The sequence below is a fragment of the Durio zibethinus genome, chromosome 26, assembly GCF_047325235.1.
Source record: "Durio zibethinus cultivar Kanyao isolate XHJ-2024 chromosome 26, ASM4732523v1, whole genome shotgun sequence".
NCBI classification, from domain to species: Eukaryota; Viridiplantae; Streptophyta; class Magnoliopsida; order Malvales; family Malvaceae; genus Durio; species Durio zibethinus.
Genome location: NC_143187.1, coordinates 19,190,742 through 19,262,830, shown reverse-complemented (window position 1 = coordinate 19,262,830; position 72,089 = coordinate 19,190,742). Strand labels below are relative to the sequence as shown.

General features: G+C 30.4%; 2 protein-coding genes and 3 pseudogenes across 10 annotated transcripts; 2 read left to right on the top strand and 3 right to left on the bottom strand.

Moving 5' to 3' along the window:
* The first annotated feature begins 3,754 nt into the window (after nucleotides 1-3,754).
* LOC111275410 (dihydroceramide fatty acyl 2-hydroxylase FAH1-like) lies at nucleotides 3,755-6,937 on the top strand. The gene is made up of 7 exons (XM_022860787.2): nucleotides 3,755-4,188; nucleotides 4,799-4,857; nucleotides 5,267-5,359; nucleotides 5,459-5,655; nucleotides 5,813-5,918; nucleotides 6,223-6,369; nucleotides 6,563-6,937. Exons 2-7 carry the CDS (start codon nucleotides 4,807-4,809, stop codon nucleotides 6,680-6,682), a joined length of 714 nt encoding a protein of 237 aa, XP_022716522.1. The 5' UTR covers nucleotides 3,755-4,188; nucleotides 4,799-4,806; the 3' UTR covers nucleotides 6,683-6,937.
* Nucleotides 6,938-37,488: 30,551 nt separating this feature from the next.
* LOC111274336 (glutamate--tRNA ligase, chloroplastic/mitochondrial-like) lies at nucleotides 37,489-39,589 on the bottom strand (annotated as a pseudogene).
* A 9,973-nt stretch (nucleotides 39,590-49,562) lies between these two features.
* Nucleotides 49,563-59,493, top strand: MEE22 (maternal effect embryo arrest 22). 8 transcript variants are annotated; one of them, XR_016333980.1, is made up of 11 exons: nucleotides 49,563-49,907; nucleotides 50,077-50,178; nucleotides 50,249-50,363; nucleotides 50,656-52,565; nucleotides 53,306-54,822; nucleotides 54,970-55,094; nucleotides 55,209-56,029; nucleotides 56,404-56,516; nucleotides 57,549-57,850; nucleotides 58,170-58,356; nucleotides 58,640-59,493. XR_016333980.1 is itself a non-coding variant. In XM_022860781.2 (10 exons), the coding sequence occupies exons 2-9, from the start codon at nucleotides 50,092-50,094 to the stop codon at nucleotides 57,844-57,846; spliced, it is 4,986 nt and encodes a 1,661-aa protein (XP_022716516.2). In that variant the 5' UTR covers nucleotides 49,563-49,907; nucleotides 50,077-50,091; the 3' UTR covers nucleotides 57,847-57,850; nucleotides 58,170-59,493. The 8 variants fall into 8 exon arrangements, 4 of the variants coding, with proteins under 4 accessions (XP_022716516.2, XP_022716519.2, XP_022716517.2 ...); XR_016333976.1 differs by having other exon boundaries at nucleotides 58,633-59,493; XR_016333978.1 differs by having other exon boundaries at nucleotides 58,170-58,389.
* Nucleotides 59,471-60,271, bottom strand: LOC111274335 (monolignol oxidoreductase AtBBE-like 15 pseudogene; annotated as a pseudogene).
* Nucleotides 60,272-66,320: 6,049 nt separating this feature from the next.
* LOC111274109 (monolignol oxidoreductase AtBBE-like 13 pseudogene) lies at nucleotides 66,321-68,417 on the bottom strand (annotated as a pseudogene). Its single transcript, XR_016334205.1, has one exon. The product of XR_016334205.1 is annotated as a monolignol oxidoreductase AtBBE-like 13 pseudogene (transcript).
* Between the last annotated feature and the right edge of the window lie 3,672 nt (nucleotides 68,418-72,089).

The following is a 72,089-nucleotide window of genomic DNA, read 5'->3' as shown; positions in this document are numbered from 1 at the left end:
TTATATTTTACAATAATATTTATATATATATATATTTAGTAAATAAATTTTTATTAAATATTTTAAATTAATTGGAATTAGTATATTTTAATTTAAATTACATATTAATATATTTATAAAAAAATTACATAAATATGTAAGATAATTTTTTTTAATTTTAAAAAATACATTTTAGTTTTTATTTTTTTCTAAAAGCTACTAATATAGGTATTATTCATACCCATTAAATACTCGCAGTGATGTAGATAGATTTTATACCCTTTGAATATGGATGCAAAGATAGGTCTAACATAAAAATTCATATATGAAGATGGGGATAAAGAATACTCTACCCATTTAAGGCTATAAAGAACCAACAATGAACAAATAAACATATATTTGTGGTTTGTTCATTTACTTTTAGAGGTATTCAGGCTCGGTTCGTATTTAGTAAGAAAATTGCTTTGTTATGATAAAATGAAAGTTTGAGTACGAAACTTATAATTTTATTACTTTAGGTATCAAACTGACAAAAAAGATGTAGTACATGAGCCATTTTTATATTTACCCTAATACAATATTTTGATCAATCAATTTAAAAATAAAAAAAATTTTGGGTACTAACTTGGTTTTTTTGGCCAAATGGTACTAACTTGATTAAAAAATAATTATTCATTACCTTAAAAATAATTAAAAATTGTTTTGTAAAAAGATTAACATTTGATTTTTAATTTTATAACCATTTTACATAATGAAAAATTATTGAATACAAACATTTTAAAAAAAAATTTTAAAAATAATTTTTCTTTTTTACTTTCTTCATTAATGGAATCTATTCATTTAAAGATGTTAATTTACCCATACTTAATAGAGAATCTAATTTTTTGTTCAAAAGGGGATAAAAATGAGTATTATATTGTAAGGATAGAGATATATATGATTTCAATTTTTTATCGGGTATGAGGATAAGAATGGATAATACAACATCTGTCTCATATATGTATTCATACTCTACAAAAATATATATATTTAGTAATAAATTTTTATTAAATAATTTAAATTATTATTTTAAATTAATTGGAATTAATATATTTTTATTTAAATTATATATTAATATATTTATAAAAAAAATTACATAAATATGTAAGATAAATTTTTTTTAAAATAAAAAAAATACATTTTAGTTTTTATTATTTTTTAAAAGCTACGGGTATAAGGATTATTTATACTTATTAAATATTTGTAAAGATGGAGATAGATTTTAAATAACCTTTGGATATGGGTACAAAGATAGATATAATATAAAAATTTACAGATGGAGATGGGGATAAAGAATACTATACCCACTTAGGGCTATAAAAAATCGAACATGAATGAACAAATATATATTTGTGATTTGTTAGTTTATTTTTAGAGGTATTCGAGTTCAGTTCATTTTTAGTAAGAAAATTACTTTGTTATGACAAACTAAAAGTTTGAGTACTAAACTTATAATTTTATTATTTTAGGTATCAAATTGACAGAAAAAATGTAATACATGTGCCGTTTTTATATTTAACCTAATACAATATTTTGATCAATCGATTTAAAATTTTTAAAAAATAATTTTTGGGTACTAACTTGGTTTTTTATGGCTAAATGGTACTAACTTGGTTAAAAAATAATTAAAAAATGTTTTGTAAAAAAATTAACATTTGATTTTTAATTTGATAACCATTTTAAATAATGAAAAATTATTGAATACAAATTTTTTTAAATTTTTTTTAAAAAATAACTTTTCTTTTTTACTTTCTTAATTAATGGAATCTTTTCATTTGAAGATGTTTGTTTTATTCATATTTAATAAAGAATATGATTTTTTGTTCAAATGGGGATAAGAATGAGTATTATATTGTAAGGATAAGGGTAGATATAATTTTAAATTTTTTACTCGGTATGAGGATAAGAATGGATAATATAGTATCTGTCTCATATATGTACCCATACTCTACATTTATATTATATATATTTGTAAATAAATTTTTATTAAATAATTTAAAATATTATTTTAAATTAATTGGAATTAATATATTTTTATTTAAATTATATATTTATAAAAAAATTACATAAATATGTAAGATAATTTTTTTTAAAATTTAAAAAATACATTTTAGTTTTTATTTTTTTCTAAAAGCTACAGGTACAGGGATTATTCATACCTATTAAATACTTACAAAAATAGAGATAGATTTTAATACCAATTGGATATGAGTATAGAGATAAGTATAATATAAAAATTCGTAAATGAAGATGATGATAGACAATACTCTACCCACTTATGGCTATAAAGAACCGAACATGAATGAACAAACATATATTTGTGGTTTATCAATTTATTTTTAAAGGTATTATGGCTTGGTTTGTGTTTAGTAAGAAAATTGCTTTGTTCATTCGAGCTTGACTCATTTAAATGATAAGATATTTACGTTTGGTTTAGTATACAGATCAATTAAGTTAAACGAATTCATTCGTGAACATTAAACGAATATATTCATGAATATATATAAATGAATATGTTCATGAATAATAAACAAATTATAACCAAATAAATTTAAACAAATAAACTATAAACGAATAAAAACAAATTTCAATGAATATAAATGAACCTTAAAATTGAATTAAGATAAATGATAAAAATGTAATTTTGTTAGTATGATCATAAATGAACAACAAACAAATAATAAGCGAATAATAAATGAATTTTAAACGAGTTTATTCATGAATATAAATGAACCAAATAGATTATTATTCGTATTCGATTGATTTAATATACGAAAATAAAAATATTGTTCAAAATAATTTGTTAAGGTTAATAAACGAATATAAGCAAATAAAAACCAAATATGTTCACAAATGATAATAAACAAATATAAACGAATAGATACTACACATGTTCATAAACGATTCGTTAAATTCTTTGTTCGTTTATATCCCTGTACTTGCCTCATACTTTGTCTATTAATATCTCTATTTTCATCATTGATTTAAAAAAATTAAAAAACTTTACTCTTTGCTATAATTGATTAATATTATTTTTATACTCCCTCTGTTTTATTTATTTTTGTTCATCTTTCTTTTTTGAAATATTTCAAAATTATTTCTTATTTTATCTTTTGAACATCTAAAACTCTTATTTTTTATATTTTAAAATTATTTTTATTTTTTAATATTAAAAATAATGAATCTTTAATTTTATAAAAATTTTTTAAATTTTAATATTAAATATATTAAATTTTTTTAATAAATGTTTTGAGATGGAAGAAATAATAATATTATTTAATTTAAAAATTTTCTTCTTTTAAACATTAAAAAATAGTCCGACGCATACGGATGGGCAAAAATGCTATTGTTTGATATAATTATCAGATTTTTATGTACTGGTAAATAAATAATATTTTTATTGGTGTAGGGTGCCATTAAATATTTTTTGTGCTTGTCTTATTCGTAATTTTCAGTTTCCTTCCTAGGAATAAAAAAATAACAAAATTAATTATTTTCAACTAACAATTACGTAATTTGTTTATAAATTATTGAATTTTTATTTTTAGTGATTAAAATTTTAATAATTTTAAATAAAATACAAATTATTTTAAAGAAAGAAAAATTGAAAATTATGGCATGGGCATGGACGTTACTCTAAACAAATAAAACTCGAGAAAAGTAGTATTTATGTAGCTAAAAAAAAAAAAAAATGGTTTTCCAACAAACCCAACTCTTTTGGCGCTGACCGGCAGTTAGCCGAAAACAGATCGTAAAAAAAATCACAAGGGGAAGGACCGAATACCATCAACCAATCTTCTCTCGCTACATGTGAGAAACATGCGCCACAGATTTGCCTTCCACCCATGCAAAGCTGGATCGTAAAACTGGCAGGCTGGCAACCGTTGGAAATTTAGAATCCAAAGTGAGGATCCAAGAATTTTTTATATCAACGGCTAAGATCTGCTCGCACTCTTCCCACGATTCCCTTAAATAATAGTAATTGCTATCCCAAGGTCTCCCTTTCTTTCGCCCCTCTTTGGTTCACTTGCCGAAACCAAAGCCAAAAAAAAAAAAAAGAACCCCAAAGCAGAAGCCTCCAAAAAAACCGCCGAAACGCTCGTCTTTGAGGTGCTCCTTACATTGACAAGCTTCGTGGGTTTGGCTTTGATCCAACCCACATTGTCTTGGGTTGGTACTTTTTCTTTTGTTTCTGCCTTTTTTTTTTCTTGTAATTTGCTTTTTTGGGTTTCTGGTTTTCTCATCTCTAGATCTGGGGTAAATTGTTTTCTTTTTTCTTCTGAATTATGGGTTTTCATTGATGGTTCTGTTAAGTACATTGTGTTTTCTGTTGTTTGGGTGCTGAGAAAATCTGGCTACCAAAACATGGTTGAATCTGGGATTCATCCATGATCGGAAAGTGATTGGTTTACTAAGTTTTGAGTGGCTTTTTTTTTTTTTTTGCTTCAATTTTCTGTTTGATGGCTGAGAAAGGATGTAAACTAAAAGAATGAGATTTAAAAAAGAAGAAAAATCTACTGGGAATTCTTTATTTAGTATTATAGAATTTGAATAATTAGTGGATCCTACACATTGGAATCTGATTCCGGCCTTTATTCACTAGTGGCGAAACGTGTTTGTAGAAATGCAAATTTTAAATTTCGAATATATTCCATAGAATGAACTTCTGATAGACTGAGATAAGTAGAATTTTGTGTAATCCTACTTCTCTTTGTTAATTCTTTGAAGCAAAATTTAATAATTTATTAATCCTTTGCTAAACCGTGATTTCTTTATGCAGTTGCCAAGATGGTTGCACAGGAATTCACCGTTGATTTGAATAAACCCCTTGTCTTCCAGGTACCAAAATCGTATGTTTGATTTTTGTTTTATCTTTTGGGACAAGCATGAATAGTTGACAGCTATGTTATAGTAATTGTTTTTCATTTCTCATATTCAGTTTCTTTCGTGATTAAAGGAGTGTGAGATATTGATTCCTTTTTCAATTTTTTATCGTTTAGTGGATCCTGTTGTTTATTTCCTTGAGATGGTTTCCTGCTGTTTCAATTACACTAACGTCTTAACAACGTTTTGTTCTGTTTTATTCCTTGACTTTCTTTGGCTACTCGCTTTTGCTTCCTTGTTCCGTTTTTAAATCCTCTTTAGAAATCCTAGGCAACAATGAGATCATCTTGAGAAAATTAGGTGTGGGGATATCTAACTCCAATTGCAGATTATAGATTTTGACTGTCTTAAGGATTTATGTCAGGTTGGTCACCTGGGAGAAGCTTATCAGGATTGGGTTCACCAGCCTATTGTGAGCAAGGAGGGTCCTCGATTTTTTGAGAGTGATTTTTGGGAGGTATTGACAAACATTTTGAAATATTTTAGTTAAGCATTATGCTTGCAATTTGTCATAGGAACATGCTAATGCTTCTTTGACTTATTTTACTTGAAACAGTTCTTGACCCGCACTGTCTGGTGGGCAATTCCGACCATATGGCTGCCAGTTGTGTGCTGGTGCATCTCCATGTCTATACGTATGGGGCATACACTTCCCCAAATAGCTTTAATGGTCGGTTTTGGCATTTTTGTGTGGACATTTCTGGAATATATTTTGCATCGTTTCCTTTTCCACATTGAAACAAAGAGCTATTGGTTAGTTCTTTATCTCCTTGGCTCATGACTCTTGTACACATACACATATTTTTCCCATATTTTTGTTTGTAGTATAATTTTTAGTCTGCTTTCTGTGTATGTTAGCCTTCAGAGTATGCTAGAATGATGTAACAATTCATTGAGAACTTTGGTATAGGGGAAACACTATACACTATCTTCTTCATGGCTGCCACCATAAGCACCCTATGGATGGCCTAAGGCTTGTTTTTCCACCTGCTGCAGCTGCTGTACTATGCATACCGGTATGTATATTTTGTTTCAGTTCTTGTTTCTTCATATATTACATGATGCTTGCTATAGGACTCCATTCAAGTAGATGAGTTCAGGGGTCTGACAATAGTTTATGTGTGTAATTACCTTAACTGTTGGTAATTCCATTTCCTGTTATTCTTGATAATGTCATCCAAAATCCTTTGAAACCTCAAACTCTGAACTCTAAAAGTACAGATGAAAAGCATTTTGTTTCTTGTGTAAGTCATGTATTTTTGAATTATTCCAATTCCTTAATTTCCACTTATCATTTGTTTTTTGCTGTCTTTTTACCAGTTTTGGAACCTGGTTAAGCTTTTAGCCACTCCCTCCACTACTCCTGCTGTGTTTGGAGGTGGTTTGCTGGGGTATGTTATGTATGATGTTACCCATTACTACCTACACCATGGTCAGCCCACTAAACAAATTCCTAAAAGCCTTAAGGTAAGATACTTGTGCTTTAACTGGTTGCAGGCAACTTTTCTTGCTAGTTTAACACTCATCATTATCTAGAGCAGGTTCTCACTATAAATATTCAGTTCCACCGAATAAAAGCTGATTTTAGACGTCATCAAAGTAGTAGTAGCAGATTTTGGATAAGTTTTCTGTTGCCATGATTTGACCATGTTTATTGCAGAAATATCACTTGAACCATCACTTCAGGATTCAAAATAAGGGCTTTGGGATCACTTCAGCGTTTTGGGACAGAGTTTTTGGAACCTTTCCTCAAAGGATAGCAGCTGAGAAGACTAGATAATATAATTGGCAAGCATAATAGAAAACATTGTTTGGTTAAAACCTGTGAGGTCCAGGTTGAGGGTTTAAACAAATTTTTTGCTTGTGGTTCTATTTATTTTGTAGTATGTTGCTACAGATGAAGTGTCTTGTGGGGTTAGCATCTCATCTCTTGGATGTTCTCCTATCTATACGTTGAGTTGTTTGTGTAAATAAATGAATGGTGTAGTGTTCCCATTATTTTCAGCTCCACAAAACAGAAGTTCTTTCTTTCTCACTTTGAATTTCCAAATTATTTTGTAGGATGTCTAACTGTAAGTAGTAATCTGTTAAATGTCTATTGTATTGTTAAAAATCATTACCATATTCCATTTCATATAGGCTACCCATCTCTGGAAAATGATTTAACACGAGGTTTCTGTTCTTTTTTGGTTATATTCATGATTGACCAACAGAGGGAGGAATGATTTGGTGGAACAGATTTTACTAATGGAGTGGCCATTCTAATTAAAATAATGAGGTAAGATTGGCACTCTTAAGGAATTAGCTCCAAGAAAATTTTTTATTAGGCTTTAGAATGAAAAGGCTCTGTAAGGTTTAATACTATTGTCATGTCTTTATCCAATTAAATACATTAATTTAATTAAGTTTTGATTTAACAATTAAATAAAAATAGGTGGTTTTCTTATGTGCTGATATTAATATTATTTCTTATTTTGTTTTTTTTACTTAAATTAATTTATAGAAAAGAAATCGAAATTAATATAATAGTGACTATATAAAGGGGATACAAAATTATTTTATGTATTAATGATGGTAATCAAAGTTTTGTTATTTTTTTATATGAATTTAATCAAGAATAATTTAAGATAGATAATAATAAAAATAAAATATAATTAATTTATTTTTTTAAAAGATAATTTCAAATAAAATAAATTACATTTATAAGAAGATACATGATAACATTTTAAAAATTGTTCATATGTCAATAATATAAGTATTTTACATTAAATTTTTTTAAAAGATTTTAATTTTTACATGTTTATTTGGTTTTAAGCCTGCGCTTCATCATGGGAATAAAATAAAATTATATATTTGTGATTTAACCGTAAAAATTAAATAAAATTATATATTATTTTTCATATATGTTTTACACTACACAGCTTTTCAACAGGGATTACAACCATTAAATAAATAATTCATTTATCCTTATCAGCAATTCGAGGTTCAACTGATCCAAAGGTTTGAATCAACAGAGGCTCTTATTAAAAAGTTGGTAATAAATTCTGGCATTGAAAGATTGAATGCTTTGGTTAAGGATCGGTGGTTTTGTAATTTGTCAAACGAGGAGAAAGAATAAAAATAAAGTTATTTTTTGAAAAGTAAGTGGATGCACAGCTGCCACCTTAGCCCATCATTGTTTGCATACTTTGCCATGCAAATACAACAAACCTGCAACATCTCAAGTTAGTAAGTAGTATTATTAATCCAAGGACAGGCAAAGACAAAATTGCTCATAAGCACCTTACAGTCAATGCACCATAACTATTTTATGTATCCAGTAACCATGTGAATAAAGGGATACTCATGTCAAGTCACAAAGTCATACATCTTTAGGACACCAGAAGTCAAGCAGAGCAAACATATAGCTGAATGCAGCAAGAAAATTTAAGAGATAACTCAGCTAAATGCTCAAAAATTCATTATTCTATATATGATTAAATTTGTTCAATTTCATCCACTTTGATCCTAATCAGTACTCTGAATGTAGGTTAAGTGGTTGCAGTTTACATGTAAAGACCAATAAACTGTTAGCAAATTCCTAGCATTAAACTTACTACATCTCCTAATATCACACGTTCCTTTGTTGTCCCCGCAGCCAGCACTCTACCTTCACCAACAAAAATTTCCTGATCATTTACATTTCCAGCTTTCTTAATGTCATATCGTATAAATCCATTGTAGATACTGATTTTGTCTAGATCTACTATCTTCAATTTTAGTTTAATATTAATAGTAATAATTTTATTAATAATAATAATAATAATAATAATAATAATCATAATATCAATTTAATTAAAAATTAAAAATTAAAAATATTATAATAATCATTAAAAAAAAAGACAGAAAACAGAGGGTTGGTACGATGCCGCTGCTGTCTCTGTCCAACCTTTTGCCTGACTACATCTGATCCAACCACACTACCTAGTCCCATCAGATCATTGACCCATGTGACCAGACCGGATAGCCATAAGACTGACCGTTCCTACAGCCACCCCCTACAGCCCTTAAGACATCCATACCGACACAGACTCTATAAAAAGAACCCAGCTTTATCCCCTTCTACTCTCTCTCGGACATCCCCAAAATTTCCAAAAACGCGAAAACTCCCACACCCAAAAAACCTAAACACTACTCCCTGCCACCCTTAGAAAGCCTAAACTATTCCACAATCAAAATAATAACAAAAAAAAAAAAAAAACAAAAGACAAAAACAAAAACACAGTTCTCCCCGTAGAGAGGAACCTAGCGCGAGCCACCTGCACCGAAGAAAAAGGCATTAGTTAGTTTTCAAATAGAAAAACAAAAAAAAAGAGGAAAAAAAGAATACAGAAAACTTCAAGCCTAGATTTACGACGATCGAGGTTATTTCTCGTGAAAAGGACGACAGATCTGAACTTAAGAGATTAAAAGGAACCTCCCGGTCAGTTTTAAAATTTTCAATCATTGGTGACCACCGCCAACGGTGACCTAGGCGACGGTTCGCTTGATGGTCCTACAATCAGACGGCGGGAGATCTGGAGCTCTCCCTAAAGCTCTACCCATTTTTTTTTTAGAACAGAAGAAGAATGAACCAAATTTTTTTTTTTTAGTTATATATAAAAGCCTAAAGCCTAAAACGACGTCGTTTTGAGCGTAGAAGGATCTGTACGTGCCTGTTACCCGACTCGAGATCCCTGCAAACCGACCAGCCAACCCGCTCAACCAGCCTTGAACCAGTTCAACTGAGCTATGCGCTGAACCGTCACTCAACCGATTCAACTGAACCGCTTACTAAGCTACACCTGTTTTTGGCCCAGTCGAACCGCCGTAGGTTGATCCGGTTCATTTTTTTTTTGAAATTTTGAATTTTTTATATATTATTATTTTTGTAATTTTGAGTTTTTTTTATATATTTATGCATGATAAATTTTAAAATTTTTTAGAATAAATATTTAATTATTTTAATAATAACAAAAATGAAAACAAGTAAGATAATAATTAAAAATATATATATTAAAAATGCTTTAAAAAATAATAATAATCTAAAAAATAGTAATAAAAATTCATTTTTTTTATTTTATTTTTCCTGCCTAGATGTTTGAGGGAATAAAAACACAATTCTAAAAATAATTTCATTTAGATGTTGAGGAATTATAAAAAGAAAATTAATAAAATGTATAAAAAAATTAAAATTAATAATACTAATACTAATAATAAAATTAATGTTATTGTTAAAAATAAGTTTTCATAAAAAGGGAAATATATGAAGATTTTTAATAAATTTTCAAAAATCATAAAAACCGAACTTACTTCGAAAATTCACCTAGATGTTAGGGATTTTTAGAGATGTTCGTGTTTTTTTAAATCCTAAATTAAACCCTAAATCCTTTAAACCCTAAAACCAAAACTTCAAACCTCAAATCCTAAAACTGAAACCCTAAAATCCAAAATCCAAAATCCTAAAATCCAAAATCTTAAAATTCAAAATTCTAAAAACCCCAAATTTGGTACGAAATCCTGATTCATTGCCCGAAACTCACAAAATCTTAAAACCTCGACCTAAACCTATACTCAAAACCTTTTTGAAAATTTGAGGATACGTGCGAAGATTTTAATTGGAGTAATTTGTTCTTGAATGTCGCTTAGATGATGGGGTATTTAAAGAAATCTTATTCCATTAAGTTTTTCTCATGAGTCCTTAATTCTCTTTAACAATGGGGTTAATTATTGTTTAATAATAAAAAAGAAATAATAATAAAATGGGGTCTTAAATATAAATAGTCACACCAAAGCTTCGCCTAGATGATGGGGAGTCAGGGTGGTCTCATTATATTTAAGAATCCAATTTCAAATTTGCACTTCATTATCATACACAACATTTATTGGCTTACATACATTTATTTGTTACTTTTGTACTTGTTTGCATTTCTTTTTCTTTAATTGTTACTTGCTATCTGATAATACCATCATTTACTTTTTCGCACAAAAATATTTTTTTTAATTTACTTAATTTTAAAATTATGATATTATAAAATAAAATAAATATAACATTCTAAAGGAAATAATTCTTTGTACTCTGCCTAGATATTAGAGAGTCACTAATAATTATCTTTCACAAAGAGTGTTATTTTTATTTTAAGGAGTATTTTGTTTAATCTTAAGCGAGAAGAGTTATTTTAAATTCTATCTAGATGTTGGAGAATTTTAAGATAATTTTTTAACTTAAAGATTTCTTTAATATTCCTATAAAAGAATTTTAACCAAAATTTATTTTTTTTAAAGTGAAGGGAATTAGTGTTAAATTTCAAATTGAAATCATTTTTATTCAACACAAAAAATAGCACGTAATTAAATGGTACCAATTTATAGGCGTTGTGGGGGTGTTAATCATTCCCCACACGTAACCGACTCCTAGACCTAACTTGATTTTCGCAGACTAAAATTTATCTTTTTGATAAACTTTAAAGTCGCTTTTATAGTTTTATTAAAAAAATAAACTTTTGGGTGGCCAATCACACCCTAAAAAAGATTGGTGGTGACTTCCTTTTTCTTGATTTTAAAATCCTTTACGTCTGGTGATCTCAAAACCATTATGACAGCTTGACGACTCCATTGGGGACCTTTGAAAGTCAGGCCAAAATTTTTATTATGTGCTATTGACAATGGTTGGATTTAATCGGGTTTATTTGGTATTTAATTTAATTCATTTATTTTATTTTTTAAAAATATAGAGATTAATGAATAAAATGAAGCGTATGTTAGTTATTACTTTGCTTTAGTTTTATGTTATGATTTATTTATGTTAAGTTGATTAATATATCACTTTGCACACATTTTTGCATATTCATGCATGAGCTTTAGATCCAGGCTCTATTTCTTTTAGGAGAAAGTGAAGTAGCTATGCTCTTATGAGGTGATAATCTCCCTATTTACTAGCGAAACACTTTTACTCAGATTGAACCCATTCCGTTAGTAGCCTGTAATGGGTGAGGATAAGAAGTCTTACTAGTCTATAATGGACGATGATGTGAGGAATAATCTAGGAACCTTTAGACATGTAAATCTTAACCCGACATATAGTGAGTCGTAAGGTCCAACCTTAGGATAGAGCCATGTTATCCCTTTTACGAGAAAATTACCTAAGCTAAGACACTATGTATATTTCGTTATGTCGTATATTATACTTGTTCATTCATTTACTCATTATTTATTTATTTATTTTATTTACATTATTGATTTGTTTAATTCTTTTGTTGTCTTCAATTTTATTGCATGCATCATATAGGTATCATATTTCTTAGAGGGTATTATTTTAGACCAATCTTCAACAAGAAAAACTTTCAGGAAGCCTAAGAGATGTCATCCGTGTGTAAAAGCTATTTAGAGGTCAAGAGTCAATCAAAAAGTACTCAAGGGAAAGAAAGAGATTGTTTAGTAGATGGTCACATATCGATGCTGTCACAGTTGGTGCATATAGATCTCAGTCAAAATGATATATCAGAATTGAAAGCTATTTAGAAATAGTGAGAAACAGAAAGAAAGGAATCTTTTTCTAAGAAGTACGGTGATGTGGCACTGCTTATGTCGGTAAAGATTGATGAACAGCTGATGAGAGTAGCAATACAATTCTGGGATCCATTTTATCGATGCTTTGTGTTTAACCAAGAAGACTTAGCTCCCACAATTGAAGAATATTCTTCTTTACTCTAGATAGAATCTACCAATCAAGATAAGATCTATTGGAATGAGCATAAGACTACTAGATATAGAAAAAAGTTAGTCAAGATCATAGAAGTAAAGGTTGAAGAGATAGACAAGCACAATAAAGAAAAAATGGGGTTGATATCATTCCATTGGCTTTTCTATTCGAGTACATAAAAAAATATATTGATGTTGATCAGGGGTTTAATGTGTTTGCTTTGGTCGTGTATGGATTGATGATATTCCCTAAGGTGTTAGGACATATAGAAGCATCAGTGGTTGATTTTTTTGAACAATTAGATAAAAGCATAAATTCTTCACCAATTATTTTAGTAGAGACTGTTAGATCACTTAATTTTTATCGATGAAAGGGTGAGGGATGATTTATAGGGTGAACTCAGTTACTTTTTGTTTGGCTTAGAAGCTACTTTTGAAAAAAAGAAAAGATATCATTTCTACCATTCTCCGTTCATTTCGTTCCTATCAAGGAGTTTATTGCTAAGAAATGAAAGAAAGATTGGACAAAAGATTAGTGGATGGCATTCTTTCTGAAGCTCACTAGCGATGATGTAACATGAAGGGCATCATGGATGCTTTCTATAGCCATCTTGTATAGTTGTAGAGATGAGTCATTGGTACATTTGTTAGGAATATGAGGGGCAGTGCACCTCTTATGGTTCAAAGACAATATGACTCACGGTAGTTCATCCCTATGACTCATAGATTCAGTTCACTCAAGTTCGATTATGAAACACTCGGTTATGTGAAAAAGGTTCGTGAAATCATTAATGCATGGAAGCAGGTCAACCGAATGAGCCCAGTTAGATTTACAGATAGTGTTGCAGAAGGTTACCTTACGTGAAGGATAAAAAAGGTTAACAAAATTAGATCTTTACCAGTCGATGTTTCAAAAAAGTTATCGATATTGTTGACTTTTAAGATTACCCAATGAGAGTTTGAGATTGAAAAAAAAAGTTAGAAAAAGAAAATATGGCTATGATGAATCAGGTTAACCAACTGAGATATGATTTGATGATGAAAGATGATACAATATAAAAGTTGACAAAGGAACAAAAAGTATTGAAAGAAGATCTGTAAAGTCTACATAAAAAAATAAAAAATTAAGGTTAGATAGTAGACCTTTGAAGGGATCTAAAAAGGATGTGGAAAATTAAGAGATATGGTAGAGTATTGGAAGAATAGAGCTCGAGAGAACAAAGAAGTGATCTCTACACTTACCAAAGAATAACACGAATGAAAAGAAAAACTTTTAGGAGCTTTTGAAAATGTGGCAAGGTACCAAAGAGAAAGTAAGAAGCTAAAAGCCGAACTAAAGAAGGAACATAATAGGAACTCCAATTTGCAAAATGAGAAAAAGGCTTTAGAGCAGGAATTAACGAGCTTGGAGCTTCAATTGACAAGCAATCAGAGTCATATAGACAAGATTTTGGCTGAATGGTAAGAAAGAGAGGATTGTTGGACTCGTACTTACAATATGAAAGTGGACGTTCGAGAGATATGGAGAGTAAAAAGTTTAGAGATATAGTAATACATCAAACATTTGACTGCTTAAATCTACAAGGCTGTTCGAAAAATAGGCAACATGGTTGAAAAGATGAAAGCACTAGAACAAGAGATTGTACCAACCCAAGGTTACAGTTAGAGATTATTAAACTTTTTGTATGAAGCTAGGGAGCAATATGCTCAAATCAAATGTTTTTATGGTTTTAATGCAAGGATGATCAGATGATGTATAAAGACTCCCATGGTTAATGAAAGTTTCTTTTTGTTTCTATCGATCCAAGATAATACCCTAATTTGCATTTCATTCATTTCATGCATGCATTTTAATAAGAGTAAATACTAAAAACAATATTAACGATATTATATCATGTGATCTAATTCATGGTTAATAAATTAAGGTTCAAGGATAGCAAAGTCGAAGAATCGAAATCAGTCAATTTCACATAGATATAATACACGTTCTTAGACTCGAGCTATGGAGGAAGAGAATGCAACTAGATTTGAAAAGGTCAAAAGGGTACATGAGGAGATACAAGAAAGAGTGATGGAAATACAATAAAGTATCGAAGCACAAATGGCTAAATTACAACAACTGTTGTCTAGTTCAATGAAAGGAAAAAGAGTCACTGACGCATAAAGGACATGGGAAGAGGTTAATATGGAAGAGCCATTATACCCTCCAAGATTTACCCCTTCTTAAGCTCAAGTTCAAGCTCCTCGGGGTATACACGTACAGCCAACAAGTGTGCAACCATACCCCTATATTAATCATTCAGCAAATCAATAACCGACTCACTTAAATACTAATTCAAGACCCATCCCAGTCGATCCCATCTTGGTGCCAAATCTTGATGATCCTGTTGAACATGAAAAGTCTCGTAAAATGTCAAAACCTATTATAAACTCAGAAATACGAAACAAGTATGATCAACTTGAAGAGAGGCTCAAAGAAATAAAAAGAAATGATATCTATAGAGTTGTTAACGCTAATGAGCTGAGCTTAGTACCTAATTTGGTTATCCCACCCAAATTTAAAATCTTAGATTTTAAGAAATATGATGGAACAAAATGCCTTTTTGCTCATATTACCATGTTTTATCGAAAGATAACAGGCCATACCTAAAATGACAAACTCCTGGTACATTATTTTTAAGACAGTTTAACTGGATCAACAATAATATGGTATGTGTAGTTAGATCGAAGCAAAATCCATTCATGGAAAGAGTTAGCCAAAACTTTTATTGCTCAATATAAGCATGTATTTGATACAACCCTTGATAGGTTGTCATTACAAAATATGAAAAAAAAATCAACAGAAACCTTTAAAGAATATGCACATCGATGGAAAGATGCAGCAGCCCAGATCCAACCATCAATGATTGAAAAAAAGATAATTATGTTATTTGTCAATACACTAAAAGCCACGTACTATGACAGGTTGGTGGGGAATGCCACAAAAAACTTCTCTGACATGGTGATCTCAGGAAAAATGATAAAAAACGATATCAAAAGTGGTAAAATTAAAGGGCCTAAAAAGAAAACAGTAAATTTAAAAAAAAAAGAGCATGAGACACATGTTATCACTCACAAAAGTTTTTCACACCGTTCTTTTATCCCATATAATCCAAACCCTTCATACCCTCTTGACTACCCTGCCACCAGCCAAATTTCTCAACAACTATATCATTATCGAACACCCCAACAACCATTGTCCAGACCAAGCTTTAGCCCCCAACCATCCCATTACACCTCTGCACCTTCAACTTGACCATCTGCCCAACCAACCAATAAAATAATAACAATTGAGAAAGATCTCATTTCGATCTATTCTTATGTCTTATACTAATTTATAATCTCAGTTGGTAAGAGGTTATCTCATCGTTCCTTTCTACGTAAAGCCATTAAAACCACCTTATCCGAACTGGTATGACCCTAACGCTAAGTGCGATTATCATTATGGTGTTACAAGACACTCTAATGAAAATTACATGGCACTTAAACATAAGGTATAGGGTCTGATAAATGATGGCCTCTTAACTTTTGACACCAAATTCAAGCCAAGTATTGGTGAAAACTCTTTGCCAGATCACACAAGAGGAAAAATTAATATGATGGGTAAGGAAAAAGATGTAAAGATCAAAAGGTGCATGGATGAAATAAAGACCTCTTTTGAATGGGTGTATGACTGTTTATATAAGATGAATATGATTCAACCGTTGTTTTTGGATAACAATATAAAAAAAAGTGCAATTGCTAATTTTCTTGCTGATTAAACTACAGAGGATTACAAACCTATGAAGTTTGAGTTTTTAGATGAAGATTTGATGGTGATCTTACAGGATGAAGATGAAGAGCCTATAAGAAAAGTGTGAAAAATATTTTTTGACGGGGCATCCAATATAATGAGGCATGGCATTAGGGCAGTGCCAATATCCCCAGAAGAGAATTATTACCCCTGTACTGCAAGGTTATATTTCAATTGCACAAATAATGTTGCTGAAGATGAAGCATGTGCCATGGGGTTACAGATGATCATTGAAAAGAAGATTAAAACACTAAAAGTATATGGGGATTCAACCTTAGTAATTTATCAACTAAAAGGTGAATGGGAGACCAGAGACCCAAAATTAGTGTTATATCAAAAGAACATAACCGGTTTGATGAAACATTTTAAGGAGATTCAATTTCAGCATGTTCCTCAAGAAGAAAACCAGATTGCTAATGCCTTGGCTACTTTGACAGCAATGTTCAAGTTAAATAATAATACGAGAATTCAAACCATCAGAGTACAAATAAAAATTTCACTAACCCACTATTTAAACATAGAAGAAGAAGTAGATCGACAACCATGGTACTATGACATTATGTAATATATCAAGTGTCAAAACTACCTAGAACAGGCTTTAGAAAATGATAAGAGGATCATTCGAAGATTAGCAGCAGGTTTTGTGCTTGATGGAGAAATTCTATATAAAAAGAGTCGAGACCAGATTTTGCTAGAGTGCGTTGATGCTGTGGAGGTAAGAGGGATACTTGAAGAAGTACCTAAAGAAATTTATGGAACACATGCTAACGAGCATATGATGGCCAAACAGATTATGAGAGCTGGTTACTACTGGTCTACAATGAAAAATGATTGCATCAGTTATGCTCGAAAGTGTCACAAATGCCAAATTTATGCAAATAAAATTCATTCCCCTCCAGTCCCGTTACACGTCTTGGCACCACCATGGCCTTTCTCCATGTGGGGAATGGATGTGATCGGACCCATAACCCCAAAAGCTTCAATGGGCATCGATTTATCTTTGTGATAATCTATTATTTTACAAAATGGGTGGAAGCAGCTTTGTATGCTAGTATTACGCGATTAGTGGTATGTAGATTTATAAAAAGAGAGATAATATGCTGATATGGGCCTCTAAAAAAATCATCTTAGATAATGCTAGCAACTTAAACAATAAAATGATCAAAAAAATATGTGCATAGTTTAAGATAAAACATCATCATTCAGCACCATATCGCCCAAAAATAAATGGTGCAGTGGAAGCTACGAATAAGAACATCAAAAGAATATTGAGAAAAATGACTGACACATATAAAGATTGACATGAAAGGTTACTTTTTGCTCTACTTGCTTATAGAATATGAATCCAAACCTTCACAAGGGCCACCCCGTTTTCACTAGTGTATGGGATGAAAGCTGTACTACCGATTGAAATGAAAATTTCTTCTCTAAGAGTGTTGATGGAGGCAAAACTGGATGAAGCAAAATGGGTTCAGGATCGTTTCAAGCAATTGAATCTTATTGAAGAGAAAAGGGTCTTAGCACTCAGTTATGGATGAATGTATCAAAAAAGAATCATGCGAGCACATGACAAAAAGATACAACCTTGATGCTTTCGTAAGGGCGAATTGGTTTTGAAAAAGATTTTGCCATATCAGTATGACAATAGAGGAAAATGGACGCCAATTGGGAAAGTTTATATGTGCTAAAAAATGCTTTTTTCTGGTAGAGCTCTGATCCTTGCAAAAATGAACGGTGATTAATTGTCAAATCCTGTAAATTCAGACACTGTCAAGAAATATTTTGCTTTAAAAAAGAGAAATAAAAAAATAAAAAAAAAAAAAAAAAGAAAAAATAATACAAAAAAAAGAAGTGATTCAGATTGAAAATTCGAAGAGGGCGATTTGAATAAAATGAGGTTATTTGAGCTGAAAACCTGAAAAGGCAGCTTGAATGAAAGTTGAGTTCAGAGAAAGTCTTTCAAAGAATGAAAGAGTGGCACCAAATGGATGAATTGTCACCAGAATTAAAAGAGATGACTTTTAGAGGGTAAGTTCTCATTAGTCGTAGATGTGGGGCAATGATTGGTCATATGAAATGACATGTGATAAGATCGTAAATGTAACGAGTTCTTGGAAAAGACTTGGTTTGAGTAAGCTGAGGTCATTCAAATGTTCATTATCTAGAGAACTGATATTTGATTCTTAAAATACTTTTGAGTTAACTGTTCTTATGTCTCGGAAGGCTTATCTTTCTAAACCTGAAATACCATGTTACTAACCATATTTCACACCAACTTTGAACTTGAAATCATTGCATTTGTCATTTAAAATTAAGATAATGATTAATAAAGTTCATAATAGACCAATGCATCGTTCGAAAAAAGAATGCAATATGAGGATGACAGAAATAGTAATATGGGGGCAGAAAGAATGAAATGAAATTGATTGAGTACTAAAAACAAAGAAGAAAAAGGGGATAAAGAAGAAAAATGGGATACAAAATAAAAAAAGAGATTTTAGAACGACCAAAAGCCAAATGGGTTCATCATAAGATAGAGATTTTTTATCAAAAAATTAAAAGATTTAAAAAGATGAGATTACTGGAAACGACTTTTAAAGTTTGAAAGAATTGAACCAAAAGTTGAATTAACTTGGATAAAAATGCATGATATAATTCGTTGACGGCATCTTTATCTTTTTGTTCATCACAATCATTGCACGCATTACATATCTCTTGATAAGTTGCATATAAAGTTTCTTTATGAGACATCAAGAAAAATTAATATATTTTTTTTGAAACAAAGATGATGGCCTTGAAGATGGTATGTTAGCACAATCCTTAAAACCGAAACTGTCAATCTATAGGGTACCTAATCCCTTTCAAATCACAGCTCAGTTTTAGTTATTTCCCTAGCTTGTGATTCAGTCCCAGTCATCGTTAATATTTGGCTTGTGGTTTAATCCTGGTCATTTTTATAGTTTTTGACTTGCAGTTTAATCTCAGTCACTTTTGCTTTCTGACTTGCAGTTTAGTCTCAGTCGTCTTTAATCTTTGACTCGTGATTTAATCTCGATCTTCATTATTTCTTTGACTTACGATTTAATCCCGATCTCTTTATTTTCTTACTCGTGGTTCAATCCCGATCTCTTTACTTTTAAGTCACGGTTTAATCTCGATCCTCATTCTTTCTCTAACTTATCATTTAATTCCAATCTTTTTATTCTCTGACTCGCGGTTCAATCCCAATCTTTTTAATTCAAATTCGTAGTTTAATCTCGATTGTTGTTATTTTTTGACTCGTGGTTTAATCCTAGTCTCCTTATTTTCAATCGCAGTTTAATCTTGATTATTGTTATTCTCTGACTCATGATCTAATCCGAGTCTCTTTATTTTTTAACTTGTGATTCAATCCAAGTTGACGCTATTCTGACTCGCGGTTTAATCTTAATCTCTTTACTTTCAAGTCACGGTTTAATCTCGATCGTTGTTATTCTCTGACTTGTGGTTTAGTCTCGGTCTCTTTATTTTTTGACTTGTGATTCAATCCAAGTTCAATCATGATCTTGTTATTCCTTGACTTGTTGTGTTATCTTGATCATTTTTTTTATTATTCGACTTGTGGTGTTGCCTTAATCTATTTTTTATTTTTTAACTCGTGATGTCGTCTCGATCATTTTCTTTATCACCTGACCTATGGTTAAAAAAAAAACTTTTGAAAAATCCACGATTTACTTTCGAACAAAATCATTGTCTTTATCTTTGCCCTATTCTTGATTCTCAGTAATGTGCAAAGAGGGGCAGCTGTAGACATTGATTTTATCTAGGTCTACTATCTCCAATTCTAATTTAATATTAATAGTAATAATTTTAATAATAATATCAGTTTAATTAAAAATTAAAAATATTATAATAATTATTAAAAAAAAGAGAAGACAAAAAATAGAGGGTTGGTACGACATCGCTGTCGCCCCTGTCCAGCCTTCTACCTGACTCCATCTGATCCAGCTACCCTACCTAGTCCCATTAGACCATTGACCTATGTGACCAGACCGGACAGCCACCAGATCAGACAGTCACCTCTACGACCATTCCTACAGCCACCTCTATAGCCCTTAAGATACCCATACTGACACAGATCAGACTTTATAAAAAGAACCTAGCTTTATCCCCTTTTACTCTCTCTCGAACATCCCCAAAATTCCCAAAAATACGAAAACTCCCACACCCTAAAAACCCAAACATTGCTCCCTGTCACCCCCAAAAACCTTAAACTATTCCACAACCAAAATAATAACAAAAAAAAATAACAAACAAAAGATAAAAATAAAAACACAGTCCTCCCCATAGGAAAGAACCCAATACCGAGCCACCTTCACTAAAGAAAAAGGCATTAGTTAGTTTCCAAATAGAAAAACAAAAAAAAAGGAAAAAAAGAACACAAAAAACTTTAAGCCCAGATCTACGACGTTCGGGGCTACTTCTCATGAAAAGGACGACAAATTTGAACTTAGAAGGTCAAAAGGAACCTCCTGGTCAGTTTTAGAATTTTTGATCACTTGCGACCACCGTTGACAGTGACTCAGGCGACAATCGATGCGACGGTCTGACGACCGGACAGTGGGAGATCTGGAGCTCGCCCCAAAGCTCTGCCCTTTTTTTTTTTTTTGAAATAGAAGAAGAATGAACTAAATTTTTTTTTTTAGTTATATATAAAAGCTTAAAGCCCAAAACAGCGTCGTTTTGAGCGTAGAAAGATCTACGCGTGCCTGTTACCTGACCCGAGATCCACATAAATCGACCCGCTAACCCGCTCAACTAGCCTTGAACTGGTTTAACTGAACCATGCACTGAACCATCACTCAACCTGTTAAATCGAACCGCTTACTGAGTCGCCCTTATTTTCGGCCCAGCCGAACCGTCATTGACCAATACGGGTCAACTATTTTTTTTAATTTTCTAATTTTTTATATATTATTATTTTTGTTATTTTGAGTTTTTTTTATATATTTATGCATGATAAATTTTAAAATTTTTAGAATAAATATTTAATTGTTTTAATAATAACAAAAATGAAAACAAGTAAGATAATAATTAAAAATATATATATTAAAAATGCTTAAAAAAATAATAATAATCTAAAAAATAGTAATAAAAATTGAATTATTTTTATTTTATTTTCCCTGCCTAGATGTTGGAAGGAATAAAACATACTTCTAAAAATAATTCTGCCTAGATGTTGGAAAATTATAAAAAGAAAATTAATAAAAGATATAAAAAAATTAAAATTAATAATAATAATACTAATAATAAATTTAATGTTATTGTTAAAAATAAGTTTTCACAAAAAGGGAAATATATGAATATTTTTAATAAATTTTCAAAAATCATAAAAATCGAACTTGTTTCGAAAATTTGTCGAAATGTTAGAAATTTTTAGAAATGTTCGTGTTTTCTTTGAATCCTAAAACTAAAACTTCAAATGTCAAACCCTAAAAATGAAACTCTAAAACTCAAAACCTTAAAATTCAAAATTCTGAAAACACTAAATTTCGTACAAAATCTCGAATCATTACCCGAAACTCATCAAATCTTAAAACCTTGACCTAAACCTATACTTAAAACCTTTTTGAAATTTTAAGGATATGTGCGAAGATTTTAAGTGGAGTAATTTATTTTCGAATGTCGCCTATATGATGTGGGTATTTACAAAAATCTTATTCCATTAAGTTTTTCTCATGAGTCCTTAATTCTCTTTAACAATGGGGTTAATTATTGTTTAATAATAAAAAAGGAATAATAATAAAATGAGATCTTAAATATAAATAGTCACACCAAAGCTTCGCCTAGATGATGGGGAGTCAAGGTGGTCTCATTATATTTGAGAATCCAATTTCAAATTTGCACTTCATTATCATACACAGCATTTATTGGCTTACATACATTTATTTGTTACTGTTTGCACTTGTTTGCATTTCTTTTTCTTTAATTGTTACTTGCTATCTAATAATAACATTATTTACTTTTTCACATAAAAATATTTTTTAATTTACTTACTTTTAAAATTATGATATTATAAAATAAAATAAAAAAAACATTCTAAAGGAAATAATTCTTGGTACTCTGCCTAGATGTTTGAGTCACCAACAATTATCTTTCACAAAGAGTGTTATTTTTATTTTAAGGAGTATTTTGCTTAATCTTAAGTGAGAAGAGTTATTTTAAATTCTGCCTAGATGTTGGAGAATTTTAAGATAATTCTTTAACTTAAAGATTTCTTCAATATTCCTAAAAAAGAATTTTAACCAAAATTTATTTTTTAAAAAGTGAAGGGAATTAATGTTAAATTTCAAATTGAAATCATTTTTATCCAACATCGAAAATAGCGCGTAATTAAATGGTACCAATTTATGGGCATTGTGGGGGTGTTAATCCTTCTCTACACGTAACCGACTCCCAGACCTAACTTGATTTTCGTAGACCAAAATTTATCTTTTTGATAAACTTCAAACCCACTTTTATAGTTTTATTAAAAAGATAAACTTTTTGGTGGCCAATCACACCCTAAAAATGATTGGTAGTGACTCTCTTTTTTTTCTTGATTTTAAAATCCTTTACATCTGGCGGTCTCAAAACCATTATGACATCATGAACTTATCGCTAGACATAGACTATAAGAGTTGTCACCATTTTTTTTATTTAATTGTGATAGGTCATCTAACTGAATCTGTCTTATTTTAAAGAGGAGTTTCAAACTTGATTCGGATATCTTTAAAAGATATATTCTAGTTTACGAAATCAAATTTTAAGTGCACATCCAAAAGACGGTATCAGTTTGATTTCAAGTTATCCAAGCTTTTGAACATTTTTATAATTTACCAGACAATTTAATTATTGAAAATTAATCTTAAAATTACTCTAATAGTTTGGTAGCAATTTAAAATAATTTTTTTCAGTTCAAGAGTATTCACGGAGATTAATGTCTCATTCTAAAGAGGTTTTGTTGTCAGATTCATTTAATTTTTGTGAAAAAAATTTTTATTTGTTATAACCAATCAAAATCTAATTTTTATAAAGAAACAATTTATTTTCAGAAATATCTTTCAATATGTTGGTAAGATTTTCTATCAATTATTATTCTCCAATATGTTAGTAGGATTTTATAAAAAAATATTTTTTTCAAGAAAATTCATTAAGTCCTCTAATAGTTTAGTAAGATTTAATTCAAGATTTAAATCCTCCAATAATTTGGTAGGATTAAAATTTTTTTTGTGAAAAAACCTTTTTTAATTTTAAAAAATCAATTAAAATAAACAAATAATATCATGTGAAAATTATCATGCAAATAACATCATATAATAAAATATAATTCTGCAATTATGCAAAATATATTTAATAAATCACACAATAAATATAAAAATATGCAATTAGATATTAAAAAAACAAATCATGCAAATATTTTAAACTCATTACTAAAATAAGTACTAAAAAATAAAGTCCTAAAAATATCATTTAAAAATAAACTATTTTTTTCTTTTTTTTTTTCTCACTACATTAATTTAAACAACCATTTAAATAATAAATATAAATATAAAAATAATATATAAAAAACAAAATCAAAAAATCAAAACAGAAAATAAACTATAAAAGAAAACAAAAAAACTTGTGAAATGGGCGAGTTACAGACAAGTTAGCATGCAGATCCCACACGAGTCAATGTATAGATCCTAGGGTGGCAAAACGGCTCGTATGGTGCCTGATATAAAATGTCAAATTTCAACCCCTTTGCCTCAGAATTAGCTTCTACTCTCATTCTCTCTAGAATCAGTCATCTGTCTTTTCTCTAGGTTCCACTAGAAAATCAAGAACACCGACCAAAATCCTAGATTTCGACACCAGAAAATTCAATTGACCATCGAAAAGTTTAAATTTTCCAAGAAACCACCCTAAATTTGTTGAATCCAGTCATTGCAATCCCTTTAGCCGCCATGTTTTTGTCCAAAAAATTCAATAAATACCCAAAAATTTGAATCCAAACATGAAAAATTCAATAATCCCACTAAAACCAGAAATCACAAAAAAATAAAAAAAACCCCAATAATTGATACCATAAATCACCCTAAAATTTTGAAAAGTATTCAACAATAGCTCCAAAGTCTCAAAAACTTCTAGAAATCCCCAAAAAATTAAAATCCCTAAAATTCACCAAAAATCCATACAGCAAATAAACCTAAAATTTTTTAAGAAAGAACTGGAATCCAAATCAATCAAAATCTAGAATGAAAACTAGATTCCAAAGAAAACCTTAGAAAACTTAAAACTTAGAATGATTCCTAAAAGTACTAAAAAAATCAACTCAAATCCCCCAACCCAGAATCAGAAACCCAAAATCTTTTTAACACTTAAATTTCTTGTTGTGATTGCTTATTACTTGCTAAGAATTCCCTGTATGATTTTCCTGTATACCTCTTATATGTATTCTGTTCATTTATAGGGAATGAATCCCTTTCATTCTAGAAAATAAACCAATTTAATCAGATTTTAGGTCTAGTTTGATTTTTTAAGAATTAATTCTATGATTTTATTTTTTTCCCTTTTTCAATGATTTTAGGAATTAAGAAATAAATTTAAAGATTAAACCCAAGATTTCCCTACAAAATTTTTGTTTCCTTTTCATTTGATTTTATGAATTTTTTTACTTTTGACTTTTGGAAAAAAAAATAAAATTAAACTAACAATATAGTCAAATTAAGTCAATTAAAAATTGAAAATTTTCCTATTAGGCCCAAAACTTCCCAATAAGGCCCAATTTATGATCAAAAGTCCTTTTTAATTCCCAAAAAACTCCCATGCAAAATGAGATATTTACAGTTGTTTCTATTTACGCATTTTTTGTGAAATAGAGGCATAGATACCCACTATATTTGAGCCCAAATCAGTCGACTTTTTTTTTTATATAAAGATTCCTTTAAATAGAGGCATGTGACTTTCAAAAACTTTTAAAGAACTCCTCTAAACAGAGGCTCAACAACTTTAGATTAAGAAATGTGCTCCTCTATAGAAAGGTCAAACAACTTTAAAAACTTTAATTAGGAAATGCCAAAAGACATCATTTTGCTAGGGTTCAGAGAAATTCAAAATTTTTAGCTTGAAATCCAAAAATTCACAATTTGGAAATCCGAGGATTTTCACAATTTAGATTCCAAAATTTGCAAGATTCTCAGATGTTCTAGATTCATAAAGATTTCAAGTTTCATAGAGGTTTCAAATTTGCAAAGATTTCAAGTTTCGTAGGGGTTTCAGATTTGTAAAAGTTCCAATTTTTGTAGAGGATCCGCATTCACAAAGGTTTTAGATTCAAAAGGATTTTCAAATTCGCAAGATTTAAAAAATTTGTAAGAATTTCATATTCACAATAAATTTTTGATTCACAAGAACAGAAGATTGGTAAGAATTCAGATTTGTAAGAATTTCAGATTTACAACAATTTTAAATTTGCAAGAACTTAAAATTCACAGGAGCTCATAGTTTTTCAAAACTTTCAGATTCGTAAGAATTTCAGTTTCGCAAGAACTTTAAGAATTTTTAGATTTGCAATAGATTCAAGTTCGCAAGAATTTTCATCATTGTAAAGATTCGTAAACTATAATTCACATAAAAGATTCAAAGATTCGCATTTAAAAGATTGTTTTAGTGATTCACATCCAAAATTTAAAGTTTCATATAAAAAATTCACGAATTCACATCAAATATTTTAAGGCTCACCTCTATAATTCAAAGATTTTTATTAAAAAATTTTAGAGATTCACATTCAAAAGTTAAAGATTTTCATTAAAATAATTTAAGGATTCACATCTAAAATTTGAAAGATTCATAATCAAAAAATTTTAGAGATTTGCATCCAACGTTTTAAAAGTTCTTAATAAAAAACTTTTTGGTTTCATATCCAAAATTTTAAAGATTTTAAATTTCAAAGATTTTCATTCGAAAAACTTTAGTGATTATTCTTGGAAGTCTTATAAATCATGAGTATTTTTGAAAAAAAAAAAGGCTTATTTAAACAAAACTCTGTAACTTTAAAAGTTTAAAAAATTTTCCTTGTAAAAAAAAATCTCATCATGAAAGATCTTCTTCATTCGAGGATTCAAAAGTCAAAAATTTTTTTCAATCAAAGTCAATCTTGTATACAACAAATGTCATGATAATAATGCAAATGCTTTTTAAATGATGCAAATGCAACAATCCAGATTTTCACTAATTGATGCACATGTAAATGTCATATTATGATTCAAATGTTCTTTACATGATGCAAATGCATGCCCTAACTATGATGCAAATGCAATTATCAAGGATTTAAATATTCATCAAATTATATATGTACAATGTAAATACAATGTATGTAAGGCAGATATCACTAAATTAATGCCATGAAATTTCAATTGTGATAGCAAGATTTTCAAGACTCCACCGTTCTTTCTTAGCTTTGTAGTACTAATAATCTCAAAACAAATATTGTCAACAGATCCATCTTATTTTCCTTATTTTGTCCCAACACATCGGTTATATCAATCAATCCATCACTGTGTTCATCACTAGGTCACATCATTTGCCCTTTTAAATTATTTTTTTAGGCCTTTTTCACTTCAGTCATTTGGGTTTTCTTTAAAAGAATGGAAAAGCCTTTTATGGACATTGTCATTCACTTATTTATCATTATTTTAATTTGTGATAAATATGATATATATTTTCAATTCATTTAAAGGATGCATATTTGTTAAAAAACAAGAAAATTGGGTATTCATTATTAAAAGAAAGTCTGATCAAGAACAAATTAAAAAGCAAAAATAATACTATGTTTGTTTAAATGGATTATTAATATCCAAAATAATGACTATTCAGACAATTTTGAACTTTAACTTAGAATTCTTTCTCAAAAACATATTCTATTGATATTCTCGATTTTTGAACCAACTATCATCCAAATTTTTGGGATTCTCAAATAAAACTATTTTTCTGGGTTTCCATTTTTATTTAAACTGCTCTCTCAGATTTTCAGTTTAAGTTTTCTTTTTTTGTCTTTTTATCTTTTTTTTTTACTTTTTTTTTGCTTTTTTTTTACTTTTTTTATTTTTTTTTGCACATCTCTTCTTTATTTTTTCTTTTTATTATTTTTCTCTTTGATCTATCAATGATATAAAATCTCAAACAATCCAATTGCCAACCTATCTTAATGCAACTCATGATTCTCTAATTTGAGAACATTTGATCAAAATAGATTTTTAAGGGATGTAACATAGGTTAGGGTGAGGGGTTATGAAATAAATGGATAAAATAGGCCTTAACTATATTTAAAGGGTAATCAAATCAATGATCATTTCTTTTTATGTAAAGGGTAATCAAACCAAGGATCATTTTTTTTCATTTAAAGGATAATCAAACCAATGATCATTTCTTTTTATGTAAAGCACCTTAACATTTTGTCTTATCAATTTCTTCTTTTTTTCTTTTTTTTTTCTTTTTTTTTGCACTTTTCATCATTTTTTAAGAAAAGATTTGCACAAAAAGGCTTTGCCTTTGAAATCACTAAGCATATTCATTTTTTGTTCTATAAACATGCTTCTCAAACTTTGCCCTTAGTGTGGGGGTGATCCTTGATTCAGGTTCCTTAAAAAAAATTTCAACAAGCTTAAATTGGGTAGTAAAGGATAATTTTACTTTTTGTGTGAAAGGTAAAAGAAAGATGATAATTTCTATTATCAAACGTGAATACTCTTAGTGAAAAACATTTATGAACTAAAAGTAAACCATTATAAAAATCACATACTGTATCACTTTCTTCTTTCAATGAGTAAAATTTTTTGTCAGATTTATCTTTTTTTATTTAAAAATCTTAGCTTATCAAAAATCTAATTTTGAATTGTTGTTATGACTATCTGAACATTTATTATCTGAAATATGGGAATGGATATAGAAAAAGATGTAAGAAGATAAAAACATAAAATGGTGATTCACACGAAAGAGGAAATGTCTTAAAAATGCATCATATTTGCTATTTTTAAGAAGATAAAAACATAAAATGGTGATTCACACGAAAGAGGAAATGTCTTAAAAATGCATCATATTTGCTATTTTTATTAAAATGATAAAAAATAAAATAAAATCCTAATATAACAAAAGAAATCATTATTCCAAAAAAATTAAAAAATGAAGAGTATTTCCTATAAGCCTTTTTGTATCCTTTCCAAAATTATATCCCCAGGTAATTAGCTAAAGGGCCATTGCGGACATTCAACTCTTTTTATTCTTTGAAACTCATTGAGTTTGCTTGGATCAAACTTTACATCTTATACTTGAAAGCAAAGCAGGTTTTTATAAAGTGACCCACATTCTCATTATGGTAATCACATGTGGCATTGACATTGTACCATTTAGGATATAGTGGCTTTAATGGTTTCAAAAAAACTAGAGATACTAGGACATTCTTAACCAATTTTAAGAATTATTCAGATAGGTCATGGGAATAGGATCACTGTAAGCTCTCTCTTGGTTGCCTTTTTATCTTCTTAAATCATTCGCTTGATTGTTAGGCCTTGAAGCTGGTGTAGTAATAAGTCTAGGCCTATATGCAGGTGCTTGAAAGGTTGGTTGATAAAGACTTGGGGGATGTTATTCATGGTTAAGTAATGAAGTTGGTAAGGGACTTGTGTAATATTATTAATTGTATGGTAGTAAGCTAGATGAATAGATGGTGGATGTGGAGCATAACTTTTGAATTGTTGCCCCTCAAAACTCACAACTTGATAATCAACTTTTTTTTTTACGTCCCATATTTTTTGATATTGCTAGCCTCTCTTTCTTCAAGCTTACCACTCTTGATGGCATTTTCAATAATCTCCCATAAGATCACCATACTAGTAAAGTTCTTTATTGCATTCTATCATCTTCTCATAATAGGGTGATTTTAAGGTGCTACCAAATAGTACTATAGTTTTTTTCTCAATTAGAGAAGGTTAAACTTGAGTAGCCATATCCCTCCACCATTGGGCATACTCTTTGAAAGATTATATTACTTTCCTCTCTGTGCTTTGTAAAGAAAGGTGATCAAGAGCCAAGTAAATTGTTATGATGAAGTGACTTTAATAGACTGAACCTGATGTAAGCCATAATTAAGAGGGTACAAAAGGTTAACAACATCTTGCAATGGATGGTCTTTAAGTCTAGCATCTTCTTTTATAGTATTTTTTTTATTCAACTTGCCTAATGTTTCAAGGATTTTTTCAACTCCTTTTTAATTTCCTCTTGAGCCCTCTCTAACTTCTCAACGCTACTTGCATTGTCTTACTCTATTCTTCTGGCTTGGGCTCGAGTGTTATACTTGGGATAAGCTGGTTGAACTATCTTTAAACTTTGATTTACCATAATTAGGGTACATATTTAGAATGATGTTCATGAAATCGTCCAATTATACATGAGAATGAATTTAATAATGCATGAATGTAATAAATAGAATTTACCACATGCCAATTGTTGACAAAAAAAACCATTATTGAATTAAAAGTTATTTTTAACCAAATTCAATATTACATCCATGAAAAGTCAAGAATTTATTAAGGAAAGAATCTTTAATTTATCGATACTAGCTTTGCACTTCATTAAGTAAATCTAACAGTTCTTGGCCATGTACTCCCACTGGTGGCACTTTTATTTTCCATTCTTCAACCTTTTTTGCCATACCCTTGGTTTTATAAGCAGCTATAATGATTTGATCAAGTAGGGATTCCAACTGATTGTGCTTTCTCATATAGGCCTCATTTATTTACTCACATTCTTCATTCATAGCCCCCATTTATTTTTCAATTTCAACCACCACTCCTTCAGTATTTAGATGTGCCTTTGTGTTTTAGAGAATGCCTCATCTTTTTCTTGTGGCTTTGCTTGTAACTACCCATTTTTTTTCAAAAGTTGAGCTAGTTCTTGATTGGTAGATGATTGTATTGTGTTTAGGTTAGCAAACAGACTTTTTCATTCTTTTTTTTTTTGTTTGAATGCTTGAACTTTCCCTTTTTAGTCTTTTTTTTGCAAACTTCAACTTTTTAGACTCTTTTTTTAGGCTAGTAAAAGAATCTGCTAAGTTTTCCATGATATAACTAGGATTCTTTTTGTTAAAATTATTTTATAGCAATTATTCCTTATGATAAACTTAATTATATGAATGTACGTAAAATAAAATAAAAGGGTTGGTAAACATATAATATATACATAAAACAACATAAAGAGTTAGTATTCAAATAATATATACAAAAAAATAATAAATTTACAAGCAAAATAAATATCTCATCATATGTCCTAATTAGGATTTTCCAACATAAGGGAATGCATGGCTTTAACTTAGGTTCGAACCCTTAGGGTTTATTTATATGTCAGGTTCAAAGGTTTGACAGTCTAAGGGTTCTCAATTTTTTTCTTACATCATTGTCCATTAAAGACTAATAAGGCATCCTAATCTTCACCCATTATAGGCTACAAACGTAAAAGGTTCAATTTGAGTGGGAGTGTTTCACTAGCCTATATGAAAACATGAAATCTCATGAAGGTGTAGGTACTTTACTCCCTTTTAAGGGATGGAACTCAGGTGTGGAGCTCATGTTATACATGTGCTAATGAATGACATATATGAAAATAAATAAATAAAATACAAACAAGGAGAAAAATTCTTAAATTTATTAGGCTAGGTTTGGATAACAAGAAATCATTTACTGGTTTGACTCTCTATCTCCCTAGTGGAGTCGCCAAACTATTATAGCGTATAGATTCGTGATCCTATCGCTAGACATAAACTTTAGGAATCGTTACCAATCTTTTTTTTTTTTTAGGTGTGATTGGTAACCTAATTGAATCTATCTTATTTTAAAGAGGAGTTTCAAACTTGATTTGAATATCTTTAAAAGGTATATTCTAGTATATGAAATCAAATTTTAGGTTCAATAATGCATTTACTCATAAAGAATGTTATAACACCCTCACAACGCCTATTTAAAAGATGGTACAAGTTTGATTTCAAGTTATCCAAGCATTAGAACATTTTTATAATTTACCAAACAATTTAATTATTAAAAATTAATCTTAAAATTACTCAAATAGTTTGGTAGCAATTTAAAATAATTTTTTCATCTTAGTAGTATTCACGGAGACTAATGTCCCATTCTGAACAGGCTTTTTTGTTGGATTCATTTAATTTTTGTGAAAAAAACTTTTATTTGTGATAACCAATCAAAATCTAATTTTTATAAAGAAAGAATTTATTTTTAGAAATATCTTTCAATTTATTGGTAAGATTTCTGTCAAGAATTATTCTTCAATATATTGGTAGGATTTAAAAAATATATTTTTTTTAAAAAAAAATTCATTAAGTCATTCAATAGTTTGGTAAAATGAATTCAATATTTAGATCTTACAATAGTTTGGTAGGATTGAAATTTTTTGTGAAAACCCCATTTTTTAATTAAAAAAATCAATTAAAAAAAACAAAAATTATCATGCAAATCATATCATGCAATAATATAATATATCATACAATAAAATATAATCATGCAATTATGCAAAATATATTTAATAAATCACATAATAAATATAAAAACACACATTTAGATATTAAAAAACACCATGCAAAAATATTAAACTCATTGCTAAAATAAGTACTAAAAAATAAATTCATTAAAATATCATAAAAAAATAAAATATTTTTTCTTTTTCTTTTGTCACTACATTAATTCAAATAACCATTTAAAATAATAACTATTAAAATATAAATATAAATATAAATATAAATATTATATATAATATATATATAATATATAAAAAAAGAGAAATAAAATAAAAAAATCAAAGCAAAAAATAAACAAAAAAAGAAAAGAAAAAAACTTGCGAAATGCGTGGATTATAGACGGGTCAGCATGCAAATCACATGTAGGTCAACTTGTGAATCCTAGGGTGATAAAACCTCATCGTATGGTATTTGATATAAAATGTAAAATTTCAACCCCTTTACCCCAAAATTTGCTTTTACTTTCTCTCTCTAAAATCAGTCTTTTGTCCTTTTTTTAGATTCCATTAGAAAATCAAGAACATTGATCAAAATCCCATATTTCAGCATCAAGAAATTCAATCGGCCATTGGAAAGTTAAAACTTTCCTAGAAACTACCATAGAATCCAACCATAGCAATCCTTTCGGCCGTCATGTTTTTGGCCAAAAATTCAGACATTTAACTCAAAAATTCAATAAATACCCAAAAATTATAATCCAACCAAAAAAAATTCAACAATCCCACTAAATCCCAAAAATAAAAAAGAAACAAAAAAATCCCAAAAACAAAACCTAGAAATCACTCCTTAAATTTTGAAAACGATTTAAGAACTCTAAAGTCCTATTAACTTTCATAAACCCTTAGAAAACTAAAATCCCCAAAATTCACCAAAAATCCATAAATCAAATAAACCCAAAATTTCCTAAGAAAGAACTTGAATCGAAATCAATCAAAACCCAGAATGAAAACTAGATTCCAAAGAAAACCTCAGAAAACTCAAACTTAAAACAATTCCCAAAAGTACTAAAAATATCAACCCAAATCCCCCAACTCAGAATCAAAAACCCAAAATCTTTTTAACATTCAAATTTCTTACTGTGATTGCTTGTTATTTGCTAAAAATTCTTTGTACGATTTTCTTGCATATCCCCTCTATATGCATTCTATTCATTTATAAAGATTGAATCCCTTTCATTCTGGAAAATAAAACAATTCAACCAAAATTTTGGTTTGATTTGATTTTCTAAAAATTAATTCTATGATTTTATTTCTTCCCTTTTTCAATGATTGTAGGAATCAAAAATTAAATTTAAAGACTGAATCAAAGATTTTCTTGTAAAATTCCTGTTTTATTTTCATTTAATTTTTTTTTTTTTTTATTTTTTTTAACTTTTGACTGTTTTTGTTACTTTTGATTTTTTGAAAAAAAATAAAATTAACAATACAATCAAATTAAATCAAATAAAAATAAAAATTTTTCTTATTAGGCCAAAGCTATCCAATCGGGCCTAATTTACTGTTAAAGGTCCGTTTCAATTTCGGAGAAACTCTCGGACAAAATGGGATAGCTATACTTGGATTTAAACTTGTAGGTTGGCAATGCATTTATAGATTCCATTATGGCTCCTCTAGTTTGCAAAAAAATCCTTTTGAAAATCAAGGACAGAAATTATGTAGGTTAAGCGGCAACAAATATTTTATAAATATATAAAAGCTAATGGGTTTGGCAAAAATAAAAATTATCTAATGTAGATAGCTTATATTATTGACATGTGAACAATCTTGAAAATTTTTCATATTTACGGTATTTAATTATTTTGATTTGATTTCATATAAATTTTATTTATTTAGAAGATTTATTTTGACTAAATTAAGTATATTTATTATCTCATAAAAATCAAATATTCTTACCTTTTGTAAATATATATTTCAAATCAATTATTTTAAATCATTTTCAAAAAATTCAATTATTAATTTTAAGCATCAAACATGAACGTAATAAATAAGAAATATGCTTTGAAAGTATTAACTAACCATAATTTTAGTTTTAATTAAGAAAGAATTTATGCATTTATTAATCTAAATGAATATATAAGCCAAATATATAATGCTAGAAATTCAAACATAAAATAAAAAGCCTAATTAATTGCAAACATACATATATTTTTTATATTTATTTCTATTTGCAATCACACATATTTTCAGGCATAATTTACTCTTTAATAAAAACTTTTCAAAATGTTAAACATAGACTTTCCCATGTAAACAAGATTATTACACTAAAATAGAAGTAGTCAAAGTATGCATTAATTTAAAATAAATTATTTTAAATCACCTCTTATAATTTTATAAAAAAAAATCAATTATTTTATGAAAGAAGATCAACAACTATTCTTAATTTAAATGATATATTTCCATGATATGTTCCAAAAATAGATTTTCTATTTACATTTAACTAATTTCCATGATATGTTCCTAAAATAAAAATCATTAATCGAAAGCCGACCAATTAATTTTCTCTTTAATTAACCTTTTAAAACTAATTTACATTGCCTTCTATTTTCTTTTTAAATTTAAATTTAAAAATAAATTTTGCCATCACATCTAATATATAAGCCTTTTTTTTAATCATCATGAAAAATTCAAATTTTAAAATTGAATTTTATAAAAGGGAACTTATTTAATTTTTAATTTTTTTAAATTGAATATTGAATTAATTCAAAATTATTTTTCCCTTTTTATCATAACTCATTAATTACTATCATTGAATTCTATTATTACTTTCTCTCTTATTCAATATTATAAATATTAAGTTCTTTATAAAATGATTCCATTACATTATTTTAACATTTGCATTGTTTATAAGTATCACTTGATAGATTATAACTTTCACTTTTTTTTTCTTTTTCAACGTCAGTTTATTAGCTTTCTTTTGTATTCTTTGACATTTATAGATTTGCGGGTGGTGAATGAACATTGTCAATACCAAGTATTTTGATTATCTACTTTGTTAATACCAAGTATTTTGAATATCTACATCTAATATGCACCTATCATCTGTTATTAAGCTTCATTTGTTATATTTTTAATCACTTTTTTATCTACTAATCTCTTATAAATTGACTTAATTTTTATTATGTCTTTGTAATTCTTTTTCTCTTCTTGCTATGCATTTTATGGAATAGAATATTTGTGTATTTTATTTGTTAATTACAGTTCAAAATGTACAGATTCATCTTCTCCTAAGTCGTACTGTTCAATTGATGGTTTAATTTTCTAAAGGCAAAGATGTGAAAAAAATAGATTTTGGAGCCCTGAATGGTATTATGTATATGGGTTTGTGGATTTCTTGCATCAATAAAAAGATTAATGTAATAGTATTTGAAATTTTCCCCCTAGTAGGATTTTCAATCATGGAAACTAGGTTAATACACAAAAATTTTATGATTAGAATTGTCATGTACATGCAAGATAAAAGCATTATAAGTACCATCGTAAGAATGGTATAATAATTTCTATGAGTGTAATTGTTTAACCTTTTTTTTTTTTTTTTTACATTTTTGTGTCCCATTCTCTTACTAAATTTTTTAATAAGTTATTTTTGACATTTTCCTCTATTTTTATGTGATATTGTTTATTGATCCCATGATTTTACTATTATTGTTTTATTTTTTATTGATATTATTTTATTTTTGCTATAAAATATAATAATGGTATAATAATGGTATCATGGTATTTATATAATCTTATTTGTTAAATAAAAAACTTATAATTATTAAATTATCATATAGTATTTATGTTTTATAGAAAAAAATCCCAGATCTTATAGTTGTTATTTTCTTTTACAAATCAAATAAAAGTAAAATAAATAAGGTTGAAATCCTACTTTTCTCATAATATCTAGAGGTGTAAACAAACAGAGTTTTTGACAAATTGTTCGTGAATATGTTAAGTTTCTGTTCGTTTATATTCGTTTATTAAGTTTAATAAATGATCTTGAATAACATTTTTATATTTGATTATTAGATAAACTGAACACGAACAGAGGTCTGTTTAGTTTATTTATGTTCATGAACAAGCTTGTTTAATGTTCGTTTAAAACTCGTTCATTTATTATTCATTATTTGTTCATTTATAATAATACTAATAAAATTATAGTTTTATCGTTTACCCTAATTATATTTTCAGGTTTGTTTATGTTTGTTTAGAGTTTGTCTGTTTAAATTTGTTTGGTTATGGTTTGTTTACTATTCAAGAATATGTTCATTTATATATGTTAATGAACATATTCATTTAATATTCATGAATGAGCGCTTTTAATTTAATTAAATAAACACGAATCAAACACGAACAACATATTATTTAAATAAACGAACATAGCAATTTTTTTAATGAATACAAACCGAACGTGAACACCTTTAAAAATAAACAAATAAATACAAACATACATTTGTTCATTCATGTTTGGTTCATTTACAACCCTAATAATATCTTATTTGATAAATAATTTCATTCCACTTGCTATAGGGATTAAACTTTAATTTTTTGTCATTATATATGCAAATAGAGTAATTAGTGTACAAGAGAAAATTGTTATTGATATATTTCATGTTATTTAATAATTTTTTTTTTAAAATGTAGGGCTTAGGTATTTCCTATTGCCATACAAGATTTGGTATTTGCATTTAATAAGCAATCAATCCTTTAGCAAATTGACAATATATATAAAGTTTTTATAATTTCATAGTATAATGTTATTGTATCAAATGGCTTACTTTTACATTTTACATTTTTAACTTTCTTCTATATTAAGATAAAGAATTACATGATTTTAATTGAGATTTTTATTATAGTTACCAGTTTGACTATGTGATTATTTGTTATACTATCAACATCCAAAATTTAAACTCTAGTCTCACAAGCACATATATAATGAATTATGATAATAGATTTTCTTTTCTTTTGAACTTGATTTAAATAGGTTATCATGAGTAATAACAAATTATTTGAAAAGTTCATGTAATCATTTACGAGAATCAATTTTTTCTTTTAATTTTTTCTTAGAAAAGTCAAAAGAAACATTTTTTATAAATCAAATTTGCTAAAATATTTTTGAAAGATATTATTGAAATTGCACCAAAATATATCTACATTACTCTTATAATCCTAACATATAAATTTATTGTTTTCTTAAATAAAATTAACTTATGTTTAACTAGAATAAACATAAATAATGTAAAATTGATGAAGAACTTTGAGTTAATGCAAATTTCGGCTTACTTTTTCTTAAGCAATAATATTGTTCAAATATTACATTCATATTAAAAAATCACTAAATTAAATTAAACAAATAAATCAATATAACTCAATACAAAATCACTAGACAAATCCAATATAAAGTTTGATCAAATTCACATATGATAAGATTTGAACTTTGAATCTTAAGATTTCAAGACTTCTTTTTCTTACCACTAATTAAGAAAATGCCTCATCCACAAAAGTTTTGTTTTCTCAAATAAGTAAATTGTACACATATATATTTATATACATATATTTTATATTATTTTATTAAAAATATTTATTTATGTGTATAATTATATATATAAGTATAAATATAAATAATTCATGCATTGCATAGATCGTAAACTAGTTGTTGCACATAATATGAATGGCATGGCATATCCAATACAACTAAATGTAAGGACCACTACAGCATGCTATATTAATAATACGGCACCATTTTTGTTAACATGACCAATTGAGAACTTTTCAACTGTGAATTGCATAAAAAATATTAAAGTGTGAAAATGTATAATAACAATAATACAGATATTATTTGCCTAACTTGATCATAGGACTTAGAAGCATAGAAGCATGTACATCAGAGCAGGTCAAAGGAAAAACTAACCAAGTTGCTTAATTGTGAAAAACCCATTTTCAGTTCCATCACCCCAACCTAAAAGTGCCAATTAATCCGCCATTGCTTGAGGTAGATACCCTGTCTCTCTAAAATGGAACAGGTAATTGTTAAATATGGAGAATTTTAATCCTTAATTTAAAAGATACACTTGTAGAACCCAATGAAATCAAAGTGAAAACATTTAATTTGCAATATTTGCCGCGAAAAAAAAAAGTAGAATGAAGATAATTACTTACCTGACCAACTGAAGTTGCACCATGATGTTTTGACAGTTTACTTCTATCAGGTATAAAAAAAAAAAAAAAAAGGGCAAAGAAAGGCACTGGGAATCCAAGAGCCTATGCAAAATATTGTTTAAATGCCATATAGTTAAAAGAAATCAGAAACTCCAAAAGCCACAAAACATTGAAAAAAGAATTGATGCTTTTTAAGATTACCTTGTATATTAAGGCTTGCCTTAGAGTATTAGGTAAATGCTCTTCTACTCTGAAATGCCAGTTTACAGAGAGCGTGAGGATAGAGGACCAAAAAGATCATAAATAAAACCGATATTAGATTTAGTAAAATGGTAAAATAATTAGACTTTTCTAATTATGTTATAACATGTGAAATAGCCATGGTAGCATCATCAACTGTAACACAAAAGTTGTAAACAAGTATTATATAATCTGTTGTAAAAGGACCACTGAAATTTAAATATAATGGTACTGTTAAGCAAAAAAAAAAAAAAAAACCTTAAATTACAGACAACAAATTGCAGTTTACTGGGCACAAGGCTATTAAGGAAGAAATAGTGCAAAAAATGGAACTTAGTTCACCTCTAAGGTCATTAATTTTCAAGTTCCTTTCCTTTGGAACACGAAACCAATATGTATAAGGGATTCCCTTCGCTACTCTTCTTGTACTCCTTCATCTGTTGTAGTGGCCCACTTCCCAGAGTATACAAGAGGAAGTTTCTTTAGCTATGCAATCTCCTTCATCATTTCAAGTTCCTGTAGAGGGTTAAGAATGAACTTATAATGGAGTGCTTTAGGTTATGTTTTTTGAAACACAAAAATTTGCATATTTGTCTCAACAAAAATAGTTTCCAATCCAATTTCCAGAGACAATCAGCTGAAATCAAAAAGTAATTCAATTCAAGTCCCTTCCTTTTCATAATGTTTAGTTGAAATGAACTACCTTACTGGAACAAAAACAACGATAAACATGATCAGATTCTAAGATCTTCTTAGCATATTGCTTGTACATAGAATTCCTTTTGGATTGTTGATAAGGACCATAGTCCCGACCCACACTAGGCCTGCATAGCAACAGACAAAATCTATTAATTCTAAAAGTGACAAATAGAATGGTACATGTAAAATTGTAGTAATACATTTCAAGCCAAACTAACTGATATAGGAAGATGATGATAAAAGAGGACAAACAATACCTTCGTCCCAGTCAAGACCGAGCCAAGCTAAATCTCGAAGCACTGCCTCCTCTAATTCCCACATCAACCTCTCAGAGTCTGTATCCTCGATTCCTAGCCTAAATTTTCCTCCTTTCGATCTTAAGAAGAACAAAGAGCAGAAAAGAATATACAGTTCACAAACTGTAATGAAATCGTAAATCTTAGTTAAAATAGAGCAATAGATATCGTTAGTCCCCATTGTGCCTGTACAATTTAGGAGCATCACAAGGAGATGCGTGAGCTCCAAATATTTTGTAAAATATTAGTAATATTTAATTTATTTCATAATAAAATATAATTAAATTAAATATATATTTATTAATAGGTTAATTAGTTTTTATAGTATAAATTATATGAAAAAATTTTGAATTAGAAAATAAAACAAATCTATTAAAATCAAAAGATTATATTATACATAAATTAAAAAATTAAAAAAATCACACAAATTATTTTTGAATTTATTATTATGAATATTAATTTGAAAATGTAAAAATTTATAATATAAAATAATTATAATTAATTTTGAAATAAATAAAATTTTAATTCACGTATTAAATGCATAATATTGATCATTATTAGTTTTATAGATCACCTCACCTTAATAATAAAAATGTTTTACCCATTTAAATAAAAATTAGATTAACTTTCAAGATAATGAATTATGACTCTCAATAATCTAATATAATCGTGACATAAAATTATTAAATGGTTATCAAATATGATAATCTAATCATCATAGGATTATCACTATTTTTTGATCAATTACAACATACCGAATATTATCTTAATAAAAGATTTTCAATAAAAAATGTTAAAAATTTTAAGCACCTAAAAGCTACTTAATGTATTAAGTCACTTTTATTTACGGAAAAATGTTAACTAATTGCATTAATTTCATATTCATTCCTTTTTAATAATTTATTATTTACTTTTTAACTTGTACCAACTAAAAATAATTGCAAAATCATGTCTTGTTTTTTTAAAAAAAGATTAATAAAAATTTTACTTACATTTAATTTTCAATAGCATGTAAAACAACTTTTATATAATAAATTTGGTATTTAAATGATCAGAAATAAAATTTCAATACTTAATTTTCATAATTGAATTTGTTTAATTTATCAAACAACACCTTATATTAGATTAATTTATTAAAAAAATTAGTACTTATAAAGATACATTGAAATCAGCAAAATGCAAATGAGCTCGAATCCTCCTTCTTCTCCCTCCCCTTGCCCCTACACTGAAGAAGTTGCAGAACTTCTCCGGAGCACAAAAAAGGTCAAGGGTAACCATACCACATGTACTGAAGAGACTTCCACTCCTCGCCTGGTTCTTGCCTACAAGGACTCTCTGTTGGGGCCCAGCTATGGAGCTTTTCACCAACCTTCATATCAAACTGACAGTGATGGTATGGAGACAGACATTGAAGATGATACCCAGGATCAGATTCCCCAAGACATTACTGCTGACATCAACATCACTCTTACAAAAGCAGAAAAGCAGCGCATCCAGTCAAAATGGGCAAAATCACTCATTGTCAAGGTCTTTGGGAAAACGGTGGGCTTTCAATATCTTGTCCACAAGCTCAGTCAGCTCTGGAGGTTGCAGGATAAATTCTACACCATTGACCTTGGAGGTGACTACTTCCTTATAAAATTCCTTAATCCTGAAGATAATGAAACGGTCATTAAAGGTGGCCCATGGTTTATTCGAGGTCGCTTTCTCGTGGTAAGGCGCTGGGAACCTAACTTTAGAGCCTCGAAAGCTCCCTTTTGTCGGTTGCTGTTTCGCCTTTCAGAACTACTTATAGAATACTACGACTCAGACATGCTAAGGAAGATTGGTAAAAGAATAGGCATCCTCCTTCGTGTTGACAACCACACGTTAGCTAGCGAAAGAGGAAGATATGCCAGGTTGTGCGTCCAGGTAAACCTTGTGAATCCTCTCCTAAAGTTTATTACAGTTGAAGGTCATAAACAGGTGATCATATATGAGGGTCTAGGTCTCCTATGCTTCGAATGTTGACGTATAGGCCATAAAAAGGAACTATTTCCTGACACCAACACTAAGATCCCTGCCACGGAAGCCTCATCTTCAACGGCAAACCCACCTTCGCCACCTGCCTCGCCCAACCCTAACTTAGATGAGGACAATTACGGTCCTTGGATGCTTGTGCAGAGACGCCGAATAAAGCAAAAAGCTGTTAGAGCACCTGTAACAAAGGGTTACAAAGTAATCCCCGACACCCTGCCAAAGCCCACTGTCATCAGCCTATCTTGCATGCTAAGAAAAAGCATGAAGCTCTACCTACACATTCCCATCCCATGCAAAGCCATGGTACTGGCAGAACGTCACATCTGTCATTTGAAACATATCATAATAAAGGAAAGTCCACCTTCCCCACCTTTCTGGTCTCTGAGCAACATTGTTCTCTACCTCTCGAGATGCTCGATAAGCTTCCCCCTGGACAGACAAAGTCAAAAAATTTTCTCGTTTCATGCAACGTACCCTCGAAAACTTTAGAGTCTTGCATGCAGGCTTCCACTTCCATGCAACTCCAAAAAGATCAATCACGTGCTTCCCCGCTTCCTTCAACCCTTACTTTGCCCAGAGCCACCCCATCCTCACAGGCTCCCTCTTGTGCAAACTCTCAATCCTCCCATCTCCCCAATCCTTTCTCCAAAAATGACAAGTCGATGGACCAGCAGTCACTTCCAACGCCCGGAGTACCGCAACCTTAATGCGAGCCAGAAAATGAGGATTTGTTGGGAAAGAAGAGCTCGGAGAGAACGTTTAAGATCATTCACCCTGAACTTGCCTAGGCCATGCCCCCAACAACCCTCTCATTTGGCCTTTCTAGGTCAGTCAGAGGATCTTCTGAGACGAGCCCTGAAAGCAACTGAATCAGTGGGCGATTCCGACGATCTCTCTCTCCACGCGAGAGGTACACCGCAAGGAACTGCTCCCCAAACATGAGCCCAAACAACAGCTTGGCCCTTTGTTCCCATGCTAATCTTGCCCCCACTTGTGCAGCCATTGCTAGTGCCCAACTCCACTGTATGTCAAGCCTTGAAATTCCTTCCCACGATCTCTCCATGGATCATTCACTACCTAGAAACCACCTTTGCCAGCAGGCTCCTTGAGATTTCCCCCCTCAGCACGCAGACCATGATTCTGAAAATAGCAATAAGCAACTTTATCCACCAGTTCAGGTTATATGTCATACCTCTCCTGACCTAGGAACCATACATCCTAGTGCACAAACTGAAACTTTTCCCATGGACGGAGATCACCCAAAGAATGCCCACCACCCTCTTCAAAGCTAAATGAAAGCCATCAATAATAGGTCCTCCGCACTCTTTCCAACCATATTACCCATGTCCATTCTTGTTTGGAATTGTCGAGGGGCCTGCCACCCAGACTTCATTTGCACAGCAAGAGATCTTGTAAGACTTCATCAACCTGAAATCATGATCATTACCGAAAACAGAGCTTTTGGAGAAAAGGTGCGCAACATCATTGACAGCCTCCCCTTTGATGCATGGAGAGACACCATAACCATTGGCTACAGCGATGACATATGGATGCTACGGAACTCCAGTCTGGTCACTGTGAAACCCTCTATGTGACACTGAGCAAGAGATTCATGCCGCTGTTAAGGTACACTCTACTAACTCCTCTTGGCTTCTTTCAAGTATCTATGCTAGCCTTAGATTTTATGAAAGAATACTTTGGAATAACCTTTCAGTTGTTACCTCAAACCACGAACTTTCTTGGCTTGCCGTTGGGGACTTTCAATGAAGTACTCTCTTGTAATGACAAAAAAGGGGGACTATCCACCTCTACTAGTCGACTTAGAGCTTTCCATAATTGTCTGAACAATTGCGAGATCCTGGACCTTGGATATTCCAGCTTGCGCTTCACCTGGACAAACCTTAGAAATCATAGTTCCTTCATCCAGCAAAGGATTGACCTTGCACTTGCCAACCCTTCTTGGAGAACCCTTTACCCAAATGCTTCAGTTAGACTTCTACCTAGAACTCGTTTTGATCATAGCCCCATCCTTATCAGTTTAAACTGCGACGGCCCTCGTTTCTTCAACAAGCCCTTTTGTTTCCAAATCATGGGCTAAACCACCCTGAATTCAACAGCGTCCTACAGGCTTTTTGGTGTGATAATGACTCAAGGCTCCACCTCACCACCTCTGCTTTTACAAACAAACTCCAAACCTAGAATAAAAGAGTCTTTGGCAATGTTCATGCACGTTAAAAAAGAGCCCTTGCTAGGCTTGAGGGTATACAAAAAGTACTTGCCACAAATCCTAACTCTTTCCTTGTTGACCTTCAAAACTCCCTCACTCGTGAGTATCAATAAATCCTCAAAAAAGAAGAAGAACTTTGGGCCTTGAAATCTCGAGTAAAGTGGCTGCTTGAGGGAGAACGTAACACAAGTTTTTCACACCACTATTCTAGTACGTAGAAGCGTTAACAAAATTCGGGGGCTTTTTGATAACGTGGGAGACCGGGTTTCGGACGTTAAAAACCTTCAAAACCTCGTAGTGTCCCATTTTTCATCTGTGTTTTCTACAGACCGTGCCCATGACCAGCTTCAGTCCTCACCCCCTCCCCCATTTGGCCTAGACTATCCCCCACAGATGCCGACATCTCGACACAACCAGTGACAAACCTTGAAGTGCACAAAACGCTATGGTCTTTCAAACCATTCAAAGCTCTTGGCCCTGATGGTCTGCACCTTTATTTCTACCAACGCTGTTGGCAAACTGTAGGTCCAAAGTTGTATTCTGCTATTCAAGACATCTTTCTTGAATCCAAAATCCCTGAGGAACTCAATGCCACACTCATCACTCTTATTCCCAAATGTAAAACACCCACCTGTATTTCACATGATAGGCCTATAAGTTTATGCAACGCAGGTTACAAACTTGTCACGAAAATCCTTGTGTTACATCTAAGACATTTCCTGGAAAAGCTCATCTCCCCTCTCTAAGCAAGCTTCATTCCTGGGCGCTAAGCTATTGAAAATTTCCTCCTTGCTAAAAAACTAATACACACCATGAAAAGTAAGAAAGGGAAGCATGACTGGATGGCCGTTAAACTTGATCTTGAGAAAGCCTTTGATCGCCTTGAATGGGCTTTCATCAGGAAGAACTTGTACTTATTCAACTTTCTCAAAAACTGGATCTCTCTTATCATGAATTGTGTCTTATCTTCCTCCATGTCTGTCATTGTCAACGGTGGTAAACTTGACAGCTTATCTCTTTATCCCTTTATCCTTTGCATGGAATATCTCGGCCACTTGATCAACTAAGCTTGTGAAAGAAAGGAGTGGTTTCCTCCTAGCTTCTTTCGATCGGGCCCAAAGTTTTCCCATTTTCTGTTCACTGATGACATCCTCCTTTTTGCTAGAACAGATAAAAAATCGACCAGCACCATTCTAGCTAACTATTGTAACGAGTCAGGACAATGCATCAGTCTCCAAAAATAAAAAATTCTTTTCTCTCCAATTGCTACCCAGGATCAAATTACTAGAACCACCTTTTGCATCGGCATAAATGCTATTTCAAAGCTTGGTAAATATCTTGGCTTTCCTTTCCACCACGGCCGTGCAAAACAGTAAGATTGCATGTTCATCCTTGATAAGGTCAAATCAAAACTCGTAGGCTGGAAAGCTCTCCTCTTATCTCCAACTCGTCGCCTCATCCTTATCCAATCAACTACTGCTACTATTCCCTTTTATTATATGCAATGCAGGTCACTCCCTACTAGTATATGCAAGGACCTTGACAAAGTCAACAAAAACTTTCTGCGGAGAGGCTCTAAGAACTCTAGGAAACTCCATCGAATCAAATGGTCCACAGTCACTTAACCCAAGGAGGATGGAGGACTTGGCATCCGCCTTTCAAAACCCCACAATCTGGCTCATCTTACAAAACTCAGTTGGAGACTGCTCAATCACCCGGAGTCGTTATGGGCTAAAACCTTGAGGGCCAAATACCTTAATATCCATGGCCCTCCCAAGAATAACCCCCAAGCCTCCATTACCTGGAAGTCCATGAAATCGGCTTAAATTAAACTCCAAAAAGGTATAAGATGGATCGTTAGAGATGGTCACCAAGTGAACTTTTGGCATGATAATTGGACAGGTCTTGGCACCTTACGTTCCCTGGTTATTGGCCTCTTTAACCTAATAGAGGATGACTTCAAGGTCAAAGATTTCATATCTATGTTCAAACAGGATGCTAACCTACCCATCTCATTCTCCCTTCCCTCTGATATCCTTAGCATTATCCTTCGCTTGCCTTTTCCCCACCATCATGTTACCGCTGACACTATCTGCGGGAACCTTTCGAGGGACGGATGCTTCACTTTTCCTAGCACGTACAAACTTGCCCTCGAAATCGATCCTTTTATTGCGCCTCAACCCGAGATTGATTGGTTATGGATTTGGAAACAAAACACCCTCCCAAAACTCAAGTTTTTCCTGTAGGAATGTACCCACCAGATCCTTCCAACTAGAAGTTTTCTTGCTAGGAGGGGCATTGTTCCTACTTCATCTTGCCCTCTTCGCCACAACGATGAAAAGAGTCTCGATCACATTCTTAGAGCCAGTCCCACCCTACTGTCACTGCGGCAACTCATAAAGGTCCCTCATCAGCTAATCTGCTCCTTTTCCAGCCCCCTTCCTATTTCGCTCAAGAGCCACATGACTTCTAAACTATCCTACCATGCCCATTGCATTCCCTGAAAACTCATTTTCATTCACTTTATTTAGGAACTTTGGCTTGCTAGAAACGCAGCGATCTATATTTTACCAGGCGAAACACCAAACCCTCCCTTATTATATTTTACCAGGCCATTAGCCGCGCGACGGAATTCTTTGCTTTATCTCACAACTGTCACAAAGCAAGTTCTCCCTCATTCATCCCTGTCAAATGGTCACGTCCTGCCAAGGGTTGGCATAAGCTCAACACTGATGGCTCAGCCATCGGTAATCCTGGCACCGTTGTTGCTGGCGCCATCATTATCAATCATGAAGGAAATTGGGTTGCTAGTTCAATTAGACACATAGGAAAAGCTACTAGCATTGAAGCAGAGCTCTGGGCTCTGAGAGATGGCCTTGCCTTGGCTCTTCAAAAACAAATCTCCAGCTTAGAATTTGAAGTTGACGCAATAGCTGTTATCAGCCTCATCTCCAACCAGTCATCCACAAATCATATGCTTGACCCTTTAATTTGTGATTGCAGGACTCTCCTGAATCGGTTCCAACAAAAGAGAATCACCCACACTTTCTGTGAAGGGAACATATGCGCGGATGCTCTTGCTCGCAAAGGCAGTAACCTCACCCAGGATAGCTGGGACTTTTGTACTAGCAATACCTCTAGTTATACAACTTTTGACAATCTTTTTGTTATCCATTCTTGTCCTTCTAACTTTATCCAGCCGCTCTTGGTGGCTAATGTTTCTGGGACTTTCTTGTATCGAATTGTTTAACTTTTTTTAATGAACTTGTTCCCTTATTTACCAAAAAACATTTAATATTTAATGAGTATTAATTATTATATTTATTGCTCAAAATTCAGTCATATATATATTCAATTTTATAAAAATACGTAAGTGTAGATTATAAGATTAGTTAATAAAGATTTCAAGCGTTCACTTTGATTATCCAAATATGACAGTTACTATTTAATCGCTAATGTTTTTAAAACTTTTTATCATTAAGTTCTTATTGAATAACAATTTGTTGATATGACATTGCCATGTCATCTACTATTTGTCACATGACATTACTATATTAATAAATTTTATAATGTTAATGATCAAATTAAGAAATTTTCAAATTTGAACAGTCAAAATAAAAACTCTCAAAAAATTAAGTTATCAAAAAATGAAGAAAATAAAATAAAATTTTTTTAAGAATGAAAAGAATTAAAATTTTTGTTTTATTTTGACAATGCAAAATTTTTCTATATTTTTTTATTTTTATAATGCAACATTTTTTTAAAAACAACTTTGAAAATACAAAATCTAAAAAAAGTGCAAGAAACTTTAATTAAATTTTAACAAAGCCACAAAAGAAAATTTTATTTGAAACAATAGAAATAAAAGGGTTTTTTTTCTTTTTTTTTTTTGTTTTAGGAAAAGGAACTAAAAAGACTTAGCAAAATTTTTTTTATCTTTTTGTTTTAAAAAAATGAAATAATTGAAAATACTAAATTTGAAAATTTTTTTGCCGCTGTAAAAATATCAAAATTTTTCATCAAAAACTAAATATTTTAAGTTCTTTTTCATTTAAAGGCATAATGATTTTTACAATATTTTTAATAGATATTTTAAAACTGAATTAATAACTTGACTAATTTATATAACCAAATTGATAACTTTAGAACCTGATATTCATTTTTTAACGAACGGAATTAGCTTGAATTTTGACTAAATCTAAAAAATGTAGATAAAATTTACCTACAAAATTAAATAATTTTTTAATATCCATTTCTTTTTAAATTTTGTAATGCTATATCTCGAGTATTACGTGATAAATGCCATATGACAAATAAATAAAATTTACTTACAAAATTAAATAATTTTTTAATATCCATTTCTTTTTAAAATTTGTAATGCTATATCTCAAGTATTACGTGATAAATGTCATGTGACAAGTAAACAAAATTTTTCTACAAAATTAAATAATTTTTTAATATCCATTTCTTTTTAAAATTTGTAATGCTATATCTCAAGTGTTACGTGATAAATGCCATGTGACAAGTAATAAATAACATGACAATGCGACCTCAACAGAAAAAAGAAAAAAAAATTCATAAACATTAGCTTGAGTGATAGTGAGTAATCTTATAATTTATCCAATATTTATACATATTAATTTTTGGTAAAAAAAAAATCTCTTTAGCCTTACGGGGGCACTAAGGCGGTGCAAACTACAAATATATACACACAGTAAAAAGTTTAGGAGTTAGGCCTCGCTATTGTAGTTATCAAAATTAGATAAGATCATTGGTTCGATAAGATGAATTAGTAAATTGATATTGATATAGATTTAATTTTGTAATTAAATTATTTTAAATTATTATGAATAGATGGTTTACATAATAAATTAATAAATTAAATAAATTTTTTAAATCAAACTGATTTAATACTAATTAATAAGTTTAGATAAAATATAAAAAAAATCTTACAAGTATTTAAAATAATATAATTAAACTCTTATACTACTATTTCATCTAAATAAACTTCTAATTCTTATTTTTTACTATTAAAATCCTTGCATTATTATATTAATGATATGTTAGTATATTTTGATACATGAATAATTAAAAAAACTTATATATGTATAAAAAGAAGTAATTTTCAATAAAAGATAATCTAACAAAAAATTTTATTAATTGATATCATAATTAAAAATAATTATAAAATTAATAATATATAAAATTAATAAAAAAATAAATATTAATAAAAATGATTAATTATTTAACCATGATAAAAAATAATTAATAAAAGAAAATGTATATATTAAAATTAATAAAAGAAAATGTATATATTAAAATTAATAAAAAAATCTACATTAATATAAAAAATATAAAAATGATTTTAATTTTCTTTTTACTAATTTTCATCTAAATATAAATATTTCCTTTTTATTAATTTTATATATAGATATTTCTTTTTTATTACATAAAGATTAATTATTATATATTAATAAATAATAATTATATTTTAATAAATATAAATAATAATTATTTATTACTTATTATTTATTATATTTATTAAAATATAAATATTATTTCTAACTATTAAAATATAAAATATGATTTTAATAAAATATTAAATAATTTCATTTCTAACTAGTAATTAATTATTTTATGAATTTTAAATTTTAAAATTTAAAATTTATGATATGTCTTAAAATTTATAATTTTATGGCTGAATTATTAAATTATAATTTTAATTAAAAGTTTAAATTTTAAAATTTTAAAATTGTTTTTATTAAATTGATAATTAATTTATTGGTCTGATGATCGAACCATTGAATTGATAATCTTAAATCTTGAACGATTTAATATCTCGTCCGATAATTATGCTCAAGACCCAAAAATAAAATTGGAAGAGGAAAGGAACTTTATACTATTTTTAATTTGATTTATTAAGAAAGTACGTTTATTAGCAATAAAAAGCAGCCCAAATTCTTGACAGAAAAAAAAAAATACTGTTGAGTTGGATCCATAAAAGGGGAGAGAAATCCAGTTTCGACTCCGAAATTCGCTTCACAATCGGGTCGACTCGCGCATATATTTTCATTGGTCGGGTCATTAGACTTCTACTTCTAGAGTTTATTCGCCACAGCAGTCTCTTCTCTCTCCAAAATCAAGGTTTAGGGTTTTTCGTTTCTTTTCTTTTCTTTCCTTTATTATTTTTTTTTTGCTGCATTTGATTTGGGACATGTAAGGCGCCATTCCCAGAATATTAAATTTAATACAAGTAAGTCTTTTTTTATTTTTTTCTTTTATGTGGATAATTTCAAGCTCTTGCGATGTTTGTTTCCTGAGAATTTACCTAAAGAAAAAAGGATTACTCAAGAATTTTAAAAAATGCTTTCCTTTTTTTTGCAGTCTGATTATTTTGATGATTTCCTAATCTCAAATTCTAGATACTTTTTGCATCAATGGCGGTGGATGTTCCTGACACGGCAGAGACGAGTGTTGCAGAGTCGCCAGTGGAGGATGTTCAAGTCTCACCCTGCTGTCAAGTGGTATGCTTTCAATTTAGAGAAGCACGTTTTACGATATGGAATTTTTTTCTTAAATTCTTTTTTCTTTTAGTGGAAAAACAAATATTCAAAGGCAGAAAAGGGGCGAATTTGTCTAAAGCAAGCAGTGCGTCTACTTGAAAAAGGATGTGATAATATTCAAGCCCAGAATTTGACTCTCAAGAAAGGTAAAAGTAATGCGACTGCATTTAACTTCCTTTCCTTCATTTGTTTGTGTTTTTTTTTTATCTGTTAATTATAATTATATAAGAAGTTTGAAGGATTTAGCTGAAACATATGTCGGCTAATGGAATTAAACCATTGCTTGCGTTAAAGAAGGTGTGATTGCATACATTGAGTCGAGTCTTCTTCCATCTATTGTGAATTTCATTATGTTGATTTTTATAGTAAAGTATTAGAGGTTCAATTTGAATTGTCCTGCAATTTTTGTTTCAATGATCCGAACTTTGCACATTGCAGTATATGAAGAAGAGCAGGCACGTGCAAAGGTGGAGAAAGAGGGAAGAGAAAAAGAATTGGCTTTAAGAGTTTTGTTGGAGAATGAGTTATCTGCTCTAAAGTCTGAGATATCCAACTTAAAGCAAAAGGGAGTTTCAAATGTCGAAGATAAAGCTGAAGAAATAAAGCTTCTTAAAGCTAGTGTTTTTGACAGGGAGAAGGAAATAAACTGGCTCAAGGAGCTTGTTGAGAAAGAGAAGAAGAGGGCAGATTTGGAAAAGAAGAAAGCTGCTGAAGTATCAAAACATGCAGAAACTGAGAAGGGTAAGGCTGGTGAAGAACAGAGGCTTGTTGATATTGAACGAAAGAAGGCTGAGGAGTATAGAACACAATTGGAGGCATTAAGAAAAGAAGTTAGCGAAGTAAAATCCAAGTTGGTTACTGAGAAGTTAAAGTTTGATGAGGCAACTAAGCAGCTACAAGAAGAAAAAAAGCTGGCAGGTGATGAAAGAAAACGTGCCAATTTGGAGATGGCTAAAGCAAAGGAGCAGTGGAAGATTGCAGAGGAAACTAAGAAGAAAGCTGCTGAAGTATCAAAACATGCAGAAACTGAGAAGGGTAAGGCTGGTGAAGAACAGAGGCTTGTTGATATTGAACGAAAGAAGGCTGAGGAGTACAGAACACAATTGGAGGCATTAAGAAAAGAAGTTAGCGAAGTAAAATCCAAGTTGGTTACTCAGAAGTTAAAGTTTGATGAGGCAACTAAGCAGCTACAAGAAGAAAAAAAGCTGGCAGGTGAAGAAAGAAAATGTGCCAATGTGGAGATGGCTAAAGCAAAGGAGCAGTGGAAGATTGCACAGGAAACTAAGAAGAATGCTGTTGAAGAAAGAAAACGTGCTGATATGGAGATGGCTAAAGCTGAGGATCAGAGGAAGATTGCAGAAGAAACTAAGAAGGCTGTTGAAGAACAAAAACGTGCTGATTTAAAGATGGCTGAAGCAGAGGATCAAAGGAAGATTTCAGAAGAAACTATAAAGAAGGCTGTTGAAGTAAGAAAACTTGCCGATTTTGAGATGGCTAAAGCAGAGGAGCGAAGGAATGTTGCAGAAGAAACTAAGAAGGCTGTTGAATGCAGAAAACGTGCTATTGAGGAGATGGCTAAAGTAGAGGAGCAAAGGAAGATTGCAGAAGCATCTAAGAAGAGAACTGTTGAAGAGAAGTTGCATGCTGACAATTTGGCCAAACAGCTGGAAGAGGCTAGAAGAAGGAATGAAGAACTAGAGAAGAAGTTACATGAACTTTCTGGCTCAAGAAATTTGGGGGAGGGTCGTTTTGACCAACCAGATAGAAATAAAAGCGCTGCCGCTGCAAAAACAGAAAAGGCAGCACAATTGGAGGTGTTGAAGGAAGATACAGATAAGTCAAGGGCAGCTTCTGACTCTTTGCAATTTGAGGAGGTTGAGAAAGAAAAGGCTTTTAGTGAGAGAAAACAAGCAGATTCAAAGACAAGGATAGCAGAAAAGAGAAGAAAGATTGTGGAGCTGAATACTAAGAAGGCTGTTGAAGGAAAACATTGTGGTGATCATCTATCAAAGCAGTTAGAAGATGCCAGGCTGAAGATTAATGAATTGCAGAAGCAGATATATGAACTCTCATCCTCCAGAAAAGTGGTTGATGCTTTGGTTGTTTCATCTGACAAAGGCATTAGTGCTGAAGTAGCAAAAGTAAAGCTTTTGAAAAAACAACTGAAGTTTGAAAAGAAAAGAGTAAAGCATGCAAAAGATGTGGCTAGGTTGGAAAAAAATCGTAACAGTCTTTTGCAACAAGAAGTAGGTTGCATGAAGCTTGAGTTAATTCAATTTTTGAACCGCTTGGATTCATTGGATGCATGTTTCTCAACTCCTGCTGAAGGTATAAATGACATGGAAAAGGTTAGTTTCTCAGTTGGTATTCATATCTCTGTTTTCCTTTCTTGTTGCATTTTTTACCCTTTATTTTTCTTCGAAATTTCAATTCTTAATGATCATAGTGGTATAATTCATTTTTGAAAAATAGCATACAGGTTTTGGCGTTTGATACTGTACTTTGCTACTGGTTGATTTTTCTCAGACTGAAGGTTTCCTGATGGCACTTTAGTGTTATTGAACTGGTGGGTAGAGGATAAGTTTGCTTTCAATGCTACCTTTATTTGTGGGCACTTTTAATTTATTTGCACATCACTGATATGATTTATGATTCACTGGAACTCCCACAAGCGCTTGGTAATTTAATTTCCCCAGCCCGGGAAAAACTGAAAAAGAAAATAAAAGAAAACATTCCAAAAGAAAGGATGGAAGAAGAGAGAGGAAGTGAGGGGCAGGAAAGAGAGAGAAGAGGGGCTTGTTGGGGGTGGGGGACAGAGAGAGAGGGATTGCCTTCCTTCTAACTGTTCTTTGTATATTTTATCTCCCTTATATTCCAGTATTGTGTATTTTGGGTACCATAGTTCTTAAAAAAGAATTTAAATATGCTCTGTGGTTCATCTTAGTTAACTTTTATGTTTAGGGTTTCAATTTGCAATGTGTAAGGTTGTTCATCTAGTATGCACAACTTTTTGTTTTTTTTTTAATTATTAATTCATCCTGAAATTCTGATCATGATTGTACATGGGATTGTTTGATACGATTTGCAGGCTGGAGACTTTGCAAGTATGCAATGGTCAAAGTTGAAAAAAAATTTGTGCAGCTTAAAATTATGTCAAACATGTCTTCAAACTGAAAATCAACTGCTGAAGACTAGGTGCATGGATTCAACTGTGTTCGATTCTCTTGGGGAAACATTTCAACATGATGCCCATTTGCCTCCAATACAAGGAGGGAGCTGTACTGAATCCATCACAGGTATTAATTCTAAATTGGAGTCTCTGCTTGAAGGCTCTAATCGAAAAATGTTACAGAGTTCTGCTATAAATTCCAGTATGGCATCTTTTTCTGATAGACAGTTGGTGGGCTCACAGGAAAGGGGTACTCTTTCTGTTACCACATCAGCAAAACTGGGTGAAGAGAACTTAAATTTACAGCCAACTATTTCAAGTATGTTTGGTGAAGTTACAAAAAATAGGTGCAATGAAAATCTTGCTGTGGTTGCTGAAAATAGTGTTAGATGTCCTCTGGGGAGAATTAATGGCCGTATTAGGAATAGGAAAATGTTACTTGACGCTGTAGAATCTATTCAACTTTTGTGCTGTGAGAGTAAGAAGTTGAATCAACAGCTTGAGGACAAGCTATCGGTTTTGCATTGTATGGTAAAAGGGCATATGGACAAGCCCAGAGAAGGTTCAAAACTTGTGAGACCTAACCTGCATGATATTGCATATGCTGTGCATGATGGGTCTCATAAGAGGAGAAAAAAGTCTCATGAAGGGACAGTAGTTATGGAGCAATCTTGTGATGGTTTGCAGATGAAGCAGATGCAAAGTTGCCCTGAACACTTGTCCAACCCCGATACAATTGACCCAAAAATTATGGTTGGTTTTGAGGAAGTTGTCAACAAGAACTATATGAAATTGCTGGATTTGGATGATGCTGCCGAGGAGGAATGCTATAGGATGGCAGCAGAAATGCCTGTATCCCCTACGCTTCCCGAGATTGAAGTTCCAGGGATTGAAACATTTGAGGTGGATCAATTTAGACCAATACAGGATGAGAATTGCGAGAGATTCTCTCACAAAAGTGAAAATATTGCATCTTCTGACAGTTTTGATGTTATGAATGTGGAGAATGGTTCCAATAGGATGCAATGTAATAGGGTGGACACTTCACCTAAATTATTACAACATCAGAACGAGTGTTCTCTTGGTTCCTTTGACATTCTAAGGAGTAACGAGAAAGGTTTTTGCAGTACTATGCCAGCAGGAAAAGCCTGTTTAAGCCATTACCAGAATTCTGGAATGGAAATGGATATGTCAGTTGTTCCTAGTTCTTTGGATGGAGTGGCAGACATTCCATTTGAAAATGAAATTAGATCCACCATTGAAAGTATTCCGAAATACTGTGTTATGTTCTCTAACATTAAGGATGGTAGCAGTGTCTCTAGAATTTTTTGTGCGACTAAAACTTGTATGGCTCAATGCTCTTTGCCTTCTCAGGCACAGTTTGTCGTGCATAGAATTTTACATGCTCTTAAACTGGAAGAAAAGCTTTTACCCAAGTAAGTGTTTTAAGGGCTGTGTATGAGTTTTTTACCTCTTGATTAGTTTGTTCTGATACTCTACTTGGATTCCTATAACTGTTAAATTATTTCATAAGTAGATGCTGAGCATTTCTTTATGAAACTTCATGGTTTTTCCTGTTTCAGGGAGAGAGTTTGTGTATTTTTCTCGCTGGTGCTTTTTAACTTCTGTACAGCTACTTCAGGGAAATTCTCTCTGATTAGGGATTTCATCCCAAGCTTAAATTTGTTTGCTGAACACATTGATGAAGGTATGGTCAAACTTTTATCTATGTCTTGGTTATTGTTGGATTTGTTGTATTTGTATTAGTTCTTATAATATTTTGTTTCTACTTTTGATCTATTTAACTGTTTATTTGGTGCAGTGATGTCTGATGCTGAGTCAAGAAGTTTAGTTTCTGAATTATGTTTGGATGAACTGCTTAGTGTAATGGAGGATTTTCTTATAGACGGGAGAGTTATGTTGTATACTAATCTGTCTTCTGAGACTGCTGTTGAATGTGATTCAAAAATGCATGTCATTATTGATGGTTCGGATGTAATATTTTCTCATGAAGCAGCTTCAGCTGACCTGTTGGTGGGAGGTAGCATTATTTTGGGTTCATTATGTGCAACTGCTGACCGTGCTGGCTTTATGTGTGAAGCTGTGTATAACATTTTCCGGATGCATAGATATGATACTGCTGTGGTACTGGTTATTCTTCATGTGTTTGCTTATGTGGGTGGCAATAAAATTTTCACCTTAAGAGATTATAGTTTAATAATGACTGTATTGAAGTCGGTGGTCATGTTCCTTGAAAGTGAATGTGCACCGGTGGCTATAGCGACTCTTTCACCTGTGGGTGATGTTCAACCGCAGATCCATGCATGTGTTGGATGCCCATTTTCTAAGGATGCGCTTTCTGTGGATATTGTTGTCTCATTACTCTTTGCAAAGCTTCAGAATTATGCCCAGTCAGGAATTATGCATCAACATTGGACAGCAAATTCATCTAATTCAAGTGTCACGTACATTGAAGATAAAGTTGAACACAACTTGAGCTGTGTCCTTGATATGAATTATGATGCATCCTGTTGTTTAGACAAGTACATTGTGCCTGGTAAACACTCAGTATCGGGTGTTGCTGGGACTTTGTGTGACATTATTGATGTCTTATCGTTGATGGAGCTGCTTGCATGCAATATGGTATGTGCTTCTTCTAATTATGTTTGTAGTGAGCGTTACTCATTCGGTAGCTTTTGATACAACTGATACTTTTTACCTTTTGAAAGAAAATTTGCAGAAAATAAAAGGAACTAAAGAGTAGTGTTTGGCTATGACTTTCCCCAGGCAGAAGCGAAAATTTTGAATTTTTTACACAAAAAAATATTAGAAGTTTTTAGCCTTGAGTTCTATGATAAATAATTTTTATATAGGTTTTAAAATATTTTTTTAAATAAAAACCGAAATACAAATGCCAAATGTTTGGTTTTAGATTTTGCTTTATAGTGGTGAAATTGGTTGCCCTTTTGTACTAAGATTTTTAAACCTCTTTTTTCTTCATGTTTTCTTGAAAACAGAGCTGGGACTGGACATGCAAGAAAATCATTGCCCAGCTGTGGAGTATGTTGGAGTCATCTGTTCTTGAGAACCTCACCATTGGTATCATTATTCTTCTTGGTCAACTTGGGAGGTATTCTTGCGATTAGTTTTTGTCTGTTTTTACATACTTTAACTATTCCTGTCTTCGACTTACAGTCATTGTTTCTGCCATAAGGGTATCTTAATGTTCTTTGGGGTGGGAGCTCCATTTAGCATGTTATTATGTTGGTTGAAACTCAATGTTGGAAAAAGGAATTACTTCAATTTATCTTTTAGCTATATAAAATTAGACTTTAAAAGTTAAGAGACAAATTGTTGCAGTTGAAGACAAAAAAGTGACTTGGCAGAGTACTTGAAACTTAAGCAGAAAAAATCAGGTTTTCTTTTACCACAACCAATTTTGGTAATCCTGAAACTGTCCAGAGAATTCTTGACACTTAGTTTAGGATTCAAGAATGAAACCTGAATAATTCAATGATAGGTAGGTTGTAAATTCCAAATGATAAATTTGGTCTTCCTGGTCCAGTCACAAATTTTAACAAGCTGATCTGAATCTGTTTTTAGCAATTAGCAGATTTGAGAAAGCTTTGAGTCTGTTGCTAAATGGTAGTAGTGGTAAACTGATTATGAGATGGCTTAAAATTCTATTAAAAATGGAGAACCATATAAATCAGAGAATAGCTTGACTGAAAATTGAAATTTTTTGGTATTAAAAATGGAGAATGGCAGAAATTAAAGAAAGCTTTGGTATTAAGTCCCTTTGCATTCTGAATCTGATGGAAGAAGTTTTTTGTTTTAGTTTGATTTGAAGAACCCCTTGGTTAAAACTTCAGAGATCGCCTTGGAGGTCTGGAGTTTGAATCATGGGATGGATGGGGTGGGTTTTATGGGATAGGAGAGAGTGTCACTTTTATGGGATAGGAGAGAAAGGAACAAAGGAAAAACAACATATAAAGCAAGTTCTTTTTGTGCTATGTGGTTCTTTTCCTTTATTTCTTATGAAATGGGAACATGTCATATTTATGAGGGGACCTTAGCCACTATTAATATATAGCTGAGAAAAATTCATATTACTTCGGAAGTCTCATATAGCTTTCACATTCGAATGATGTCCTTTTTTCAGGCTTGGAGTTGATGCTGTTGGATATGAAGATAAAGAGGTTGAAAACTTGAGAGTCAAGTTATATGCTTTCCTGTGGCGGGAGACTACTATTAGAGCAGGTCTTCCCATCCAGCTTGCGACTGTTACTGCTTTGGTTGGGCTTATATCCCTTGATTTTGAGGAGGTTATTCTGGAGAATGTTAAGCTTCCAGTCATGTCAGGTCAATTTGTTCCTGCAGATCTTATAAGAAACTGGTTTTCTTTGTTGACTGAAGATCAGCGAGCAATTTCAACTAGGCTCTTCCGGTCTGTTAACTGAGATGGCAAGTGAAAGTTCATGTAGTTGCAAAATTTTAAATTAAGATACATCTAAGAAATTTTGGCATAACTTTATTATTTCAGAAATCAAAAGTAGTTTCTTATGACTGGTAGGTTTTTGGGACATAAGCACCTTTTTGTTTATGGTTTGATGTTACCAGTCTGTGAGTAGTGTTGGGGCTCAAGTGTATTCTATTACTGTTGCCTTTACATACAAAATTTTCATATTATTAATTATTTTGATTTGTTGAAAGAAAATATGGAAATTCGAAACTTTCCAACTTGAATATCGCTTTTGTTGGATGTTGTTTTCTGTCTTTGCAGTTTCATCGTTTGAAAGTTTTTCCCTTCTAACGCAAAGCACTTGAGGTTCAGGTTAGTATTAGATGATCCATGCTACCCTCTGCTGAATAGGAGTTTGCCATATCTTCCAAGCTAAGGGAGAAAGACATTTCGGCTAAGATGGAAGAATAGGAGTTGGCCTTGTTGACTATTGTTTTTGGTTGATGGGGTAAGATATTTCAGTTACTACTAGCAGTTACAGGTTGGTTCATAGTTCGGGATGTTTAAAGCTGCAAGTCCTTACTTTCTTACGAGTCCTTTTTTATTTTTTTAAATATTACTGTTTTTGAAAATATATATTAACAATTTTTTCCATTTCAAGATAGTGTTATGGATGGCATCTGAAGGAAAATTAAAATGGTTAAATCTGTAATGAAGGCCATTATCAGAAATAAGTAATTAGTAATAGGACATGAAGTTGATCATGCATTGCCTTGCTTGGTAGGTACTAGGTAGCTTGAAGTCCTGTCAGTTTTGATTTGGAGTTCGGACCAAATCAGATCCTCACCCATAGCTTTTCTTTCCAAAATTCGTCCATTGTCATCTATCAAGTAAGCATGCAGGACATTATCTGCTGAAAGGCACAAGAATGAAAACGAAGGTCCCAAAACCACCTCCACTGAAGTGTCCACCGACCCCGACAGCAGGGCAGAGTTCTTCCGGCAATGCATGGATGCTACGTTTCTCGCTTAGCATGGTAAAGCTCACCAAGATTCTTCCCAGACTGAACCCATGCGGTTTCTTCTTTAACATTGATTTCTATGGATCCAAGGCTGATAAGATCAATGATGATGAATGAGGTCTCGCATAAGTATGATAGGACTTCATAGTCATTGCCACCACTTCGGACCCTGATTTGCAAACCATGCTTTTTTGCTACAAAGAAGGGCTGCTTGGATTTCAGGCTCATGGAAAGGTGTGATTAAAGAAGCGTTGAGGTAGAGGTATTTAACCATCTTATGTTTCGTAAAGTGGATTGCAAAATAGATGAAAACAAAGGGGAATCCGAGGTGAAGATGATTTCAAAGCTTTTGGTATAGACCCTAAACAGGGTTGACATACACTGCATAAAATCATCCTGGATTGAATCCTAAGTGTATTGCAGAGAAACTAGAATGATATGTTTCATATCTCTTTATTTGAGGCATTTTGAGCTGTTGGGCTTTAGATGAAAAGGAATGTTTCAGTAGGGATCCTGTAAGGTTGGCTTGTCGCGAGTCTAGAACTGTATGGTAAACATCAAATAGAAGAATGGCGATCATTCGAATATTAATTCCGTGAAATTATAAAGCTTGGTAATTCAGTCCGTGCCGTTCTTCCTCTGTTTCGGCTCCTCCTTTTCGATTGCTGTAGTATTTTATATTGTACAAGGTTCCTGCTCTACGAGGAAACGGAGTTCCATCTTCTACTATTTCCTCCATTTTTCCACCATAAGGATCCCAAATCATCACACCGGCTTCCCCTTCTTGCATCACGTTCCATATCGCTTTAAGCCCACGTTTTGTAGTTGGTTTGTTCACAAAATCTGATTTAGCTGTGAAAAGACCCTTGAGAACATTGTTCCTGTCCATCAGAACATCAACATTTCTGCCTTTTGTAAACTCCTTGTCCAAGAATAGAACGGATTCTATCCAATTTAGTTCCTTGCAGTGCTCTTCTTGCAAGTGTTCGCCCAACTCAGGAAATTTATTATCGATCAGTGGAATCAGTTGATGAAGTGGTCCAAGATACAATGAATTGAAGATAGCTTTGACTGTTGTTCTACCATCAGATTCCTTGCCCACTGTTAGGATTATCATTACAAACAGATCTTTAGGTAACCTTTGCGCAATTTGTTGCCACCTACGAATCACCGTAGTTGCACCTTGCTGCAAGGTTATGGGGACATTGAAAGCGGTAACTTTTGGAGGGACAGGAATCTGGTTGATCTTCCATTCGACAATGACACCAAAACTTGCACCACCACCTCCTCTGATGGCCCAAAAGAGGTCCTCACCCGTCATTGTTCTGTTGAGAATGTTACCATTCGCGTTAACCAGGATTGCATCTACTATATTATCGGCTGCCACACCAAATTTCCTCATCAGCGTACCTTGGCCCCCTCCGCTTAGATGGCCAACAACTCCTATCCTCGAACAAATGCCAGCTGGGAATCATAAACTCTGACTGTGGTTGGCAATCTGATAATAGAGTTCACCTAGTGTAGCAGCAACTCTAACCCAAGCAGTTTTACTTTGCAGGTCTACTTTCACTTTTCGAAGATGCAAAAGATCGATTAGAACAAATGGAATGTTTGCTCTATCAGAGATCCCTCATAGTCATGGCCTCAACTTCGAATTCTGACCTGTGGGCCATGATTTTTGCTGCAAAGAAGTGCAGCCTGGACTTGATCACCATTCTGAGGATAGGAATTGAACCTTAAGTTTTGCAAAGAGGATGGGAGAATATGCAGTATGCAACAAATTGTATACATCGGTGGGAAGTGGAGAATAGAAGGCTATGCAATGGAGGGAAGAACAATAGGCCTGGTGATGTACAGGATACAAACAACAGTGTGGGAAATATTGTGAAAACTAGAAGGTCCAATTTCCTCTTGCCATTGCTCCTCAAATTATATGCTAATTGCTGACTTTTTTTATAGCTTGATGAACTGGTCTAAATAGGCAGTAGCCTTTTTTTTTTTGTAACTTAAGGATAATTAAATAGGCTATTTGTTAATATTAATTTTAACTTTGAAAGCTGCTCTTAAATTAAAGAATGATATGATATTAACATTATAGGGAATGAGTTTATATTTATAGGCAATTAAACCAAGTTTTATAATTTTAGTGTGGTTATTTAATTTATTTATTATACTTAATATTTTATTAGGAGTTATCTTATTGGTGGGTCTTTTAAGACTTTAAAGTTCGATTATAAATATATTATTTTGTTTAAAGTTTGCATGAGGTTGCAATTGTAGCTCAGAGAGTTTGAGTGTGGCTCGTGTGAAACTTTAAGTGCGACTCAAAAGAGTACCTATAAACTAAATGGGAGTAAAAAGATTATGTAATTGTGTGATAGTCTTCGTTTAAAATATCAGTTGAATTTGTTAATTGATAATTAGTTAGATTAATAAAATTATTTGTGTGTGGAGATATTTAGTGTGTCAATATTCTTACTTCAACTGTATAATTAGAAAGAATCATCCCAAATTTTATTTTGTGATATGCAAATAATTATTATTGATTATTGAGAGCCAATTATAGCTTTTAATATGAGCTAGGTCCTACATTTGTTCTACTTATAATTTGTTTATTTAATCTTAATAAAGTACCATGCTTTTAGTATGAGAATATTGGATTTGATCTTTTAGCAAAAGATTAGGTCAAATTATATAAAATTTTTATATATTTTATCAAACTTTAAAATTTAGTTCATATATTATAATTCAGATAAATTTAATTTTCTTACTATTTTGATTTGGTAATCTTAATCCAATTATTAACTTCGTCAATTTTTTACCTTTAAAAATATTGACACGACCACTAACTTGATAATATTAGTATTAACTTTGTTGATGTAGCGTTGATTTGGATAAATAAAATTAACTGTTAAATTATTAAATAGTCTCTTAACTCATACAAATTTAAAATTTAGTCTCTATAGTATAATATCACAGAAATCTCGCCTTTATGAAAATTAAATTTAATAATGTTGGTCCAATTACTAATAAAAATAATATTTTTTACTTGTTTTTAAAAATTAAGTTTTAATTCTTTTTTAAAAAATCAATATTTCAAAATTTTTGAATTTTCTCATATTTTAAAAATATTTTAATTTTTAAAAAAATTAAAATATTTAAAAATATTAAATTTAATATTTTAAAAATATGAAAAAAATTAAATTAAAAATATTGATTTTTAAAAAATTAAAATCTAAATTTTAGAAAAGTAAAAGAAAATTGATTTTTATTAATAATTAGATTAATATTATCAATTTTAATTTGTACGAGAATGTTATTTTTATGAAATTATATTAAAGTGATTATAATTTAAATTTCATATAAGTAAAAAAAAATCATTTGTAAAATTTGACAATTGATTTTATTTATTTAAATTGTTAAGCCAATAAAGTTAATTTTATGTTAACAAAGCTAGTTTTCATATTATCAAGCCAACATCTACATCAATATTTTTAATGGTAAAAAATTAATAAAATTAATAATTGAACTAAAATTATCAAATCGAAATAATATAAAAATTAAATTTTTTATGAATTAAAATATATGATTAAATTTTAAATTTTGATAAAAGAACTCCTACATAATTTGAGAAAAAGATTATTTATGACAAAGCTCTGGTACATATCAGATTATTTATAACAAAGCTTTGGAGCCTTATTTATTTTTCTAAAGTCGTTGAGTTTTTGTTTAAAAAAGTCTTATTTATTTTCTCTAAAGTCGTTGAGTCTCTGCTGGGGGGAACCTTATTTATTTTTAAAGTTATTGAGCCTTTGATTAGAGAAGCTTTATTTATTTTTCAAAGTCGTTGAGCTTCTGCTTAGAGGAGCTTTATTTATTTTTTCAAGTCGTTAAGCCTTTGATTAAAGAAACCTTATTTATTTTTCTAAAGTTATTGAGCTTCTTATTAGAAGAGCCTTATTTATTTTTCAAAAGTTGTGAATCTCTACTTAAATGAGTTTTTATATTATTCGACATGTTTGAGTGTCCGATTTAAAAAAAAAAAAAAAGGAAAAATAAGCGTGTTGGGATGATTATTTAGATACGAAGAAAGTTTATGTCTTTGTATAATTCTTGTTGCACAAAAAATACACAAAAAGAGACAATTATAGACATCATATTTGGTCCAAATCCAAATTAATTGGGCTTGGCTTAATAGAGTCCAAATAGTTAGGCCTAATTACTCATTATTTTATGTTTTATGTATTGTTTATTTATTTACTTATTTATTTTTTTTGGATTTTATTTATTTATTTTTTAATCGATTATTTACTTATTTGGCTATTGTTTATCTCTGATTTTCATTGATTTATCTTTAAGTTTTATTAAATTAGGTCTTAGGATAATAAGATAATGGTAACAATAAAAGAAAAAGAGATAAAAAATAAAAATAATGAGGATTTTTTGCCACGAGTTGGTGTTGGTAGAGTTATAGGTGTATTCGACTTATATAGGATAAAGCTTATGTTTATGATAATACTGAAACTCTGTCAACAGTGATTTCATGATAAATCAAAAACTCTTTTGATTATACCTTAAGCATTTGACAGGATTTCTGGATTTCTAGAAAATGAGGGAGAGAAAAAGAAAAAAAAAAAAAGAGAAAGAGAGCAAAGTTGAAATTTGAACCAAAAAAAAATTGGCTTTTATAGCTAATCAAAACGGCGTTGTTTTAAAAGGTTAAAAGGCCTTAAGATTTATGTGTTTTTATTCGAGCAATCTGACCCAAGCGCTAACCCGCTTTCGACCCATGGACCCATCCTTGGCTCGAACTGAGCCGAGCCACGAGCTGCACCATCCTAGTCGCTTTCGTTGCTTGAAGCCGAACTGTTTCTGTTTTTGGGTATTTATTTATTTATTTATTTATTTGTTTGTTTATTTTTAAAGTATTTTAACATGATTAAATTTAAAAAAAAATAAAACAAAAATATTTAGAATAAATAATAATTATCTAAGGATAGAATTTTTTAGAAATTTTAGATAGTAAATTTCTAAGAAATTTTTAGGTGACAATTTTTTTCTAAATTTGTCTCAAATTATGAAATAATTTAGATAAAATTTCAATAATAATAATAATTAATATTTATTTTTAATTTTAAAAAAGGAAAATAAAAAAGAAAATTTTAAAAATTAACAAAAATTTTAAGATTAAATACTAATTACCTAAGGATAAGACTTTTAAAATTTTCAAATGGTAAATTTTTGAGAAATTTCTAAGTGAGAAATTTTTTTAAATTTGTCCTAAATGATGAAATAATTTAGATGAAATTTCAATAAAAGTAATTGTATTCTTTTTCAAATAAAAAATTTTAGTTGAAAATATTTGACAATTATCTAAGGATGAGATTCTTAAAAATTTTAAATGGTAAATTTTTTAAGAAATCTCTAGATAAGAAATTATTTAAATTTATCTCAAATAATGGAAGAACTTAAATGAAACTTCAAAAATGAATTATCATATTATTTTCTTTCAAAGAAGAGAAAAACAAAAAAAAAAATTTCTAAATAGACCCAAATTGTGAAAAGTTTAAAAATCAGAAAGAAAATTTTAAATTGACCCAAATGACGAAAAATTTAGAAATAAAAAAAAAATTTCGATGATGAAATTTTTAGTAATTGCAAATGGTTGATTATTTAAAAAAATTTTAAATAAGAAAATATTTCTAATTTTGACGTAAATGGTGAATGAATTAGATATATTTTCAATAAAAAAATAAAAATAAAAATGGTGATTAAATCTTTTTTTTACGACGGAACCTCTTCAAGAAAACAAATGAAATTCTTGAATACTCTTCAGATAAGAAAATATTTTTAAGAATTCTACCAGATTGATAGAGAATTTTAAAAGTTATTTTCAATATTCAACATTAAAATTTAAAACTGTCAGGATCAAACTTTAGGATAATTTAAAATAAAATGATATCATCATTTGGATAAGCATGTGAGGGTGCTATAACTTTTCTCATATGTAATCGAACTCCTGAACCCTATTATGATTAATAGACCAGAATTTATTCTTTTAAGAATTTTTAGTCAAGCTTAGGAGTTCATTAAAAGGAAAAATTCTTTAGGTAATCAATCATACATAGTTAAAAAAGATTGACGATGACTCTATTTGTTAAGTTTAACTATAGATTTTCAAATCTATATATTATGACAATAACTTTTAATATAAGCAAGGTCATACATTTATTGTACTTATAATTTGTTTATTTAATCTTAATAAAGTACCATGCTTTTATTATGAGAATATTGGATTTGATCTTTTAGCAAAAGATTGGTCAAATTATATAAGATTTTTATATATTTTATCAAACTTTAAAATTTAGTTTATATATTATAATTCATACAAATTTAATTTTTATACTATTTTGATTTGATAATCTTAATCCAATTACTAACTTCATCAATTTTTAACCTTTAAAAATATTGACATGATCATTAACTTGATGATATTAATGTTGACTTTATTGATGTAGCTTTGATTTGGATAAATGAAATTAGTTGTTAAATTATCAAATGGTCTTTGTACTCATACCAATTTGAAATTTAGTCTCTATAGTGTAATTTCATAAAAATCTCATCCTTATACAAATTAAATTTAATAATGTTGGTCCAATTACTAATAAAAATCATATTTTTTACTTGTTTTTAAAAATTAAAATTTAATTCTTTTTAAAAAATAATATTTCAAATTTTTAGAATTTTCTCATATTTTAAAAATATTTTAATTTTTTAAAAAATTAAAATATTTAAAATATTTAATTTAATATTTTAAAAATATGAAAAAAATTAAATTAAAAATATTGATTTTTAAAAAATTAAAATCTAGATTTTAAAAAAAGTAAAAGAAAATTAACTTTTATTAATAATTAGATTAATATTATTATATTTAATTTGTATGAGAACATTATTTTTATGAAATTATATTAAAGTGATTATAATTTAAATTTCATAAAAGTAAAATAATCATTTGTAAAATTTGACAATTGATTTTATTTATCTAATTTGTTAAGTTAATAAAGTTAAATTCATGTTAACAAAATCAATTTTCATATTATCGAGCAAACATCTACATCAATATTTTTAAAGGTAAAAAAATTAATAAAATTAATAATTGAATTAAAAGTATTAAATTAAAATAATATAAAAATTAAATTTTTATGAATTACAATATATGATTAAATTTTAAAATTTGACAAAAAACTCCTACATAATTTGAGAAAAAGATTATATATGCCAAAGCTATGGTACATAGCAGAATTTTGTCCTTTGTTTTAATTTGTTTAAAACTATATTTATTTTTGCATAGCAATAGCCAATAGGATGGCCAATAGTAGATGCACCGTATGTTTGGTACAGTCTCTGCAGTGGCAAAGAGGTAGGTAATGGTAATAAAATTGAGGCCTCGATTTGTCAAACAGAAATCAATTCACATTCATTTAATTAGCTGAAAAATTCTAGTGCCAACGTAATTGCCGGTGGCGGTGGCGAAGCTGAAGATAAAGACCAAACGAGAACAAAACTTTATAGTACTAGGAGGAAACACGCATATACAATAATTAACCTGTCTTATTCCTCTTTCTGGGAAAACATTAATTAAACAAGGATAAAGCCTCCAATCGATCTGGCTCTGGCCTAGGCTTCGTCCAGGACTGCCGGAATGCTCTGCTCATGCCTGAAGAAGTTGTCTGGATCAACTTTGCTTTTCACTTTTACCAATCTTTCGAAGTTACCCTTGAAATACTTAGCTCCCCAAACACTAGCCTCACTGAAGCTACTGTTGGTGTTGTGGTTCATTCCCAAATCAAGGTCCCTATAATTGACATATGCAGCCCTGGGAGATGAGGGAACATAAGCACCCATGTAGTCATACACCCCCCTAATCCAATCCATGTGCTTTGTGTTGGCCTCCTTGCTTCCCTCAAACCATGAGGTCACGTACTGTATTTTGAATAAGTTACCTTTTCTGTGAGGGAAAGGAATTGCAGATTCTGAAATGTTGGCCATCATTCCCCCATAAGGATTCCATATCATTAACGGAGAGTCCTCTTCCAACAACCTTTTCCATAGCCCCTCAAGACCGGTTTCAGGGATAGGTTGTTGCACAAAGTCTGATTTGGCTTTGAAATAATTCTTGAATAGTGACTTTCCTTCTAGTAGAACTTCCGGAGGTGTTTCACTCGGGAATCCGGCGATGTAAAGCACAGATTTGATCCAGCTTGTTTCAATACAGTCTTTTTGGGTCAAACCCAATTCCGGGAAGCTTTGGTTCATTACTTGGAGGAGCCTCTCAGCATCTCCAAGAAACAGGGCATTGTAGGCTGTTGTCACTGTTCTCTCTCCTTTCTGGCCTGCTTTGCTCGCTTGAAGGATGACTCTAATGAAAAGATCCTCATCAAGCTTGTCTGCAACTTGTTGCCATCTGTACAGGATCTTTGTGGCACCTTGTTCCAAAGTCTTTGGAACAGTGAAGACAGTCACGGTTTCTGGAACAGGAACCAGCTTTATCTTCCACGCGAGGATGATACCAAAGCTTGCTCCTCCACCTCCTCTAATTGCCCAAAAAAAATCTTCGCCCATGGCTGCTCGGTCAAGAATTTTGCCATTAACATCAACAATTCGGGCATCAAGGACATTGTCAGCACCAAGACCATACTTTCTCATCATGGAGCCGTATGCACCTCCAGTTATGTGTCCACCAATGCCTAGGCTTGAGCAAAGACCAGCAGGGAAGCCATGAGTCTTGCTGTTCTCAGAGATTCTGTAATAAACTTCACCCACAGTGGCACCAGCTTGAACCCACGCACTGTTGTCGTCGATATCGACGTTGATGGCTCGAAGTCTGGCAAGGTCTAACATAATGAAAGGTGTCTCAATTTGAGATGCATAAGAGAGGCCCTCATAGTCATGGCCTCCGCTGCGAAATCTCAGGTGAATTCCAAGCTTTTTGGCACAAATGACAGCAGCTTGAACATGAGATTCATTCAAAGGTGTGAAGATAAATTCGGGCTTTGGCACGGAAGGCATCAAGCACCTGAGGTTTTGTGCAGTGGAGTTTAGGATAGAAGTAAATGAAGAGTTGGTTTGGGCGCAAACAGTAAAGATGGGAATGACATGCTCAGAGTTGTCATCAAGGCATTGGATGAAGTCTTCTTGAATCGAAGTTGAAGTTGCCCATGAAGCTGAAAGCAGGACTAAAAGTAGTAGGAGAATGGAAGAGCATGAAAATGCCATTCTTTCAGTTACCCTTGTTCCCCTCCCTTTTTTTTTTTTTTTTTGTGTGTGTGTTTTTTCTCTATTCATGAATATGTGAGCTTCTAAGCTAGTCTTATAGAGGAGCTGGTATGGTTTAATCAACCAAAACGTGTGATTGAGCTAATCCTAACGTCATGAAGGCTCCAAAGTCCGCAAATAACTATCCACTATTACCTTCTTAACCATTTTTCTGTGTTTTTTTAACCTCCCACTGAAATATATCAGCCGGGCACAACAACATAACCATTTAATTTACAAAATTTTCAATGTGTTTTTTTTTTTTGGTCTTTCAAAAGTTTTTAAACTACTATTTTATTTTCCAATGCTATCAGGCCACGTAGTTGTAGATTCTTATGCCTATAAAGTCTCTTCTTCCAAGTCAAGTTGGGCTTGTTTGGTTGGGGCTCTGTTTTTTATTTCCTCGCTTGCCCCACTTAGAAAGTTTCTCTTTCTTCGGAGCCTGATAATTTTCTGATAATTAAAGATGTTAAATATTTACTCCTACTATCTCATTTTTTTTTCATCTTTGTTTTGAAATGTCCCATAATTATATTCTTTTTTTTAACATTTAATTTTTTTATACTTTAAAATTATATTTTAAATTTTTTAATTTTTTAATATTAAAAATTATGAATCTTTAATTTTATAAAAATTAAAATTTAATGTTAAATATATTAAAATTAAAATTTTTTCTTAAACACTATAAAAATAAATACATGACTAACATTTTAAAATGAAAAACGTATTTTCTAATACTATCAAGCCAGGTAATTGATAAAGTTCTTTTATATTTAAAGAGGTAAAAATTTGAATTTTAATAATTAAAATTAAAAATTAATATTTTTTAACAAATCACGTCATTGTTGAAAAAAAAACTCTAACCTGATCATTTTCTTTTCAACATCTTCATATAATCAAATTTTATATAGGCTCCAGATGAACTGAAGCCATAATGATTAATGAGAAGCAAAATCTCTAATAATTGGAGAATTTGATAATCATATGTAGAAATGAAGAAAATGTGTCAGTCCAATTCCACTAATAAATTTCAATTCTGACGACGAAGACATTCCTGCATTGCATAACTTTGCTTTCTCATTTCCCCAAACCTAACACTAGATATAGGTTTAACTGCTTAAGGCGGTGAAACGAGCGTAGCCGACAGAACAAGACATGCCACCCAAAACTATCCTTTTCCTTCTGTTTACATTTATAAATGTCTAAATCACTCTGACCCGGTCAAAATTGAAAATTGTCTCCTTTACCTTTTGTTTTTTCTAAACAACTAAATTGTAAAATAAAAAAAAAATAATTTTAACGTAACGCCCATTCCATTTGATTCGCTAAATCTTATTAATTTTTGAGAAAATATGAGTTCATGATAAAGGTGATTCTTTATATAATAAAAATATTTAATTTTTATATTTAATTTTTAAAATTTTAAATTATTTTATAAAATTATTTTATTATAATTTTTATTATGTATTCGCAATAGTATCAAAGATTATATTTTTATAAGTATAAACATAATCTTTGATTAAAACATATAAAATCAAAGATTACATTTTTGTAAGTATAAACATAATCTTTGATTAAAACATATAAAATCAAAGATTACATTTTTAATATATAATAAATCAAAAATTATTTTTTATATAAAAGAAGTGTTTATAACAAATATTATTTTTTTATGAAAATAAATGTAATATTTAAAAATAACTGATCACTATATTTTTTAATCAAATAATTACATGTAATTAAAGACAACGTTTTTGAAAAAAATTAATATTTAATTTTTATTAAAAATTATATATTTACATATAAAAATGTAGTCTTTAAACGTAGTTTTTGTTTAAAGACCACGTTTTTTACTTGATAAACTTAGTCTTTGAAAGTTGACGATGATGATGATGTGCCATCTAATCACAGTATCCAACAATATCACGCCTCATTAGTCTCTTCTTTGGACCCCATCTGACATCTATCATCAAGCATCATTGCTTCCTTCCATACACGTGGGCCATCCATGTTGCTCAACTTAAGAAATTTCATCCGTTCTTTTATGCCGTCATCTTGTATAGATATCATCCACGTTTTATTATTTAAAAAACGAGATTTTTCTTATTTTTAAAAGGTTATTTTTTATCACAAATATAATTTTTTAAAAAAAATATGTTTTTATGTAAAAAATATGATTTTTATTATTAAATATTATTTTTTTATATAAAATATTGTTAAAAGTATTATAAATATTATTTTATAATATTATATCAATTATTACGTTTTTAACATAAAATATATAGATGATATATTTATTTTATTTTATTATTATTTTAATTGATATATTACATTTTATATATAAAATAATAGAGTACTTTCCTTTATAAAAAAAATTCATGTCGGAATAGATCATTATGTATCATATAATTGCATTAATTTTTAAAGAAAAAATAAATTGAAAAAATTTATTATTGAGATTAAATGTAAGATAAAATTAATTTTTTTAAAATTTTAAAAAATTATAAAGAGAAATGAGTTTTTAATTTTTTAATATTTAGACATTATTGAAAATGTTAAAATACCTCTAAAAATCATACACCATGAATCAAATATGAAAATTACATTATGGAAAGCAAAGTTTTACAAATAATTTAACTTATCTCATAACCAAACACGCTCCAGGAAAGGTGTAAACACCATGTAACAATGGTTTAGATAGAAACTAAAACCGAACAAATAAAATTCACAGAGCCAATGTAGTAAAGCAATACTAAGGAACAAGAATATAATAAGACCATCCACAGGAACTAAAGTTAGACAAGGAAAGGTAGTGATAGTTTTTTTTAATAATTATACGAGTTAAAAATAGTTTATGTATGGGTAGAAATTTTCCTCAAAGTTAAATTCTTTAATATGTTTTCTTTAACTTTTGAAATGACTTAAATATAGGTAAAATCTAATTAAAAAAATTTTATTAATGAAAAGTTTTTTTAACATATAAAAAACTTGCCAAGGCCAATTAATATATATACTTTTAAAATAATTGCATAAATTCAATATAGAATCAATAAAATATCTTGAAAAATAAATTAAAATTTTTTGTTTTTTTTGCATTACAATATCACTACAATAAAAACTTCTTGAAAAATAAAAATTTTTATTAGCATATAGTTTATGTCTTTGTACTTTAAATGTTAATTAATAGGAGGTCGATCAAATCATGATCATAAAAATATTATTTTTCAATATTTTAACTATATATGACATTCACGTGCAACATAAACTAATTGTAATAAAAAATAAAAATTTAGATAATAAATTAAATTAAGCATACATATATTTTTTAATTTAGTCATATTATTATAAACATTGAATTGTACAAGTTCGACAAGTTTCCATGAATAAGGAAACACAAGATCTTGTATTTAATTTCAAAAGCCAAAGTTACTTTGAACTCTATGAACACAAGTTTAACCATATTGAAGGAAGGAAGTTGCTGAAAAAAATGAGAGAACCCTAAGAGATTCAAAGCCAATAGGAGAAAAAGGTGGAAGAAATTGTTGCTTAATTGCATCTCGTGATTCATCTGTTGGGAGTTTATGTCTTTTCAATTGATTCATTTTCTTTTGTTTTATTTCCTTGTTCATTGATAATTCAGCAAGAAAAGAAGTTGTTGTCATTCGAGTACTTGATTAAGGAAAAAAAAAAAAGAAAAGATGAGACAATTGGAGGAGTGAAAGAAATTGTTGCTTAATTGTATTCCGTCAATTTATGTCTTTTCAATTGAGTTTTATTTATTTATTTTGTCTTCGTTGGTATCCAATAAGAAAAAGAGGAAATTGTTTTTTGAGTGAATAATTAAATCAATTTTAAATCATTTACGGAGAGTAATTAAATTAGATATGATAGAACTTTTATTATTG

Coding starts and splice junctions, on each gene's coding strand:
- LOC111275410 (XM_022860787.2), top strand. CDS start 4,807: ATGGTTGCACAGGAATTCACCGTTGATTTGAATAAACCCCTTGTCTTC. Junction 4,858..5,266: donor ATAAACCCCTTGTCTTCCAG/GTACCAAAATCG, acceptor GATTTATGTCAG/GTTGGTCACCTGGGAGAAGC. Junction 6,370..6,562: donor AAATTCCTAAAAGCCTTAAG/GTAAGATACTTG, acceptor TGTTTATTGCAG/AAATATCACTTGAACCATCA.
- MEE22 (XM_022860781.2), top strand. CDS start 50,092: ATGGCGGTGGATGTTCCTGACACGGCAGAGACGAGTGTTGCAGAGTCG. Junction 50,364..50,655: donor GAATTTGACTCTCAAGAAAG/GTAAAAGTAATG, acceptor TGCACATTGCAG/TATATGAAGAAGAGCAGGCA. Junction 56,517..57,548: donor CTTCTTGGTCAACTTGGGAG/GTATTCTTGCGA, acceptor TCCTTTTTTCAG/GCTTGGAGTTGATGCTGTTG.